Source organism: Lolium perenne, chromosome 7 (genome assembly GCF_019359855.2).
Source record: "Lolium perenne isolate Kyuss_39 chromosome 7, Kyuss_2.0, whole genome shotgun sequence".
Lineage (NCBI taxonomy): Eukaryota > Viridiplantae > Streptophyta > Magnoliopsida > Poales > Poaceae > Lolium > Lolium perenne.
Genome location: NC_067250.2, coordinates 194,436,130 through 194,508,218, shown reverse-complemented (window position 1 = coordinate 194,508,218; position 72,089 = coordinate 194,436,130). Strand labels below are relative to the sequence as shown.

The 72,089-nt window shown below is 44.0% G+C and overlaps 3 protein-coding genes across 5 annotated transcripts; 1 reads left to right on the top strand and 2 right to left on the bottom strand.

Moving 5' to 3' along the window:
- The first annotated feature begins 33,692 nt into the window (after positions 1 to 33,692).
- On the top strand, positions 33,693 to 37,844 carry LOC127314605 (uncharacterized). 3 transcript variants are annotated; one of them, XM_051345110.2, is made up of 17 exons: positions 33,693 to 34,034; positions 34,482 to 34,562; positions 34,640 to 34,756; positions 35,014 to 35,094; positions 35,170 to 35,274; positions 35,353 to 35,472; positions 35,560 to 35,652; positions 35,744 to 35,836; positions 35,934 to 35,969; positions 36,048 to 36,142; positions 36,218 to 36,335; positions 36,502 to 36,593; positions 36,679 to 36,766; positions 36,859 to 36,950; positions 37,193 to 37,396; positions 37,430 to 37,515; positions 37,594 to 37,844. In XM_051345110.2, the coding sequence occupies exons 1-17, from the start codon at positions 33,777 to 33,779 to the stop codon at positions 37,617 to 37,619; spliced, it is 1,785 nt and encodes a 594-aa protein (XP_051201070.1). In that variant the 5' UTR covers positions 33,693 to 33,776; the 3' UTR covers positions 37,620 to 37,844. The 3 variants fall into 3 exon arrangements, with proteins under 3 accessions (XP_051201070.1, XP_051201069.1, XP_051201068.1); XM_051345109.2 differs by having other exon boundaries at positions 35,747 to 35,836; positions 37,193 to 37,515; XM_051345108.2 differs by having other exon boundaries at positions 37,193 to 37,515.
- Positions 37,845 to 47,326: 9,482 nt separating this feature from the next.
- On the bottom strand, positions 47,327 to 49,330 carry LOC127314606 (transcription factor GTE7). The gene is made up of 3 exons (XM_051345111.1): positions 48,019 to 49,330; positions 47,749 to 47,917; positions 47,327 to 47,660 (listed from the first exon to the last, which is right to left on the bottom strand). Exons 1-3 carry the CDS (start codon positions 49,216 to 49,218, stop codon positions 47,596 to 47,598), a joined length of 1,434 nt encoding a protein of 477 aa, XP_051201071.1. The 5' UTR covers positions 49,219 to 49,330; the 3' UTR covers positions 47,327 to 47,595.
- A 4,874-nt stretch (positions 49,331 to 54,204) lies between these two features.
- On the bottom strand, positions 54,205 to 54,820 carry LOC127312466 (zinc finger BED domain-containing protein RICESLEEPER 3-like). The gene is made up of 2 exons (XM_051342983.2): positions 54,301 to 54,820; positions 54,205 to 54,224 (listed from the first exon to the last, which is right to left on the bottom strand). Exons 1-2 carry the CDS (start codon positions 54,818 to 54,820, stop codon positions 54,205 to 54,207), a joined length of 540 nt encoding a protein of 179 aa, XP_051198943.1.
- Between the last annotated feature and the right edge of the window lie 17,269 nt (positions 54,821 to 72,089).

Here is a 72,089-nt window from a genome sequence, read left to right as displayed (position 1 = left end):
ATTGAATTCTAAATGATATGACATGGTTGAATTCAAACCAAGGTTGGATTTGAATTTCAAATTCAAATATTAAATAATTACCTTAAATAATTCAATGGAAGAAATTCATTAAGTAAATGATCAATAAAAAACAAGATGAACAAGAATATAAAAGTAAAGCTCATTAGAGAAAACTTTGAGCTTTATTGATCATCACACACATTACAATGTCATTACAATATTCATAAGTGAAATAAAAGAATAATACAACACATTACATGAATGGGCAGACTAGAAGAAAGGAAAATAAAGAAAAATTACAAGCTAAAAGTCCTAGTCTAAATTCTACAATGTCATCCTCATTTGATCTTGTATTTGATGAAGTCTTTGTCCATTTTGCTCAAATGGATGATCCCTGCACAAAATCACAAAGAAGAACAAATTATGCCAAGTGGCAAAGCCACTTGGCAGGTTAGAAAAGAAGTTAAAATGGTGGATAATATCACAGCTCTGCCGAGCTGATCCCTTCCCAGCCAGATTCACAGGATCTGGTTCACACAGACCCACAAGCAGCACACCCATCAGGTGTGCATGCTCAACACCGAGCCTTTGCACTGTGCATGTGGCACAACACACACCCAGCATCAGTGAGTCACCAAAGTGACCAGACACAAGCTGTCGACCAGGGAGAGCATAGCAGCACCATATTTAACCTTTCCAGAGCCCAAACCCTAGCCATTTGTTCATCCATCGACAGCAGCAGTGGTAAGTTCACCAAGAACAGCCAAGAACACCAAGAACAGGTGAACAGCTAGAGCTGTCTCATCTATTCACAATCACCAGAAATTAAACCAAGATCTCAAGCTTGCTAGGAGGAGAAGGGCAAGCAAACCAAGCATCACAGAAGCAATCCTCTACAACAACACTTAATTCTAGGAGCTGGAGTGAGGTATACCACACAAAAGCCTGAGCAAGATCATACCTTGCTCATAATTAAGCATACAATGCATCACTGGAGCACAGAAGGGTAGATTACCCTGTGTGTGTCATCATTTGGCTACCAAGTCATTTGGTGCAAGCACAGATGGGTAAGACCAATAGGTTAACATCCTAAGGGAACAACAGCTATGCAAATCCATGCATAACTAGAGGAATCCAGCCAAGAATGCAACCATAGTTAGCCTAACCCACTCACTAAACACCTACAGCTAGCTAGGCCATCAGACTATGGACAAATTCTTGTCTATAGAATTTCTCAACATTAAAAGCCTCTGGAAGTCCAGTATTGGATCAAGCCAGTGAGCATCTATCCATCACAGAAAGCCAACAAGAGGGGAGCTACCCTGGGGCAGCACATGACTACTGCCAGGGTCACCTCAAACCCTAAAACAACCAAACCATCAAGCCAAGCACAAATATCATCACCCAGAATGGGCTCAAAGTGGAGCTAGGGTCCCCAACTAATGTTGGCATCCCTCTAGCTCAATTAAACAAATTATAAGAGTCATCACTGCAAGCAGTTCATCTCATTTATCCAATAAACAAGGATAAGCTTTACAGATAAATGAAAGAGATAGATCACCAGTAACTGGAACACTTACTCATGATCCAATAGATCACTGGAAGCAACAACAATTGCTTGAGCCAACCACAGCACACACCAGCACAAGGCCTGGTGATGCACAGTCACCAGATTAAGGCCAGACAGGCATAGGCAGTAAATAAAGCAAGCATTGATCAAGCAGCTGTTGATCACTGGATCACCAGAGCTTGCTAAAGCATGCTAGAACCCAATTCTAGCATTATATTGACCATATAAGATAAACAGACACATTGCTTAAGGAATTGCATCACAGATAATCAATCAATAACCTTATAATTGTATCCAGAAGCACATCAAAGGTTTGATGAACCACTGGATCATAATAAACAAATAAACCACTTAGTGCTCATCCTTTAATCAAACCAGTAAGCCAACAGCAATGCCCAGATGAGCATGCTCATGCATTTGAGCACAAGAATTAGCCACAGTAGCTCAGACACTTGCAATTATGCAAGAACTATACACTATAATCGAGCCATAGCAAATGAAATGAACACACTTGAGGATCTGGCAAGATTATCAATAAGAACAAAGGCATAAGAATGGAATTAAGCAAGCAGTACTAGCACAGCAAGTGCTTAGGCTAGAAATTCTTACACAGAGATAGCAGTAGCACTTAGCAGCATGCGCACAAAGAACAAAGAAGCATCGCAACAAAGAAGCACAGCTAGCTAGGCGCAAAGAAGAAATAGAAGAAGACGGGCAGGCAGTTCCACGAGATGGAGTAGCCGTGGCCAGAGCTAGAGGATGGAGAAGAAGGACAGTAAAGAGAGAAAGAGAGAGAGAGAGAGAAGGTGGCGCACGTACCCGAGGCGAGCAGACGTTAGTCGCGGCCATGGCGGCCACGGCGGCGCGTGCCGAGTGCACGGTAGCACCTGGCCAGGCCAGGCCACGCTCAGACACGCACCGCAGCACCCCGCACCACTGCGGCGAGGCCCACGGCGGCGCCATCACGCCTGGAACCTCTGGAAGAAGCGAGATCGACACGGATCCCGTAACCCTAGCCACGGCGAGGGGGTCGGGAACGAGCTGGAGCAACGCCAGTTCCAGATCGACGCGGATGAGAAGGACCGGCGTCACGAGGCGGTTCGATTGCGCCCCATGGCGAGGGCCATGGCGGGCGGAGTTCGCCGGAATCAGCCGGCGACGGCGAGGGCGACACAGGTCGCCAGAGAGAAGGGGATTAGGGTTCGTCGAGGCGGCGTGGTGGGGAAGGAAGTGAGCGACCGCTCGGGTCGGTTGGACCCGAGCTGGTCTAACCCAACCCACCGGGCTCCACCGACAGTGGGCGGTGGGCAAACTTGATATTTCACAAATTCTATAAATACTGAAACTTTGAAAATTCATACTAAATGTTTAAAAGCTCCAAAAAAATAATTAAAAATATGAAAACCACTCAGTATAAAAATCTCTATCATAATAAAATATGAAATAGAATTTTTGAAGATAAACAAGAATAAGTTCAAATCTGATGATTTAAATAATCATTTAAATCACACATATTATTTTCAATAATGAAAATAAGTCCATTAATGCATTTGGACTTCAAAAACACCTTGACAACATTTCAAGGTAGTATTTTACTCTTAGTATTCCCAAATTATTCTTAGTATTAACCTCTTACATGAAATAATAGCGATATCGGAAGGGGGGAACAAACCCTAAAAATGGAATCATGCATAATTGCTTCTTTAACCATTGCCCTTATCGGACAATGATGCTATTTTTCAGAACAAGAGGACAAGGGTCAGTCCATACCTTCCAACTGCAGAACTTTGCAGTGTTCAGGCAAGTTCATCACTTGCTCATGTCATTTGAAGTATTTCTATCAAATTACTTGCAAAGTATTATGGTTATCACTATTGCACAAAAATCAAAACCACTACTTTCATAACTATGAATATGACTATGTGGTGGGCAATGGAACCATGGATTGTGTTGATATGGTGGAGGTTCCATTGCACGGGGTTATACTCATCTAGGATTAAACAACAAATGTCGCCAGTGATTCTTGTGCCGTAATACCCGTGTTAACCATAAGATCCGGAGTGGGACGGAGTAGTCAAAAGTGTTTCCACCTCTCGTTCATCAACGGATGCGCTTACCGTAGCGGTTGTGTCTTGCGGAGCAACTTGTGGGTGGGGAACCCATTCTAAGTCCCCACGGTTATGCTTTGTGCATACCGTAGCGGTTGCGGCTTGCGGAACAACTTGTGGGTGGGGAACCCATTCTAAGTCCCCACGGTATTGCGGTCTATGATGGGTTGCAGCTACCGGCGAAGGAGTTTGGTTCGATCCCAGACTGTCGTCGTGGCCGGGGTCCACCCTGAAATTACGGGAATAATGGGACCGGCGAGGACCCAGGGTCGGGGCATGCAACAAAGGGTGGGTGTTCGAGGTAGCGGAGGAACATGATTGGCTAGACCTTATACCGGGCCTCACACCTAAGGAAGTGTGGACGGGAAAGCTGCCCGGTTGGCACCAAGGTTAAGATCTCTTATGGGTAAAGCAACACACCTCTGCAGAGTGTAAAGAACTGTGACCTGTCACTCCCTGTTCCGGGATTGAGGAACTACGAACGCGGCCGGAAAGGAGCTCCATGAAGTTCTAGTAAACCGGTGAAGGCTGACGGACATAGCTCTTTGAAATAAAAGCAATCTCTTGAAGAAATGTTTATCAAAATTTGCATTGGTATTAGACTTTCTGGTTTAATATCGTAGCTAGTGCATTAAACACCTCTTATCTATAATGAACTTGTTGAGTACGCTCGTACTCATACCACTCTTAAATCCCCTGCTTAGATTGCCTGAATCATCTGGAGGAGGACTACAACAGCAATGATGGAGCCGAGATCATCGGCTACGAGGAACCAGACCTCTCAGGAGGTGTTGAAGGCGTAGACTACATCATAGTCTACGGATCCGGGGAGGCTTCCGGAGGAGAACAAGCCTAAAGATATCAGGAGGAGTAGTAGTCGCCGAGCAGCGCGAACTCTTATTATATAGCTGCTCGAATAAATCCATGTTTAGTTTAATGAGACAATGGTATTGTAAGTTAAGTTGGGTTCGCCTCGAACCTGTGGAGTTATCCTCTTAGGACCCAAGAGGAACTCCAAGACGACTTGTGTATGATGATTGTAATAATATGTGAATGAGTTATGGACCTTGCTATGTTCTCGTTGTACTACTCGAGGGATGTGATATTTGCGGAATGGTACTTCGCGAATGTTATATCAACGACCGGCATACTACAACATGCGGTGGTATGTGGTCACCACAGTTGGTATCGAGCAAAAGCTTTGACCTTAGGTTGGAACCTAGTAAATGGGACGAAACGTTAGGAGTCAAATAGGATTAGTAAAGAATTCTCTAAAAATATGGTGTATATTCAATTGAGAATACAACAATCATACCTTTTAGTGCGATAATTCTTTATTATCTCTATTATGATGCATTATTACTAATCTTATAATCTTTCTATTTCTACAGCCAACATGGCAAGTGCACGACCGGGAAGAAACGTGAAAGTTATGGATTCCACACTGAACGATTACCAAGGAGGACTTGCTGATATCCTACGAGCCATGTTGCTGGAGTTTGGGTGTGATCCCCGTATTCCAAGAAAGAAGTACATGTTCTATGATGGACCGGTGTTGGCCAAGTGCAGAGTAGGACTGCGACTTCGAATCTTTGGGAATGAGCGTAGTCATGCCAGTGGAGAAGCTAGGACAACCAACACAGCCTATCATATAGCTGTTATGAGAGCCATAACCGACATACGGGAACATAAGACAAAAGAGCTTATGGATTCCGAGTTCTCCCATATTCCTCATAATCAGGAGGAGGAAGATCCCTTGCTCAACCACTACAAATACGCCAAACGCAAACCCATAGCAGCGGCAAAATATATGGATAATAGCCGTAACTTCATATCATTACTCTTTCAGCTGAATCATCATCTGATAGGAGCTATTGATACGATGCTAGAGGAATTTACCGAACCCAAGGAGGAGAGTAGGGGGAAAGAACCTATGGAGAATGTAGTGCACACACCAGTTTATTCAGCTGGTGACTACATCAGCTTTGATCCACTTGCACGTGAACCTACACCTGCTACACTGGGAACTACTGAATAGTTCCTATGGGGATACGAAGGCGGAGCGGAATCCGGAAACAACCAGCGTTCCGAGACTCCGATCGAGAATTCTAGGGGTTGGCGTTGGGGTAATGATACTCGGAACCCATAGTACTACCGAGTATTATGATGGAGAGATGAACGATGATGCAACAACCTGTAACCAGAGCTATCCTAGTAATGAAGGAGTGGATGGAGGATATCCGACACAGGTTGAGTCGGGTATGGGTTTTGGTAACCCTTATGGTGGGCCTACAGGAGAGTACACCCGATGGGTGGACTATGATGCACTCAACGATCAGTTTGTGAACACTGATTTCTCCTTAGGGTCATCATCGGATTCGGACTACAAGCCAACGGGGAGACCTTATGTTCCAGGGTCTATCAGGAGGACGACACGTTCGACCGGATGGAAGCCTGGAATGTATCGGGAGTGAAGACCGATTAGAAGTCCACCAAGGGAGGCGTGGCTATAATACACAAGTACCATGTGTATTATAGTTTGTAATATCTGTATAAATTTGTACATATACTTTAATAAGTGAGTTTGCATACTCACATCGACTTGAGTATTGTAATAAGACCACTTATGTATGTATATACAGGGTATATGTTTTGTATGATTTGGATTTGCTTCTTGATTTCCATTGCGTGACTAGTTCTGTGCACAAAGTTGAGCTCAGAAAACTTGCGCATGGAGTAATTATGAGTATCACCTTGTGTTGCAGAACTAGGGGGATATGTCGGGAACGTTAGGAAACGAGACGGAAGCGCAGCGCATGGAGCGCGAAGCAAAAGAGAAGGAAGAGGCTGAGGGTGCAGCCAGAGATCAGTTTCCACCACCACCACCACCCATGACGCAGCAAAACTTCATCCAGTACATGCAACTGGCGGAAGAGAGGCAGCGTGTAACACTGGAGCTGCAGAACAAATTCCTTTAGGATCTAATGCAGCAGAATAGGGTGGAGAGACCTGAGAACCAGGGAGTCACATTAGCAGACTTCCAAAACACCAAGCCGATATCTTTCGCATACGCACCAGAGCCGATGGACGCGGAAGATTGGCTGATGGATACTGAGCGCAAGCTCAATACTGTTGGATGCAATGACCAAGAGAAAGTTCGATATGCTACCCATCTGCTATGTGGACCTGCAGCATCATGGTGGGACAACATTGTAGCCGTGTATCCGGCAGGAAAGGTATTTACCTGGGAGGAGTTCGCAAGGAAGTTCAGGGAATCCAATGTCCCTGAAAGTATTGTGGAACTGAAGCGTCGAGAGTTCGAGAGTCTCGAGCAGAAGGATAAGGCAATCCTGACCTATGTCAGGGAGTTTTCAAAGCTGTCCCGGTATGCTGTTGAGGAAGTCAATACCGAGGAAAAGAAGAAGAAGAGATTTCTGAGGGGGTTAAGTCCCCAGTTTAAAGTGCAGCTGCGGATGATGAGAGCAACGGAATTCCAAGAGTTGGTGGATGCAGCCATCACTCTTGAAGATGACTTCAAACAACTGCAAGAAGAGAAGAGGAAAAAGGCCAAGTTTGAGCCTAAGAGATATACCAGTAACAAGCCTAATACTGGTTTGAGTTTCAAACCAAGGTACAACAACAACAACAACAACAACAGCTACAATAACAGGAGGAACCAAGGAAACCAAGCCGCAAACCAGATTGTTTGCCGCATTTGTGGATTCAAGGGGCATCTTTCACAAGATTGCCGGAAACCCAAGATCATATGTTTTGGGTGTCGTCAGGAGGGGCACATGCTGAAGGACTGCCCCAAGAAGAATAGTGGAGGAGGTCAATCTGGAGGAGGAGGAAATCGAGGAAACACCGGAGGCAACTGGAAGAATAAGAAGCCCTTCGGAAAGCTGAACTGTACCAGTCTGGAGGAGGTGGTCAACTCTGACCAGGCGGTGATAGGTACGCTCCAGATACTCACTCATCCTGGCAAAGTACTTTTTGATACTGGTGCAACTACATCATTCATTTCTCAACAATTCATCATCAAACATGGGATTAGTTGCACTAAGTTAGATACACCTATAACCATACTTTCTGCGGGGGGAACGATATTAGTAACCCATGCCAAACAAAAACAAGTTATTATGATCAATAAGTGCGCGTTTGACGCGGACCTGTTCATTTTACCGATGAAGGACATTGATGTCATTCTTGGTATGAACTGGTTAGAAGCTAATGGAGCATTGATCGACTGTGTAAACAAGACAGTGTCACTAAAAAGTCCCGATGGAAGTAGAATGATCTACCAAGGCGACAAACATACACAGATTGAAGTGGAGCTACAGCTGAATAGTATGAAGGAGATGAAGTTAGAAGATATACCTGTAGTAAATGAATTCCAGGATGTGTTTTCTGCGGAATTACCTGGTATGCCACCAGATAGGGAGATAGAATTCACTATCGACCTAATCCCAGGAACAGCTCCGATTGCTAAAGCACCATATAAAATGGGGCCTAAGGAATTGAAAGAACTCAAGGAACAACTGGATGACTTGGAACATAAGGGATTCATTCAGGAGAGTGTTTCACCATGGGGATCACCTGTGATCTTCGTGGATAAAAGAGATGGAGGAAGAAGGATGTGCGGAGACTACAGAAATCTGAACAACGTCACAATCAAGAACAAGTATCCACTTCCAAGAATACAAGATCTATTTGATCAGGTTAGAGGAGCGGGAGTCTTTTCCAAGATTGATCTAAGATCCGGTTATCACCAGATAAAGATCAAGAAGGAGGACGTTCCGAAAACTGCCTTTGTCTCAAGGTATGGACACCATGAATACCTTGTAGTGCCTTTTGGATTAACCAATGCCCCAAAGAATATTCATGAATCTCATGAATAAGATTTTCATGCCATATCTAGACAAGTTTGTCATCGTATTCATCGATGATATCTTGATATATTCCAAGAACAAGGCAGAACATGCCGAACATTTGAGGTTAGTGTTGCAAACACTAAGGGAACACCAACTTTATGCAAAACTCAGTAAGTGTGAATTTTGGCTAGATCAAGTGGAATTTCTTGGTCATGTCATTAGTAAAGATGGAATCGCTGTCAACCCGAGCAAGGTAGCAGCAGTTTTAGAATGGGAAGCACCCAAGACTGTCAAGGAAATCCGAGGATTCCTAGGAATGGCAGGATATTATCGGAGATTCATTGAAGGATTCTCCAAGATAGCAGGACCAATGACAAAGCTGTTAAGAAAGAACACACCATTTGTGTGGTTAGAGGAGTGTGAGAAGAGTTTTCAAACTAAAAGAGAAACTCACCACAAAGACCGGTGTTAGCAGTTCCTAAGTTGGCAAGGATTACACCGTGTACTGTGACGCATCCAAACATGGATTGGGATGTGTACTCATGCAAGATCGGAAAGTGATATCTTATGGATCGAGACAACTCAGACCTCACGAAGTGAACTATCCAACACATGACTTGGAGTTAGCAGAAGTCGTATTTGCACTTAAAACATGGAGACATTTTCTCTATGGAGCTAAGTGTGAGCTCTATACAGACCATAAAAGCCTCAAATATTTCTTCACTCAGAAGGAACTCAACATGAGGCAGAAAAGATGGCTAGAATTGATCAAGGATTATGATCTGACAATCAATTACACACCAGGGAAGGCTAATGTAGTAGCAGATGCCCTGAGTAGGAAGAGTACTGGGGGAGTGGAACAAGAAATATCACCGGAATTGAGGAAGGAAATAAGCCAAGCCCAAATACAACTTTGGGAGAAGGAAGCCCATGAAGGATTATCGGCGTTGCAAGTAGCCGATGAGTTGAATGTCAACCTGAAGAATGAGATAATGATGGGTCAGTTGGACGATCCATTCATTGTAGAAGAGATGAGGAGAATAGATGAGGGAAGACCATCAGAATTTCACCGTGGAGAATCTGGATCTTTGTGGTTCCAGAAAAGAATTTGCGTTCCGGATATTGCTGAAATTAAGGAAGTAATACTCCGGGAAGCTCATCAAACACCATATTCCATACATCCGGGAAGTACAAAGATGTACATGGATTTAAAGGAACTATTCTGGTGGAATAACATGAAGAGGGAGATAGCGCAATATGTGGCAGAATGCCATACCTGCCAGCGAGTGAAGGCTGAACATCAGAGTCCGGCAGGGAAGTTACAACCTCTACCTATTCCGGAGTGGAAATGGGAGGAGATAGGGATGGATTTCATCACCGGACTACCCATGACTAATAAAAAGAAGGACATGATATGGGTAATCGTGGACCGGTTGACGAAAAGTGCACACTTCTTAGCGGTAAACCAGCAGGATAAAGGAGAGAAACTTATCGATCTTTACATCAAAGAGATCGTAAGTAAACATGGAGTACCTAAGAAGATAGTGTCGGATCGAGGATCCGTGTTCACATCAAAGATTCTGGAAGCAGCTTCACGAAGCTTTAGGATCCAAGTTAGATTATAGTACCGCGTATCACCCACAAACAGGCGGACAAACTGAGAGAACCAATCAGATCTTAGAAGATATGCTTAGGGCTAGTGCCCTAGACTTCGGAGGATCATGGGAAGAGCATCTACCTTTAGCAGAGTTTTCATACAACAATAGTTACCAAAGCAGCATCAAGATGGCACCATTTGAAGCTCTGTATGGAAGAAAGTGTAGATCACCAATTTGTTGGTATGAAGCCGGAGCAAGCAAAGAGTTCAACCCTGATTATGTCAAGGAAAAACAACAAATCATTGACATTATCAGAGACAGGCTCAAGATAGCCCAGAGTCGGCAAAAGAGTTACGCCGATCAGAAGAGAAGGACGTGGGAGCCACAAGTTGGAGACATGGTTTATCTTAAGGTAAGCCCGATGAAAGGACTCCAGAGGTTTGGAGTAAAAGGAAAACTCAGTCCTAGATATATAGGACCTTTCAAGATACTGAGTCAGAATCGAGGTTTAGCCTTTGAGTTGGATTTACCGGGAAGACTAGCTCAAGTTCATAATGTATTCCATGTGTCACAACTTCGGAAATGTTTGAAGACCCCAGATGAACCAATATCACATGAGGAGCTAGAGTTACAACCAGACCTGACGTACATTGAGAAGCCAGCTAAGATTCTCGAAGAGAGCTGGAAACAACTCAGAAATAAGGCGATCAAGTATTGCAAGATACAATGGAAGCATCATCCCGAGAAGGAGGCCACCTGGGAAAAAGAGGAAGACCTGAGGAAAACATACCCCGAGCTGTTCAGGTATTACAACCACAACTTCGGGACGAAGTTTTCTTTAAGGGGGAAAGGCTGTAATGTCCCAGGTTTAGAGACGATCGAGGGGTAGATTTAAGAAAGGGATGTGCATTGCATAGTAAATTGGGGGAAATTTCGCGCTTTTAAACAAAAGCGCATCGAAGGGGGACAAGTTTCTCTCTCGACACCTTACAGGGTTAGGGTTTCGAGAGTGCGACAAACTTGCATCTCACTTCACTAGTTTAGGGTTTTGAGAAGAGAGAGGAGAGTTTGCTTGATTGAATTCTAAATGATATGACATGGTTGAATTCAAACCAAGGTTGGATTTGAATTTCAAATTCAAATATTAAATAATTACCTTAAATAATTCAATGGAAGAAATTCATTAAGTAAATGATCAATAAAAAACAAGATGAACAAGAATATAAAAGTAAAGCTCATTAGAGAAAACTTTGAGCTTTATTGATCATCACACACATTACAATGTCATTACAATATTCATAAGTGAAATAAAAGAATAATACAACACATTACATGAATGGGCAGACTAGAAGAAAGGAAAATAAAGAAAAATTACAAGCTAAAAGTCCTAGTCTAAATTCTACAATGTCATCCTCATTTGATCTTGTATTTGATGAAGTCTTTGTCCATTTTGCTCAAATGGATGATCCCTGCACAAAATCACAAAGAAGAACAAATTATGCCAAGTGGCAAAGCCACTTGGCAGGTTAGAAAAGAAGTTAAAATGGTGGATAATATCACAGCTCCGCGAGCTGATCCCTTCCCAGCCAGATTCACAGGATCTGGTTCACACAGACACACAAGCAAAGACACACATCGTGTGCATGCTCAACACCCAGTGCACCGCCCGTGCATGTGGCACAACACACACACAAGATCGGTGAGTCACCAAAGTGACCAGACACAAGCTGTCGACTGTGGAGAGCATAGCAGCACCATATTTAACCTTTCCAGAGCCCAAACCCTAGCCATTTGTTCATCCATCGACAGCAGCAGTGGTAAGTTCACCAAGAACAGCCAAGAACACCAAGAACAGGTGAACAGCTAGAGCTGTCTCATCTATTCACAATCACCAGAAATTAAACCAAGATCTCAAGCTTGCTAGGAGGAGAAGGGCAAGCAAACCAAGCATCACAGAAGCAATCCTCTACAACAACACTTAATTCTAGGAGCTGGAGTGAGGTATACCACACAAAAGCCTGAGCAAGATCATACCTTGCTCATAATTAAGCATACAATGCATCATCGGAGCAATGTATGGGTAGAGTACCCTGTGTGTGTCATCATTTGGCTACCAAGTCATTTGGTGCAAGCACAGATGGGTAAGACCAATAGGTTAACATCCTAAGGGAACAACGGCTATGCAAATCCATGCATAACTAGAGGAATCCAGCCAAGAATGCAACCATAGTTAGCCTAACCCACTCACTAAACACCTACAGCTAGCTAGGCCATCAGACTATGGACAAATTCTTGTCTATAGAATTTCTCAACATTAAAAGCCTCTGGAAGTCCAGTATTGGATCAAGCCAGTGAGCATCTATCCATCACAGAAAGCCAACAAGAGGGGAGCTACCCTGGGCAAAGACATGACTACTGCCAGGGTCACCTCAAACCCTAAAACAACCAAACCATCAAGCCAAGCACAAATATCATCACCCAGAATGGGCTCAAAGTGGAGCTAGGGTCCCCAACTAATGTTGGCATCCCTCTAGCTCAATTAAACAAATTATAAGAGTCATCACTGCAAGCAGTTCATCTCATTTATCCAATAAACAAGGATAAGCTTTACAGATAAATGAAAGAGATAGATCACCAAAGAATCGGAACACTTACTCATGATCCAATAGATCACCGGAAGCAACAACAATTGCTTGAGCCAACCACGACACACCAAAGACAAGGCCTGGTGATGCACAAATACCGATTAAGGCCAGACAGGCATAGGCAGTAAATAAAGCAAGCATTGATCAAGCAGCTGTTGATCACTGGATCACCAGAGCTTGCTAAAGCATGCTAGAACCCAATTCTAGCATTATATTGACCATATAAGATAAACAGACACATTGCTTAAGGAATTGCATCACAGATAATCAATCAATAACCTTATAATTGTATCCAGAAGCACATCAAAGGTTTGATGAACCACTAGATCATAATAAACAAATAAACCACTTAGTGCTCATCCTTTAATCAAACCAGTAAGCCAACAGCAATGCCCAGATGAGCATGCTCATGCATTTGAGCACAAGAATTAGCCACAGTAGCTCAGACACTTGCAATTATGCAAGAACTATACACTATAATCGAGCCATAGCAAATGAAATGAACACACTTGAGGATCTGGCAAGATTATCAATAAGAACAAAGGCATAAGAATGGAATTAAGCAAGCAGTACTAGCACAGCAAGTGCTTAGGCTAGAAATTCTTACACGTAGATAGCGGTAGCACTTAGCAAAGCATGCGCACAAAGAATAAAGAAGCATCGCAACAAAGAAGCACAGCTAGCTAGGCGCAAGAAGCAATAAGAAGAAGACGGCAGCAGTTCCACGAGATGGAGTAGCCGTGGCCAGAGCTAGAGGATGGAGAAGAAGGACAGTAAAGAGAGAAAGAGAGAGAGAGAGAGAGAGAGAAGGTGGCGCACGTACCCGAGGCGAGCAGACGTTAGTCGCGGCCATGGCGGCCACGGCGGCGCGTGCCGAGTGCACGGTAGCACCTGGCCAGGCCAGGCCACGCTCAGACACGCACCGCAGCACCCCGCACCACTGCGGCGAGGCCCACGGCGGCGCCATCACGCCTGGAACCTCTGGAAGAAGCGAGATCGACACGGATCCCGTAACCCTAGCCACGGCGAGGGGGTCGGGAACGAGCTGGAGCAACGCCAGTTCCAGATCGACGCGGATGAGAAGGACCGGCGTCACGAGGCGGTTCGATTGCGCCCCATGGCGAGGGCCATGGCGGGCGGAGTTCGCCGGAATCAGCCGGCGACGGCGAGGGCGACACAGGTCGCCAGAGAGAAGGGGATTAGGGTTCGTCGAGGCGGCGTGGTGGGGAAGGAAGTGAGCGACCGCTCGGGTCGGTTGGACCCAAGCTGGTCTAACCCAACCCACTGGGCTCCACTGACAGGTGGGCCCAGGGGCAAACTTGATATTTCACAAATTCTATAAATACTGAAACTTTGAAAATTCATACTAAATGTTTAAAAGCTCCAAAAAAATAATTAAAAATATGAAAACCACTCAGTATAAAAATCTCTATCATAATAAAATATGAAATAGAATTTTTGAAGATAAACAAGAATAAGTTCAAATCTGATGATTTAAATAATCATTTAAATCACACATATTATTTTCAATAATGAAAATAAGTCCATTAATGCATTTGGACTTCAAAAACACCTTGAAAACATTTCAAGGTAGTATTTTACTCTTAGTATTCCCAAATTATTCTTAGTATTAACCTCTTACATGAAATAATAGCGATATCGGAAGGGGGGAACAAACCCTAAAAATGGAATCATGCATAATTGCTTCTTTAACCATTGCCCTTATCGGACAATGATGCTATTTTTCAGAACAAGAGGACAAGGGTCAGTCCATACCTTCCAACTGCAGAACTTTGCAGTGTTCAGGCAAGTTCATCACTTGCTCATGTCATTTGAAGTATTTCTATCAAATTACTTGCAAAGTATTATGGTTATCACTATTGCACAAAAATCAAAACCACTACTTTCATAACTATGAATATGACTATGTGGTGGGCAATGGAACCATGGATTGTGTTGATATGGTGGAGGTTCCATTGCACGGGGTTATACTCATCTAGGATTAAACAACAAATGTCGCCAGTGATTCTTGTGCCGTAATACCCGTGTTAACCATAAGATCCGGAGTGGGACGGAGTAGTCAAAAGTGTTTCCACCTCTCGTTCATCAACGGATGCGCTTACCGTAGCGGTTGTGTCTTGCGGAGCAACTTGTGGGTGGGGAACCCATTCTAAGTCCCCACGGTTATGCTGTGCATACCGTAGCGGTTGCGGCTTGCGGAACAACTTGTGGGTGGGGAACCCATTCTAAGTCCCCACGGTATTGCGGTCTATGATGGGTTGCAGCTACCGGCGAAGGAGTTTGGTTCGATCCCAGACTGTCGTCGTGGCCGGGGTCCACCCTGAAATTACGGGAATAATGGGACCGGCGAGGACCGTGGTCGGGGCATGCAACAAAGGGTGGGTGTTCGAGGTAGCGGAGGAACATGATTGGCTAGACCTTATACCGGGCCTCACACCTAAGGAAGTGTGGACGGGAAAGCTGCCCGGTTGGCACCAAGGTTAAGATCTCTTATGGGTAAAGCAACACACCTCTGCAGAGTGTAAAGAATCGTGACTGTCACTCCCTGTTCCGGGATTGAGGAACTGCGAACGCGGCCGGAAAGGAGCTCCATGAAGTTCTAGTAAACCGGTGAAGGCTGACGGACATAGCTCTTTGAAATAAAAGCAATCTCTTGAAGAAATGTTTATCAAAATTTGCATTGGTATTAGACTTTCTGGTTTAATATCGTAGCTAGTGCATTAAACACCTCTTATCTATAATGAACTTGTTGAGTACGCTCGTACTCATACCACTCTTAAATCCCCTGCTTAGATTGCCTGAATCATCTGGAGGAGGACTACAACAGCAATGATGGAGCCGAGATCATCGGCTACGAGGAACCAGACCTCTCAGGAGGTGTTGAAGGCGTAGACTACATCATAGTCTACGGATCCGGGGAGGCTTCCGGAGGAGAACAAGCCTAAAGATATCAGGAGGAGTAGTAGTCGCCGAGCAGCGCGAACTCTTATTATATAGCTGCTCGAATAAATCCATGTTTAGTTTAATGAGACAATGGTATTGTAAGTTAAGTTGGGTTCGCCTCGAACCCAGGAGTTATCCTCTTAGGACCCAAGAGGAACTCCAAGACGACTTGTGTATGATGATTGTAATAATATGTGAATGAGTTATGGACCTTGCTATGTTCTGTTGTACTACTCTGAGGGATGTGATATTTGCGGAATGGTACTTCGCGAATGTTATATCAACGACTGGCATACTACAACATGCAGTGGTATGCAGGGTCACCACAGTTGGTATCAGAGCAAAAGCTTTGACCTTAGGTTGGAACCTAGTAAATGGGACGAAACGTTAGGAGTCAAATAGGATTAGTAAAGAATTCTCTAAAAATATGGTGTATATTCAATTGAGAATACAACAATCATACCTTTTAGTGCGATAATTCTTGCTATGTTCTGTTGTACTACTCTGAGGGATGTGATATTTGCGGAATGGTACTTCGCGAATGTTATATCAACGACTGGCATACTACAACATTCAGTGGTATGCAGGGTCACCACAATCTTGATCACGGTGCCACGATCGGGCAGCACCTCCGTACTCGGTCACACGTTCGGTGTTGATGAAGACGACGTCCTTCTCCCCGTTCCAGCGGGCAGCGGAAGTAGTAGCTCCTCCTTGACTCCGGAAGCACGACGGCGTGGTGGTGGTGGCGATGGAGAACTCCGGCAGAGCTTCGCTAAGCGTGCGGGAGAGGTGGAGGAGAGAGGGGCGGCTAGGGTTTGGGAGAGGGGGTGGCCGACCTCAAGGGGTGCGGCCAGCTTGGTGGCTTGTGGTGGCCGGCCCCCTCCCCTATGCCCCTCATTATATAGGTGGAACCCCAAGTGTTGGACTACAAGTCTTCGAATAAGACCCGAACCCAAAACCTTCCATGTAGTAGGGAAACCTACCCAAGGTGGGACTCCCACCCAAGTGGGATTCCCACCCTTCCATGAAGGGGGGTGGCCGGCCCCCTTGGTGGAGTCCACCTTGGACTCCCCCCTCTAGGGTTGGCCGGCCATGGGGAGGTGGAGTCCCTCCGGGACTCCTCCTTCCTTAGTGATTTCTTCCGGACTTTTCTAGAACCTTCTAGAACCTTCCATAAATGCACCGGATCATTTTCAAACTTATAAAATGACTTCCTATATATGAATCTTATTCTCCGGACCATTCCGGAACTCTTCGTGATGTCCGGGATCCCATCCGAGACTTCGAACAATAATTCAAACTCCATTCCATATTCAAGTTCTACTATTACAACATCAAACCTTAAGTGTGTCACCCTACGGTTCGCGAACTATGTAGACATGGTTGAAATCTCTCTCCAACCAATAACCAATAGTGGGATCTGGAGATCCATAATGGCTCCCACATATTCAACGATGACTTAGTGATCGAATGAACCATTCACATACGATACCAATTCCCTTTGTCACGCGATATTTTACTTGTCCGAGGTTTGATCATCGGTATCACTCTATACCTTGTTCAACCTCGTCTCCTGACAAGTACTCTTTACTCGTACCGTGGTATGTGGTCTCTTATGAACTTATTCATATGCTTGCAAGACATTAGACGACATTCCACCGAGAGGGCCCAGAGTATATCTATCCGTCATCGGGATGGACAAATCCCACTGTTGATCCATATGCCTCAACTCATACTTTCCAGATACTTAATCCCACCTTTATAACCACCCATTTACGCAGTGGCGTTTGATGTAATCAAAGTACCTTTCCAGCATAAGTGATTTACATGATCTCATGGTCATAAGGACTAGGTAACTATGTATCGAATGCTTATAGCAAATAACTTAATGACGTGATCTTATGCTACGCTTAAATGGGTGTGTCCATTACATCATTCATATAATGATATAACCTTGTTATTAATAACATCCAATGTTCATGATTATGAAACTAATCATCTATTAATCAACAAGCTAGTTAAGAGGCTTACTAGGGACTCATTGTTTGTTTACATAACACACATGTATCAATGTTTCGGTTAATACAATTATAGCATGGTATATAAACATTTATCATAAACATAAAGATATATAATAACCACTTTTATTATTGCCTCTTGGGCATATCTCCAACAGTCTCCCACTTGCATTAGAGTCAATAATCTAGATTACATTGTAAGGTACCTAACACCCATGGCATTCTGGTGTTGGTCATACTTTGCCCTAGGGAGAGCTTTAGTCAACGGTTCTGACACACTCAGAAACGTATGTATTTTGCAATTCATTTGTGTCTTCACGCATCACTCATTTTCCAAATGAGTCGGCATTAAATATGTTTGGTCTTCTGGTGGAACCTTAATTCCGCGGTCTGAAATATGTCACTAATATTGTCATACACAATATAGCTTCAAAGTTCTGACACTATCGGAACTACACCAAGTTCTCAAAGAACCTCTTGACTTAACATCCTCAGTCATTGTCAAAACAATGACATATTCTGCCTTCGTTTGTAGAATCCGTCACAACATTTAGAACTTATCTAAATCTAGCATAGACAACTTCTAGCTCATTGTGCTACTTTTTTAAACAACACTTAGCCTAATTTGAGATTGAAATTTTTATTTTTATATGTGACCAAACTAATATCGGTGCAACACCTTACAACGATTTGTTTGTCATTGCTCATACAAAACTATATATCCTTGGTTCTTCTAAAGCACTCAGGGATATTCTTACTGTTTATCCAATGATTATCACATGAATCATTCTGGTATATGCTCCTAACATTTTAGAGTACAGGACATCTGATTGTGTACATATTGTTCGTGATCCATAATCACTCATGTGTTTTTACTCATTGAGTGTCAGATACACTCAAGTCTTGTTAAAACTTCACATGAAAAGAACACCTTCTTAATATTTCTATATTGAACTACTTCAATATCCATTCTATGTACTTTGACTTAAACTTATTATGTGTTTCAATCTATCTTCATAGATCTTGACACTAAATATGTTTCTGTCCATATTCTTTCATTGAAGTTAATTCTCAATGAAACCTTTTATAATCAAGTATATAATTACATCATTTATAACCAACTATATGTCATCTACATAAAGTACTATAAATATGTCTCAGCGCTCCCACTTAATTTCTTGCAAATGCAAGCATCTTCATCGTTTCTAATGAAATCCAAAACTCTTTGACTATTTCATCCGGTGAAGATTCCAACTCCGCGATACTCACTTCATCCAATTGAAGTTCGTATACCTATCTAGTATTCCACGGACTAGCAAAACAATTGGTTGTATCTTGTATACACCTTTAATACACACTTCTGTTAAGTAATGTATTTTGCCATCCTACTATCATATCTCATGAAAGAAATATGTAGCGATTACTAGAATAATCCACATAGACTATAAGCATTGCTACGAAAGATCTAATCTTATCGTAGTCAACTATTTGAACTTTGTCGTAAACAACTTTTCGACAAGTCGAGCTTATTCAAGGATATTCCATCCAAGTTCATCAATTTTATAGATCCATTTACTTTCAAAAAGTATTCATCTATCTTGGATTTCATGGCGTATAGCCATTTTAACGGAGTTAGGGCCCATCATAACTTCTTTGTATAGTTGGTTTTATCATTGTTCAAAAACAATCCTTTGTTCACAAATCATTTATTTGATCACAAAGTAAACCATACCTACAGGGTTCAATAAGTACTTCGATCTCCATGACTATAACATTTTGTAGACATGGGAGCCATGATCGTCGTGGCCACTTTCGGAACCAATTCCGATGCTGCGCTACTCTGATGATTATGCTCAGGTTCATAAACCTTATCAAGTTCTATTGTCCCCCCACTCAAATACTTCGCTAAAAACAATTTCTTGGAAATAAGTAAGAAACATCGACAAACACTTTTGTCTTTATCTCCATAGTGGAAAGAATTCCCAATCAATTCTGTGGGATAACCAACAAAGATATTCATCCGATTTTGGTTGTAAACTTATTTACTTTATGCTATGCATTCCAAAATTTAAGAAAGGACTATTAGGGTTCATACCCATGCCATAACTCGTATGGTGTCATTTCAACGGATCATGATGATGCTCTATTCAGTGTAAAAGCGGTAGTCTCTAAAGCATAATCCACAAAAATATAATGGCATCAATATTTTATCTCATCATTGATCCAACAAGGTTTGGATTCATCTCTCGGATACTCCATCATCATTATGATACTCCAAGAAACGTGAGTTATAGAACAACTTCATAACTCTCTTAGATGTTCGCTAAAACTCGTAATTCAAATATTTCCACTATGATCTAATCATAGATATTTGACTTTTCTATTACGATGATTTCCACTTCATGCTGAAATTTATTTGAATCTATTCAAATGTTTCAAACTTCTTCCTTATCGAATATATCCACATATATATAATCAATTCATTGTTGGAAGTTTTTATGAAGTAGAAGAATCTCCCGCACACAACTATGCCCAGTGAACCACATATATCATCATGTATGTTTCCACTAAGTTAGTTGCCCGTTCAACTCTTGGCCTATGAACGGTATTTTAGTCATTCTCTTTTAGAAAAGATTTGCAAGCGCCAAACGATTCAAAAATCGAATGACTCCAAAAATCCATTTGCATGGAGTTCCTTCATGCGTTCCTTTCTAATATGACCTATATGGCGGTTCCACAAATAAGTGGAATTCAAATCATTTGCCTTATGACATTTTAGCGTCAGTATTATGTATGTGTGTTTTCACCATTAAGATTCATAATAACTTATCCATCGTACATGGAGTAATATCATAATTTGAACAACTCATTGTTTTCATTTGACCAGAGCAAAATAACAATTATTAAGTTCTTTATTATAAATTCTAAGGGCTAGGTAGAATGCCAACGACAAACATAATAACACTTTATTATGTTCCAGACGTGCATTATTACCATATTCCTTATCAGTCACTTAGGCCATTGTATTCTTGTATTGTGTTGTTTTGTATGACACTTCATACCAACCAATATGGTACAAATACCCAAGAATTTCATTGTGTGACCAAATGAGGAATACATCCATAACATGTATATCATTTATATACACCTGAGCTAGACTTTTTAGTCTTTTCTTTCTTTCTGTCAAAATATCTTTTGTAGTTTCTCTTTTAGCTTTCCTCATTCTCAGAAAACACTTCACCTTCAATAACTTCTAGTTTTGTTGGTCAAATACCAATAACCTTGAGGTTCTTACTTTGAAGTTGATCATCATATGACAAGTGTTTCAGATTTCACTATTAGTAACTTTGTAATATGATGAACAATTTCACTCATAATTTTATCCATCATATCATGACGACTTTTCCGAGACCATGTCTATACATGCTAGGCTCGTAAAATTTTAACCTCAGTATTCGCATGTGCAAATCTGGCTTGCACCCGTTGTATGCACACGTAGAATCTATCACACCCGATCATCACGAGATGCTTCGAAACGACGAGTCTTAGCAACGGTGCATACTAAGGACGATCACTTCATGGATATGCGAATATCGTTAGTGCGCCAATAGTTGGAGGATTGGGACGCCTTGCGTCTTCAACCTTCCTACATTCCCATAAAACTTATGAGTTTATGTAGTCTCACCAAATTATATTCTATCATCTTGCAATAAGGTCTTAGATATCACATATATCTCATACCTTGATTATTTCTGAAAACAAAATTTTTAGCTCCTTACTTTTCAAACAGATTTGAACTTCAAGTTTCACGGAGACAAGATAACTTTAGGTACTAATTGAAACCATAGCTCTTTGAATCAACAATGTGAGGTTTACTAAAAGTTTGCAATAGGACTTAATCATTTCTTGTTTCTTTAACAATACGGTACCAGTCCGTAAAGTTTATTTTCAGATTTTAACAGTATTTCTATCTCAATAACAAGACTAGCGCTTGGTAGAAAACGGATGCCAAAATACTACTTAGACTATGTTTATGATAATTAGTTCATGTTTTAAACTAATTACTAATGAACTCCCACTTAATACAACATCCCTCATAGTTGTTAAGTGGTACACGATCCACATCCACTACACCAAAACCGATCATCACGTGAGATGATGTAGTTTCAACGGTAAACATCAACATGTTGATCATATCATCCATATGACTCGTGTTCAACCTTTCGGTTTCCGTTGTCCCGAGGCCATGTCTGTACATGCTAGGCTCGTCAAGCAAACCCAAGTATTCCGCGTGTGCAACATGGCTTACACCCGTTGTATGTGAACGTTGAGTCTATCACATCCGATCATCACGAGATGCTTCGAAACGACGAACTGTGCAACGGTGCATATGAGGGGAGAACACTTTATTATCTTGATATTAATGTGAGGGATCATCTTATAATGCTACCGTCGCGTTCTAAGCAAAATAAGATGTATAAAGGATTAACATCACATGCAATTCATATATGTGATATGATATGGCCCTTTAGTCTTTGCGCCTTCAATCTTCATCTCCAAAGCACGGACATGATCTTCATCATCAACGGGCATGATCTCCATCATCGTCGGCGTAGCGTCAAGGTCCATAGCGCCATCTTCATGGTTGTTCACCTCATGTAGCAACTATTACAACTACTTTGAAATACTACTCAACATGAAATTTAAAGACAACCATAAGGCTCCTGCCGATTGCCACAATACAATAATGATCATCTCATACATATTCATCATCACATTATGGCCATATCACATCACCAAACCCTGCAAAAACAAGTTAGACGTCTCTAATTTGGTTTGCATATTTTACGTGGTTTAGGGTTTTCGAGTAAGATCTAATCTACCTACGAACATGAACCACAACGGTGATACTAGTGTTGTCAATAGAAAGAGTAAATTGAATCTTCACTATGGTGGGAGAGACAGACACCCGCAAAGCCACTTATGCAATACAAGTTGCATGTCGAACGTGGAGCAAGTCTCATGAACGCGGTCATGTAAAGTTAGCCCGAGCCGCTTCATCCCACCATGCCACAAAGATGCAAAGTACTCGAACTAAAGACAACATAAGCATCAACGCCCACAAAACAATTGTGTTCTACTCGTGCAACCATCTATGCATAGACACGGCTCTGATACCACTGTAGGGATTCGTTGCATAGAAAACAAAAAATTTCCTACCGCGAGAACGCAATCCAAGCCAAGATGCAATCTAGAAGACGGGAGCAACGAGGAGATGATCGAGACTCACCCTTGAAGATTTCCAAAGCCTACAAGATGAGGCTCTTGTTGCTGCGGTAGACGATCACTTGCCGCTTGCAAAAGCGCGTAGAAGATCTTGATCACGGTGCCACGATCGGGCAGCACCTCCGTACTCGGTCACACGTTAGGTGTTGATGAAGACGACGTCCTTCTCCCCGTTCCAGCGGGCAGCGGAAGTAGTAGCTCCTCCTTGACTCCGACAGCACGACGGCGTGGTGGCGGTGGCGATGGAGAACTCTGGCAGAGCTTCGCTAAGCGTGCGGGAGAGGTGGAGGAGAGAGGGGCGGCTAGGGTTTGGGAGAGGGGGTGGCCGGCCTCAAGGGGTGCGGCCAGCTTGGTGGCTTGTGGTGGCCGGCCCCCTCCCCTATGCCCCTCATTATATAGGTGGAACCCCAAGTGTTGGACTACAAGTCTTCGAATAAGACCCGAACCCAAAACCTTCCATGTAGTAGGGAAACCTACCCAAGGTGGGACTCCCACCCAAGTGGGATTCCCACCCTTCCATGAAGGGGGGTGGTCGGCCCCCTTGGTGGAGTCCACCTTGGACTCCCTCCTCTAGGGTTGGCCGGCCATGGGGAGGTGGAGTCCCTCCGGGACTCCTCCTTCCTTAGTGATTTCTTTCGGACTTTTCTAGAACCTTCTAGAACCTTCCATAAATGCACCGGATCATTTTCAAACTTATAAAATGACTTCCTATATATGAATCTTATTCTCCGGACTATTCCGGAACTCTTCGTGATGTCCGGGATCCCATCCGAGACTTCGAACAATACTTCGAACTCCATTCCATATTCAAGTTCTACTATTACAACATCAAACCTTAAGTGTGTCACCCTACGGTTCGCGAACTATGTAGACATGGTTGAGATCTCTCTCCAACCAATAACCAATAGCGGGATCTGGAGATCCATAATGGCTCCCACATATTCAACGATGACTTAGTGATCGAATGAACCATTCACATACGATACCAATTCCCTTTGTCACGCGATATTTTACTTGTCCGAGGTTTGATCATCGGTATCACTCTATACCTTGTTCAACCTCGTCTCCTGACAAGTACTCTTTACTCGTACTGTGGTATGTGGTCTCTTATGAACTTATTCATGTGCTTGCAAGACATTAGACGACATTCCACCGAGAGGGCCCATAGTATATCTATCCGTCATCGGGATGGACAAATCCCACTGTTGATCCATATGCCTCAACTCATACTTTCCGGATACTTAATCCCACCTTTATAACCACCCATTTACGCAGTGGCGTTTGATGTAATCAAAGTACCTTTCCAGCATAAGTGATTTACATGATCTCATGGTCATAAGGACTAGGTAACTATGTATCGAAAGCTTATAGCAAATAACTTAATGACGTGATCTTATGCTACGCTTAAATGGGTGTGTCCATTACATCATTCATATAATGATATAACCTTGTTATTAATAACATCCAATGTTCATGATTATGAAACTAATCATCTATTAATCAACAAGCTAGTTAAGAGGCTTACTAGGGACTCATTGTTTGTTTACATAACACACATGTATCAATGTTTCGGTTAATACAATTATAGCATGGTATATAAATATTTATCATAAACATAAAGATATATAATAACCACTTTTATTATTGCCTTTTGGGCATATCTCCAACACGGCCTCCTCCATGTTGCCTCTTGTATGATGGCCTCCTCCCTCTATGTATGCATTCAGTGCACCTTCCGTGACTGACCAATCCTCCCTGGAATCAAGGTTAAATAGAACAGGTGCAGGCAATCCTACTAGTTTTTCAGTTTTCTTAGTTGTTCTCCAAGTTTTCTTGTAAAATGTCATCTTGTAAAACAGGTTACCCAAATTAGATGAATCAGAAACAAATTCATGTTTAATCATGGATACAATGTCAAGTTTCTCTATGGGAAACTGAATATCAAGATGGTGAGGTTCTACACCATGCATAGCTAATAAATGGGAGGCGATGAGACCTCCACAAATTCCGCCCTTCTCACGGTTAGTAGCAAGTCTATAGGCTATCAAAGCACCCAAATTATAGGTCTTATTACCTTGCAATGCAGCAGCTAGAAAAGCTAAATCCTGGATAGATAATTTACTTGCATTCTTTCTAGCAAGAACACACTTAGTAATGAAATAAGCAAAGTAGCGAATAGCTGGGAGTTGAATGCTACTGATTTTACCACCATCCTCTGAGAAGTTTCTTCTATGACAAATCATCTTGAAGAGGTTCAAGAGCTCTTGCGGCGATCCCCTTATCTTCTCGCATGATCCCCATTGCGGCACTCTAATTGCTGCACAAAAATCATTGAATGGCAAGTTGACAGTTTTATTATAAATTTTGTACCGAACCATGGGGTTAGTTTGCGACCAATTGAATTCAAAATCCTGCACTACGGACATAGTCAATTTTGCATATTGGCACGGTTCACCAACAATAAAATCATCCAACCCTGCACGAGAAATTAGATTCTGAACATCTCTCAAGATTCCTGCACTTCTCATAAAATCAACGCACGGGTAGTAAGAGGGGTATACTCCTTCTTCGCGGTGAACTCTCATAACTTGTTGCACCTCCAATTCTTGTTGGTTGAGTTGGTGCCTACTCCTTTCCATTTTCTGAAATTTTTCAACAATCATTATAAAATTTGATTTGGTGACATATATTTGAGGGAAACTACCATAGGAACTTGCTAGAGTACTAATCATGCATCAAAACTAGTTTTTACCACTTAGAACAAGCATGCAAGCTCACTAAACATGTTACCTACAGCAGCAAAATATTCAAGATATACTCAACCAAACAAAATTCTACTTGGGTGATCGGAGGAGTCACCTACCGGAGAGCAAATGTGCCAAATTTCAGACAGAAATCTGGGTTGAGCAAAGAGATTGAGAAATCTTGAGCTCTTGAGCAGAAACGCGAGTGAGAGAAATCTGGTGCGAGTTTTTTCGGGAGAGAGAAGAGAGTGGGAGGAAGAGATGAAGTGGTGGGGCAAGGAGGGGCCCACACACCAGGGTGGCGCGCCCCCCTTCCAGGCCACGCCGGCCTGTGGGGTGCCACCCTGGGGTGCCCCACTGGTCATCCCCAGGTGTTCCCAGGTGCCTCGTCGAAAAATAGGACCAATGGTATAATTTTTGTGAATTTTTGAAAACTTTGAAAAATGCACATTTCTGGGTGTTAAATTTATTATTACAGGGCAGAAAAAGATTTTGAAATCTCTAATTAACTAAAGAACTTTGCAAAACAAAAGTGCTACAGCAAGTAGATCAAGTGGAGGAAGAAAGAGATGTTGTTTAGCTCTTCTATGCATATAAAATGTACTTGTTAACAAGGGTGATCAAGTCTTGCCACCAAATAAATTTTACATAACATAAGAAGAATTAAACCTCAAATCAATCATGTTACCTTGTATTGTATTGATACGAATCCAATCACAAGAGTTTGATATTCTTCTTTAGGCTCATATATTGGACAATCAATAGTTCCCACTTTGATAGTTCTCACATTAGAAATTGTATTAACTCCACATGCTTTCTCAATCCTCTTGGGAAAATAAACGGTATGCTCCTTGTCATCAACATTGAAAGTAACTTTTCCTTTATTGCAATCAATAACAGCCCCTGCGGTGTTAAGAAAAGGTCTCCCAAGAATAATAGACATATTATCATCTTCAGGCATTTCCAACACAACAAAATCAGTTAATATTAAGCAATTATTAGTAACTTGAACAGGAACATCCTCACATATACCAACAGGAATAGCAGTAGATTTATCAGCCATTTGCAAAGATATATCAGTTGGTATCAACTTATCTAAATAAAGTCTCTTATAAAGAGAAAAAGGCATAACACTAACACCTGCTCCCAAATCACATAGAGCAGTTCTAACATAATTATTCTTAATAGAACAAGGAATAGTCGGTATACCTGGGTCGCCAAGCTTCTTTGGAACCTTACCATTGAAAGAATAATTAGCAAGCATAGTGGAAATCTCCTCATTAGGAATTTTCCTTTTGTTAGAGACAATATCTTTCATATACTTTGAATAAGGAGGCAATTTAATAGCATCAGTCAAAGGAATTTGCAGGAATAAAGGTTTCATCCAATCACAAAATTTATTATAGTGTTCTTCTTCCTTTGATTTTAGTTTCTTAGCAGGAAAAGGCATTTGCTTTTGAACCCAAGGTTCTCTTTCGTTACCATGTTTTTTAGCAATAAAATCTTCTTTAGTGTACTTTTTATTTTTAGCATGCTTTTCAGGTTCTTCTTCAACCTCTTCTTTATCAGAAGCATCATTCTTATCATTATCTTTATCATGTTCATTACCACTTTCAGTTTCAGCATCAAAAATAGAAATACTATTAGGATCATTAACAGGCTCAGAGGATTCTACAACAGTTTTATGTTTCTTTTTCTTTTTCTTAGATGGAGCACTAGTTTCAGTTCGTTGAGAATCTTGTTCAACTCTTTTGGGATGCCCTTCAGGATATAGAGGATCCTGGGTAGAAACACCGCCTCTAGTTGTTACTTCATAAGCATGTCTTTCTTTAGAATTGTTTTTTAACAAGTCATTTTGTACTTTAGTGAGTTGATCAATTTGAGTTTGCACCATATGAAAATGTTTACAAAGCATCTTAACATCATTGGAGGTTCTCTCCACAATACCATGCAATTCACTAATAGCTTGAGAATTTTCCATTAAATGATTCTCTATTCTCATATTAAAATTTTCTTGCTTAACAATATAATTATCAAACTCATCTAAGCATTGAGCAGGAGGTTTTGAATACGGAATATCTTCCCTAGTAAAGCGTTCAAGAGAGTGTACCTCAATCATGGATGAAGGGGGAGTGATCTCACATAAATCTTCTATATGAGGTAAATTCTTCACATCTTCGGATTTAATACCCTTCTCTTTAAGAGATTTCTTGGCTTCCCTCATATCTTCATCATTTAATTTAATCATCCGCCTCTTCTTCAATATCGGTGTCAGGGTTGGTTCAGGTGTAGACCAATCATCATGATTCCGGCCTATTCTCGCCAATAATTCTTCAGCGTCGTCTGGAGTTCTTTTCCTGAAAACACAACCAGCACAACTATCCAGGTATGCCCTAGACTCAATGGTTAGTCCACTATAAAATATATCAAGTAAATCATGCTTTTCCAAATTATGTTCAGGCCGAGCTCTAATAAGAGAGCAAAATCTAGCCCAAGCCTCAGGCAATTTCTCTCTATCTTCCTGATCAAAATTATAGATTCTCTGCAAAGCAATATGTTGAGCACTAGCAGGAAAGTATTTCCGGAAGAAAACATCAAGCAATTCTTTTGGACTATTCATAGAATCAGGTGGCAAACTATTATACCAAGTTTTAGCATCTTCCTTTAATGAGAATGGAAAAAATTTAGCAACGAAATAAGTACGCTTCTTAACATCATCAGAAAACAAGCTACTCAGAGTAGATAACTCAATCATGTGTTCTACAGCACTTTCTTTTTCAGTACCATAAAAAGGTGTTTTCTCCACAATAGATATATGAGACAAATCAAGAGAAAAATCATAATCCTTATCGTTAATGTTTATAGGAGATGTGGCAAATTTAGGATCAGGAGACAGTTTATATCTAACAGTATGTTGTGCAAGCAACTTTTTAATTTTTCTTGCATCAGTAGTAGCATTGCATTTATCAATAAAATCATCATCAAGTTCTACATAATCTTCATCAAGATCATCGCTAGAGTATTCAACAGACTCAGGTGAATTAACCGGTGTAGCAGCATTTTCATTAGGAGTTTCAGTATTTTCAATTTGTCTAGACCTAGCAATTGTAGCATCTAGAAAAGATCCTAACGAACCATCATTATCAAGCACAACAGAAGCATCATGAAAATTATAAGAGGAATTTTCAGATCTAGCAGAAGTACCAGCATGTGAAGCTTGTGGTGGTGAAACAAGTTTATCTATCACAGATGGTGAATCAAGAGCAGCAGAGGTACTCAGAGTTGTACCTTTTCTTGTAGTGGATGGTAATATGGCGACTTTAGTATCGCGAGGTTTACCCATGATGGAGAATTTGCAGCGAACAATATCAATCCAAGTGAACTTGCAAATAAAGCAATGCTCCCCGGCAACAGCGCCAGAAAATAGTCTTGATGACCCACAAGTATAGGGGATTGCAACAGTCTTCGCGGGAAGTAAAACCCAATTTATTGATTCGACACAAGGGGAGATAAAGAATACTTGAAAGCCTTAACAGCGGAGTTGTCAATTCAGCTGCACCTGGAAACAGACTTGCTCGCAAGAGTTTATCAGTAGTAACAGTTTTATAGCGATAGAGTAATGTAATGAAATAACAAGAAGAAAGTAACAAAGACAAGGTAGTGATTATAGTAAACAGCAGAGATTAAAATATCGTAGGCACAGTGATGGATGAACGGGCGTTGCATGGATGAGAGAAACTCATGTAACAATCAAAGCAGGGCATTTGCAGATAATAATAAAACGGTATCCAAGTACTAATCAATCAATAGGCATGTGTTCCATATTTAGTCGTACGTGCTCGCAATGAAAAACTTGCACAACATCATTTGTCCTACCAGCCGGTGGCAGCCGGGCCTCTAGGGAATCTACTGGAAATTAAGACACTCCTTTTAATAGAGCACCGGAGCAAAGCATTAACACTCCGTGAACACATGTGATCCTCATATCACCGCCTTCCCCTTCGGTTGTCCCAATTTCTGTCACTTTGGGGCCTCGGGTTCCGGACAACAATACGTGTATACAACTTGCAGGTAAGATCATAAAGCAATGAATATCATCATGAATTGATAACATGTTCAGATCTGAGATCATGGCACTCGGGCCCTAGTGACAAGCATTAAGCATAACAAGTTGCAACAATATCATAAAAGTACCAATTACGGATACTAGGCACTATGCCCTAACAATCTTATGCTATTACATGACCAATCTCATCCAATCCCTACCATCCCCTTCAGCCTATAGCGGGGGAATTACTCACACATGGATGGGGGAAACATGGCTGGTCGATGGAGAGGCGTCGGTGGTGATGATGGCGATGATCTCCTCCAATTCCCCGTCCCGGCGGAGTGCTAGAACGGAGTTTCTGGTCCCGAGACGGAGTTTCGCGATGGTGGCGGCGTACTGGATGTCTTCTGGCGATTTCTTCTAACCCCCGTGCGTTTTTAGGTCGAAGGCGTTAAGTAGTCCAAAGGAGGGCGTCGGGGGCCAGCCGAGGCGGCCACACAATAGGGCGGCGCGCCCCCCTCCTGGGCCGCGCCGGCCTAGTGTGTGGGGGCCTCGGGCCCCCACCTGGCTTGCCCTTCTGGCCCCGTCAATATTCTGGGAAAATAGGACCTTTCGCATAAATTCCGAGGATTTTCCTGAAAGTTGGATTTCTGCACAAAAACGAGACACCAGAGCAGTTCTGCTGAAAATAGCGTTAGTCCGTGTTAGTTGCATCCAAAATACACAAATTAGAGGCAAAACAATAGCAAAAGTGTTCGGGAAAGTAGATACGTTTTGGACGTATCATCTATCAAGAGGAGTTTTTCTCTCTTATGGGTTGCTTGCCTTCTCGGATATAAATATAAATAATCATATTCACTTATCACTTTATTTCACCAGGAACATTCATTATCTCCATGATCTGAATCACCCCGCGCCTACTTTTCACCTGCAGAAACCCGTTTAATTCTTGTTAATTGTTTACTTTTATGCACTTTACTTTATTGCATTATCAACACTCCAAAATCCTATCATTTATACTCACCATTTTCTATTTCAATTCTTGCAGCCAATTCACCTAAGACTTGTGACACCTTGGGTGTGATAGAAACACCGCAGATAAGCATCCTCCTACTATACGCTCCTTGTTGGGACACGATATAAAAACCGCAAATAATAGTTTCACGAAAATATGCATGAATGACCTTGTGTTCTTGCAGGCTATCATTCCTCTTGTTGCTTCAAGGACGTTGAACATTTTCTCTTTTTAATTATTTGAGTGCAACAATGAAAATGAGTTTCTAAATGAGATGGACATCATAATCTTCTCACATTTTGAAGTTTTTATGTTTCCACATGTGGAAGATGTTCAACCGAGTTGCTTGCACGTTGACCTTGCATACGCATCATGCTTGATAATATTGTGTTGTGCTAATGGTGGTGTGAACAAGAATGGATATGTTCTTGATGATGCACCCCTCTATCACACACACACACATTTTGCTTGGTGTTTGTTTTGGGAAGGTACAAATTCGTGCTTACAGATGAGCTCTAGTGAGTGGTTTTGACCACATACATATACTACACAAGATCCCCTAATGAGAGCACACCAACATTTTGATAAGGTGACTTCATTCTACTTAATGCCTATTGCTAAACTTGAACGTTGGCTATGCTTTGAGTGTTTATTTGTTTTTATTGTGCTATTGATAGGGTTCATGACAAGTGAAGGGACATTCAAGTGTTCTTTTCATCAACCTCAAATACATGCTCTTGGAGAGTTATCGTCGAGGACAACTCTTTTTCAAGTGGGGGAGATGATACGGGGTGAACTTCGGTCTTCACCGCATCATGTGCGTCATCGCCAACATGTCGCGCAAAGGTGAATCATCTCCTTTATGCATACCTACAATTGCGTCTATTGAATGGTATGATACTTCATATTCCATCCTTTGCCTATGACAGGGATGCGTCAACAAGTATGGATGCAAGGGAGGATGCCACAGATGCTTGAGGACTCAAGGTCGAGGTCGTGAAAGCATGAAAGAGGTGACGGAAGAAGAGCCGGTGAAACCGCCGCCATCGGTCCCCACGCTGAAACAGACCGCCGCCGCCTAAATGCCTAACTGAACACCAATTAGGCAACCAACGAACTAAATTGGCCCCACCGAAACAAAAACAAATATTATGCACACAAAAATCTCAGAGATGGTGCTAGTGAACCAAGTATTATGCATAATCATCAGTTATTGTACACTACACAAGATTCACTAGACCATCCCTATGACATATTAGTGTGCCATATTATAATCATCGGCTCACAACAACAACAACAACAAAGAACAACACCAACACAAGAAGCAATGTGCCTCATATGGTAGGCCCACCTAGGGCCACTAATGACCCTTCTTGACCAAGTACCATGCATAATCATTAGTGATTGTACATTACACAAGACTAGATAGAATCATTCTAGCACCTATTTAGGGCCAAATTTTAATCATTGGCACATCAGACCGATAGGGCCTTATACTAAAATTTGACACACAAATCTCAGGGACGATGTAAGCAAACCTAGTTCATTGCTAACCATTACTGATACTACAATGCACATGGTTCGCTTACTCCGTCCTTATCTGAGCCACATTTGAACTATTGGGGATGGAGAACACAAATCCATGCATAACAATTAGCCTCAAATAACAAAGCACAACCATAGTAAAGAGATGATCCTACTGAATCGAGGACATGATCAATTATGTTTCTTTGATCACACCATTAATTAGGTTCGGTAGAAAAATCTCTTCACGCCATAGTGCTACATTTTAGTCATCGAAATGAACAGTGAAAACTCTCAAATCTATCATCCATGCACCCTGAAAACCACATATTGCACAATCGCGCAAAATGAAACTATGAAAAACATGTGCCTCAACATAGATCGGATTATTAGAAGGCAATTGTTCATGCTACGAAAGGATAATCAGGATAATCTACCATAAAACGTGTAAACTCTAAAACTGCAGATATGCCGTGCATGTAAAATAGGAGTTTAGTACCACTGCAGTACAAACATATCTGTGCATATTAGATCGGACAAGAGCGGATTCGGAATATACCCCCATTGTTGAACCTCGGTGAGCAGAGCTTGAACCGTGGAAGAAGGCATCCGGCTCGACGTGAATGAAGATTTGTTCAATTATGGCTTCGATTGCCCACTCTTCCGTCGTCGTGGTGGTGGTCTTGGATCTACTGCCGCTAGTGCAACCGTCGATGAAGAGAGGAGAGAGGAGGAAGAGGAGAGAGCGGGTGAGAACGACCGAGTGAGAGGGGAGAGTCGGCGGTGAGGAGAACTATAGCACTCGTCCTCGATGTGTCGCTCGGACTCCCGCTTTTCTCCACGCGTGTGACTGCGTTTCCACATTGCGTGCGCTGTCTTGTCACACACGGCCGAATCGAACGTGCCTATCATGTCATGTTTTTTTTTGCTGATTTAAAAAACGTGTCGTACGGATCAAATGTTTCTAGCAGGCAACCAAACCGCCAAATTTTACCCGCTAGCTATGGAAAACGGAATTGCGAATATCCAAACACACTCTAGAATGCAAGGATGCGGAGGGAAGATACACAAATTTCCGTCAGAAACTCACCATCGGGCTTAGAGCGGAAAATAAGGGCTCGTGGGCTATTTCTACCCAATTGGTCCGTTTGAGAGACGTTGTTTATTCCTCGTCAGTTGGCTGTGCCCAAGCCCAATCGGTACGTACAAAGGCCCACCGGTAGAAGCCCAGAACAGCCCAGCAAAACGCCGAACCTAGCATCGCACCGGATGCTATAAAAGACCTCCGCCGCAACCTCTCGCAAACCCTCTCTAAAACCCTAGCGATTAGGGTTCCTCCATTCCCCACCCCCACCTCCTCGCCTCCACGCCGCCAGCGATCCATGGGCAAGTCCAGCAAGAAGTCCGCGGCTCCCGCCGTCGTCGCGCCGGCGGCCGTCGTCCCCAAGGGGAAGGCCGGCAAGAAGCGCGAAGCGGAGGACGAGATCGAGAAGGCCGTCACCGCCAAGAAGCAGAAGGCTGCGCCGGCCAAGGCGGCGCCCGTGACCAAGGAGGACGCCAAGAAGGCCAAGAAGCAGCCGCCGCCCAAGAAGGCTGAGAGCAGCAGCTCCGAGGAGGACTCGTCCGAGTCCGAGGAAGAGGTATTGCTCCTGTCGCCGTTTTTCCCCCTTTTGATGTTTGCTATGTATACTCTGTTCATGTGTATCGGTTTGGCTACTATTCTCTTTGGTAAGCACCGTTTTGTGTAGCATGGACAGATGTTCGGTGCGTTTAAAAGCTCTAATTTCTGGACTAATTTTGACACGTTGAATATAATAAACTGATGTTTGGTGCGTTTAGTACTAATTTCTCGTCGGCTCTTAGTCCCAGAGCAATATAGGTGACCATCTGAAAATCATATCTAAAATCATATGGAAGCTATTGTTTTGTCTGTAGTCTGAATGATTGCTCAGTTATAGAGAAACGGTACACCTATCACTGCTCTGTAGATACTATTGAGCTTTTGTTTTCTGGTGAATACTGCCATGTTATGACGTGGCTTATATATGTTCGTTCACTTATGCTCCCATGCCTCTATATCTCTGCAGGTCAAGGTCCAGCCGAAGAAGACTGCAAAGCCTGTCAAACAGGAGTCTTCTGATGAGAGCAGCGACGAGTCCTCTGACGAGGTAGAACGTCACTAGCCTCATTCAGTTTTGTTGTCATTTGACGAGGTGCTAATTATCTACTTCTCCTGTTTATTAAGGAACCTGCAAAGAAGCCTTCTGCTAAGCCTGTGGCCTCAGCTGCCAGCAATGGTTCCAAGAAAGGCAAGCAGGAGAGCAGCTCCTCCAGCTCCGAGGACGAGTCTGATGAGGATGAGGTAAATGCTTCACCTTTATTTGCTTTGCTTTGATGCTCTTAGTTATTTTCACTTGTATTATCAGGATGGATTTCGCAGCGTAGTTTTGTGTCTGTTCATGAAACAATAAATTCCATCATTTGCATATCTAAAATATTTTTGGCCATTCCATATTAGTAACTTTATCAGTAGCTTCTGTGAAATATGTGACATGTCAAGTCTCTCTGTACACTGTCATGGTGTTTCTACCTCACTTAACTGTGTTTTACATTTTCCAGAAACCTGCTCCAGTAAAGAAAGCACCAGCAAAGGAGGAGTCTGACAGCTCTGAGAGCGACTCTGATGATGAATCAGAGGAGGTCAGTTCAGGTTTACTTTTGTTAGTGGATTCTCTCTCTGCTTTAGTTACTAATTTAGTGGTTCATTGTTTTCAGGCTGTGCCTGCCAAGCCCAAGGCTCCTGCTGCTGCTGCCAAGAAGGCTGTTTCTTCTGACAGTTCTGAGTCTGAGAGTGAATCAGAGAGTGAATCTGAGGATGAGGTACCGCTGAAATCATGTTCTCATAGCCTCAAATTGTTGCTTCATAGAATTTTATTAATGTTTCCTCTCAACATGTAGGATAAATCTAAGAAAGCTGCCCCAGCTGCCAAGGTGACTCCTGCTGCTAAAAGGAAAGATGATTCAAGTGATTCCTCAGACAGTGATAGTGAGGAAGAGCCACCCCAGAAGAAGCAGAAGGTTCTGCGGCTGGTTGTCCTATTTATGTTTGACTTTGCTTTGCTTATTTTGAAGATTATCATTTACATGTTTGTGTTTGATACACAGGATGCTGTGAAGGTTGCTCCCAAGTCTGCCAAAAAGGATAGTAGCAGTGATGATGATAGTTCAGAAGAAAGCTCAGATGATGAGCCTAAAAAGGTAAGATGGATTTCAGTCTTTATAGGATGTGGGTGAGCCTTTTGTTCGACAATGAGCTGTTGTTAACTAAGACTTGTGGTAATTCCCATAGCAGGCAGCAAAGGCAGCCGAGAGCAGTGGCTCTGAGGAGGACAGCAGCGATGACAGTGATGAAGATGATAAATCTGCTAAGACTCCTAAGAAGGTTGGTTCTCATAGTCATACGTACCTTAATCTACCCTTGTGAGTGTCCATCTCAATTGGAATGATTGTCAAATGACTTTTGTTTTGCCACTCTACAGGAAGTGCCAACTGCTACAAAATCCCAGAAGGCTGAGGTTTAAAATCTGCACCTGATATTGATACTTAGCTTTTCATAGATATAGTGGTATGTTATATGATTTTTTTTATTACAGCCTAAAACTCCTGCTAGCAACCAAGGTCAGGCATCAGGGGGGTCTAAGACCCTCTTTATGGGGAACATTCCATTTGGTGCTGATTTTGAGCAAGTGTAAGTTCCCCTAGCAGAAGAAATTATTTTTAGCTTATTTGAATATTAAGAATTGTTTCCCCTTTCTGTTTGTAGGAAGCAATTTTTTGCTGATATTGCTGAGGTTGTTGATGTTCGTCTGGGTGTCCATGAAGATGGCCATCCTAAGGGATTTGGTCATGTTGAGTTTGCTACTGCTGAAGGTGCTGAGAAGGTAAATGTTTCTGTTCTAGTCTTCACTTTTAGTTTCTGTGAGGTTAATAATGTCTATTCACTTCCAAGTAATTATTTGATTTTTACATTCGCTGCTTTAGTTCAATCCGTGGCAGCATTGGTATAATACTTCAGCTACTAGAACAAGTATTTTTTCTTTCTTTCAGGCACTTAATGAGATGAATGGACAAGATTTTAATGGTCGTGCTGTGAGGCTTGACATTGCTGCTGAAAGAGGCGCAAGTGCTCCTCGCACCAGGTAATGTGAATTTAAAGTTCTAACATCTAGGATAGTTTCTCTGCAGGTTATTTATCTGTATTTTGCTAATTCTTGTCGACCACAGGGATGGTGGATCTTTTGGCAAGCCAAGTGGAGGTCCCAGCCTTTCTGTATTTGTCAAGGGTTTTGATACTTCTCAACAGCGGGATGATGTAATTTCTTGTTTGTTTTGGTTCACCCTCTCCCTTGCACCCATTGTATTGAGAACCTTATCTAATCATTTGTTTCCCATTGTGAATTTTAGATCAACTTTGCTCTAAAAGAACATTTCTCCAAGTGTGGAGAGGTCACGCGTGTGTCAGTTCCGGTGGATTATGAGACTGGTGAATGCAGAGGGTAATTTAGCTAAACTTAGAAAAGTGTTATGTTTAACCATTCAAAATTAGATGTGGATTCAGCAAAGAACTTGGAATAAAATACTCTTGAAGCTTTCTGGAATTTTAATAGTATTTGATATATTTTTTGTGAATTAACCATTCAAAATTAGATGTGGATTCAACAAACAACTTGGAATGATCTATTCTTGATGCTTTCTGGAATTTTAATATTATTTTGTTTATTTTTTTGTGAATTTGCAGTATAGCATACATGGATTTTGGCGATGAGAGTTCCTTCAACAAAGCACTTGAGCTAAGTGGGTCTGACCTTGGAGGTTACAATCTGTACGTGGCTGAGGCAAAGCCTAAGGGTGACTTCGGTGGTGGTGGTGGTCGTTCTGGAGGTAGAGATGGTGGACGTTCTGGTGGCAGGTTTGGCCGAGATGGTGGACGTTCTGGTGGCAGGTTTGGCCGAGATGGTGGACGTTCTAGTGGCAGGTTTGGTGGCCGATCTGGTGGCCGCGATGGTGGTAGAAGAGGAGGAAGAGGCTTTGGCAGGCAGAGCGCTGGGACTGCTAGCGCGGGTAAGAGATCATATTTTGTGTTGTATGACAGTATTTTCTACAGCGAAACTCTGTTCTCATTCATTTTCTTCTTCTCAGGAAAGAAGACAACATTTGATGATTAGAGAAGAACCCAAAACTACTCTGCAGCAACAAGTTGTGTCTCCAGGTCAAAAAAAAAACAAGTTGTGTCTCGGACGTTTAGCCTTGTGTTTCCTTAAGACTATTTGGTGTTGGATACCAGTATCCTTGTCCTAGTGGACTAGTAACATTTTTGTCTGTAATATGGGCTGTTCTCCCTATGGTTGGGTCGGCCATGATGCAATGCAAGGATTCTATTATATATGTTATACCTGTGTTTTGCCTCCTGTGGTATACTACTCTCTTCTGTTTTTGGTTACCTTATTCATTTCCTTTGCTGTATGGATTTTTCCCTTTATTTTCATCTGTTTGTGATCTTTTGTGCTGCCTTTTTATGATGTTAGTCTCTTCATTCAGTGCAGTGGAATTTCTGTTCTGCACGATGACAGAATTAATCATCATCAGAATCGGGACTTTCCTGTAACCTTACATTCAGTTGCAACGTATTGCGTGGCACTGATACTAAGGTTCCAGGACAGTTTGGGCCTAACTTCCGTGGGGCCACTGTCACAATGGTTTCAGGATTGTTTGGGCCTAAAGCCATCTCAATGCGGCGATGCGCAACCCCCTTTGCACCGCGCATGGGTTGGCCGCTGGCTTTGCTTTCTTCACATCCCTTCGTCCAACCCTGAGTACCGACATTCTCTCCTGTTGCGCCGTCGCCTCTCGTGTCCCCCATCCCCTCGCCGGTGCGCCTTCCCCCTCATCGTCCTTGGCGCCTCTCTTCCGTGCTCGTTTGCACCAGGCACGGGTCCAGCACCTTCTTCTCCACCAGCCTCCGCATCGGCCGAGGCACGGCAGAATGATGGCTGCAACCTTGAAGCCATGATCTTCCCTTTATCTGGTGCTGCAAGGATTGAAGAGGTGGCAGTACAGCGGAACGATGGGCCATGGGCCGACGATTCGTACGGTCCTCCTTGTTCTCGCACGCCCTAAGCGTGGTCGGAAGCTGCTTCATTTATAAGGGCTGGATGAACAAGTTACAAGGGAGTCCACAGACAAACTAGGATCTGCAGAAAAGACCCCAGGAATTACAACAAGGCCCTCAGGACAAAAAGATAAAAAACAATCGGGTCTTCGAGATCCTTCTCCATCATCGAGAGCTGAGCTCCGCCGCCTCGCCAGGAATACCGGCACCGGGGATGAACCACTTGGTCCAGCACCACTGGAAAGTGCGCAACAGCAGGAGCCGAAGATTCTCTGCGTTGGCTTGAAGCCTGGAGGAAGATAGACCATCGAAGCGAGGTCTAGGAGGGTCGCCTTTCGACCATGATGTGCATAGGCAAGGCGGAGGTAACCGCCGGCTTCAGTCCTCTGCTGAAGAACTCCTGAAACGAGAGCAGAGAAGCTCTCCGGCGCATCAGATGTTCCCCGCCGTCTCCAAGCCACAACTCCCTGAACAACCGCAACTCCCCACCCCCCTCGCCTCCACGGTCGGCCATGGAAAGGAGATAGACCACCCAGAGAAGCTTGTGCTTGGCACTAGATAAGGGACCTTTATTTGTGGAGTAGCCCGCCGCCCAGATCTTCACCGCATCCGACTCTGGCCGCCGGAGTATCTCGTCAGAGAAGAAGGTCGCATGCCAGCTACAGATCTCAGCCAAGAGATCTAGCAGCCAACTCCCGGCATAGTGCCATACACCGGCATAAAGCCAAGAAAACCTAGATCTACTAGTAATATACACTAACCTAGCTCCGGCGCCTCCCCTAGGCCATCTCCGACCGGCTGCGCCGGCGGAGATGCCGTCAGATCGGCCCGGTCTCCGGTGGGAGACTCTCAGTTACTGTAGCGAGAGGAGAGAGGGGGGGGGGGGGGATGAGCGCTTCACCACGGAAAAGTTCAATAGACGGCCTGAATTTAGGCCTGCTTTGCGTGGCCATGGTGATGCGCGTGGTGTCCTTCTATGACCTTCTTGAGCATCCTTGTTCCGCCGCTTGCGATTGGCGCGCCACTCCCGGCCACACTCCTCTTCCACCCGGTACTACTCTTTCGTCATTACGTGCGCCCGCCGCTCGCGTGAGGGCAGCTGGAGGGGAACCCTGGTGCGCGCGGGAACTTTCCCGGGCCCTCCTCCCGATTGCCATTGTTGTCTCGTCAAGCCTGCCATGGGATGGGCAGTGCCGCTCAGGGAAGACAATACACGTGACACCCTTTGAGTTGCCACGTTGGGGGCACCGCGTCACCCAAAAGGTCACCCAGATGCCCCCCTATCCGTGTCCGCGCGACCACCCAAACGGTAAAAAACGGACACATTTCGTTTTCGATTTGGGTGGCTGCATTGGAGATGCCCTAAGGTATCTCTAAAGTGACTGTTTGCGTCGAGCTGGACATAAAAAGGGGAAAATCCTGGCTGACGCATTCACGACCTAATCTTGAGACCGAAATGCGTCGCCGTGGACACTGCACGGTCAACACATGTGTTCACGTCATTCTCCTTCTGAACCTTAGAGCATCTCCAACAGACGCTGTAAATTTTGGCACGCTATACCTCCCTTCCGACGTGCTGTAAACGTTTGCCGCGCGCTTTGCCGCACTTTGCCCCGCCGGACGCGCCAAAATACAGCGCCTGCGCGGGCGGTAAAATTCGGCCTCCTTCGGACGCTCTAAAATACAGCGCGCGCCGCCACGCGAACGGCTAGTTTTTTGTATATCGTTTGAAACGGATCAAACAAATCAAATAAAATTACGAAAATTTAACTGAAATTACGAAATATATTAAAACTTCGACAAATACCGACATTTATTTGAACTAAACTAAACTAAACTACTCGGAGTCCTCCCAATCGAAATCCGACGATCCGCTAGTCGGAGTCGTGTCGGACACCGGAGTGGTCGTCCACTCAAAGGAGGAGGAGGTCCGCATGTTCGTCGACGGTCTGGCGCCTCTCCTTTTCTCCTCCGCCCTCTTCGCCCTCCGCGCCGCCTTCTCCGCCCTCTCCGCCTTCCTCGCCGCCGACTCAGCGCGACGCCTGTCGCGGTCGGCCTTCTTCTTCGCGGCCGCCTTCGCCTTGGCCTTCTTCTTCTGCGCGTAAAATGCCTCCGTGGCGGCGACGTCCTCCGGGAACGCGTGCGCCCACTCGAGGCACACGCGCTCGTCCTGCTCCGCCACGCGCAGACGCTGCTCGAGCTCGCGGGCGCGGCGCCGCTGCTCGGTCGTGACGATCGGCGACGGCGGCGCGAGCATCTCCGCCGTCGCGCGTCCAAACGTCGTCGAAGTTCATGTGCCGGCGGGACGGCCGAGGCGCCACGCGACGGCGTCGTAGGCTCGCGCCGCCTCATGCGCGGTGTCGAAGGTTCCGAGTCGGATCTGCTCCTCGCCGGAGCGGATCTCTGCGTCGAAGCGGCCGCTCGGCCGCGCGCGGACGCCGCGGTAGCCGGAGGCGGACCGGAGACGGAGGTGGACCGTCAGCGCCGAGGCAGAGCGCTAGGGGAGGGAGAGCGAGGCGGAGCGCGGAAGTTTCAGGCAGTTGGCGCGTTCGCGCGTGTCGCGTTTATAGCGCGCGCGACAACTTTCCTGCGTGGGATGGCGCAAACGCGCGGGCGCGGCAAATTTTTTTACCGCGCGCGCCCTTTTCCCGTGTCAGCTGGAGCTTCGCGCGGGCGCCCGCGCGCCAAACAGGAGGTTTTTTTGCCGCGCGCGCCTTTTATAGCGTCTGTTGGAGAGCATCTCCAACAGGCGCGCTATATAGGCCGCGCTGCAAAAAAAACGGCCAGTATACCGCGCGCGCGAGGGAGTCAGGCGCTCCAGCAGGCGCGGTAAATGGCGCGGCGCTGTAAAATTTTTAGGACGCGCGGTGTTTTGCACAAACCGGAGCGGCATATCTGACGCGTCGGTTACAGCACGCGGCAATGCTCCGCGCCCGCGCGAAAATCCAACGGCTGGAAATTTCCCCCGCCCGCGCCCGCGCCCTCATTTCCCCACCTACCGCCGGCGCGAAATCCAGCCGCCGCCGGTCGAATCCGTCGCCGCCCCCGCTGCCGCGCGCCGCTGCGGCGTAGATCCGCCTCGCCCGCACCCCTCCATAATGCACAAGCGGCGGCTAGGAAAGATGTAGAGAGAGCATTTGGGATTTTGGAAGCCCAATTTGCCATTGTTAGAGGACCGGCTAGATTTTGGGACCAAAAATGGCTTTGGTATATCATGACCGCGTGTGTCATCATGCATAACATGATTATAGAGGATGATCGCGGAACAGATGTGGATCATACCCACTATGACTTGATGGGGGTTCCCGTGCAAGTGAGGAGGTCCGCACATAGGATTGCCCGGTTCATTGCCTCATACCATGCCATTCGGTGCAACGACACAGATGATGGGCTTCAAAAAGATCTCATGGAAGAATGGTGGAATTGGAATGGACAACAATAGTTGCATACCTGTTGTTTTTGTTCGAAAACTATGTGTTGTATTGTCTCAAAACTATGTTGTATTGTTGTATGTTGGACGTGTTGTATTTGGTGTGAATTATTGTTGTTAACAATGTATTGTATTTGGATGGTATATTTTATTTGTGAAATTTTATACAATTATTTGATCTTGTTGGATGCATAGGTGTGTGTGTTTGTTGTTTGCGCCACGCTCGCGCGCTGCAAAATGGCGCGTCCGGTGGAGGTGCTATTTTACCACGCCAACGCGCGCTGCAAAATGGCGCACCCGGCAGGGTAAAAATCGCTCTGTCGCGCGGCAACGGTTTACAGTGCGACGGCAGCGTCATATACCGCGCCAACTTATAGCGCTCCTGTTGGACATGCTCTTAGTAATGGTTGCTTCTGTCGCTTCAGTCTTCTGCGCCGCATTTGTGGTGCTACTCCACCTCCTGCGCGCCAACTAAACATTATAGATGAAGAAGCGCCCAATCTTCTTAAGAGGAGCTGTCCAGCTGCGTTTTGGAAACTCCTCCGCCTACAACCAACGCCATGGGCACCGTTCCGCAAGATGAAGAAATACCGCGAGGTTGGATCATCTTTTGCTTGCAAGAAGAAAACAACTTCACGCAACAACTGTTCGTGGAGGGCGGTTCCTTGGCGGGACGCGGGTCTACTGGGCGGCGATTGGTACCTCAATTCCCCGCATGCATGTCCCGATGCCTCTGATGCTGCGCGAGGGACACGTGCGCCAATTCGAGATCCGCCACCGCCACTTCATCGTGTCGTTTGGATCTGCATGATGATCCGGTCTTCGCCCTCGACTAGTATAACTGGTCCACCCAATTCTAGTTCCAACCGCATCGCCACGTGGGTTACCTCGGCGATATGGACTTCTTCAACCAGAAGCGCGGCGTCGGCCTCGATGACGTCAAGGAGGATGGAGACGAAACCCACGATTCCTTGGACGACGGCCACGACGACAACCTAGTTGCTCCACCCGGCAGCGTGAACCATGAACTCCAACCAGCGAACCTCAACCAGCCCGCTCAGTGGATGGCCTCGCCTTCCAACTACGGACGCCCGCGCAGGCCCAAGTGAGGCCACTAACTCCTACGCCGCTTCCTCCTGCCCTACGCCGTCTCTTCCCACACCAACACCACCGCCGACGGCTCATTAGTCTCTGCACTTGCCGTGGCCTTGGGTGCCTCCGGTCTTCATCGACCTCATCAACGACGACAAGTAGGGACACCCTATGATTATTTTCTAGTCTTTTTATTTAGTTTTCAGCACTATGTAAATTCATTCTATTAATAAAAAAATGTAATTGGATATAAATGCGTCAGGCACTCAGGCCTCTAAGGGCTAGCCGACCTAAACAGACACATAAGGAAACGGGCCTAATTTAATATCGGCGGCCCAACAACGGACACTTTCCATATCTAAAATGAATATGGCCTAACTTTCCCGTCGGGCCAGCCTCCCGGGTAGGCAACCTCCCCAGCTCGTCTATCCCTTAGATCTTCCCGGCGGCAGTGCTCCGTCCACTGGCCTGCTTCTCATCCTTTGCCTCCTGGACGAGGCTGCATAGAAGCTGCAAAGCTCCCAGACCTGTTGCTTCTCCCTTCGCCGTCTCATCACCCAAGCAGTCCATCTGATTGCTGTTTCCTCAAGTCCTCCGCGTCCGTCCTCGATGATCAGATACATGCTGCAAGTCCGGCTGCAGAATCCCCTTCCCTGTTGCACCACCGCTTCCTGGCAGGTATTTTGTGGGGCTCATGTTCCATTGTCGAGCAGCCACTTCTCGTTGCATACTCAAAAGGTAATCCTTGTCTTTGTAGGAACTAGGAAACACTAATCATAGTAATCCTTGTCTTTGTAGGAACTAGGAAACACTAATCATCCCTTAAGTTTTGCTCTGTTAGTCAAATGGAAATTTGATGTCGAGACACTAATCATCCCTGCATGGACTCCATCATTTGGAAGGTGTGGGCTCCTCCCAAATGCAAGCTCTTCTCATGGCTCATCATCCAAAACCGCGTTTGGACGGCGGACCGGCTTGCAAAGCGGGGGTGGCCAAATGGGAGGGTTTGTCCTCTTTGTCGGTGTCGTGACGAGACGGCCTCTCACCTTCTCTTCCAATGCCGCTTCTCTATCCGGATTTGGAAGATGGTCAAGGATTGGCTTCACATACATGACTTCCATCCTTCCTCATGGGACGAGTTTGACAATGTTGAGCTTTGGTGGACCTCCACCGTGCTAGCTCATGGAGGCCGTAAGAAAGCTATGGCCACCCTCTTCATGTTGGTTGTGTGGGAGCTATGGAATGAACGCAACGCTAGGATTTTCAAGCATGTGGACACCATGCCTACAATCATCTTCGACCGTATCAAATCGGAAGCTAGAACTTGGGTTATTGCCGGTGCTAAACACTTGGGTTTTTTCATGGCGGGAGAGTAGGCTTTTGTGACCTCGGTGTGGTTGTAAGACTAAACTAAATCTTGGCTTCCCAAGCTTCTTCTTTATTAATGAATTAAGGCAAATCTTTTGCCTTTTCTTCAATTTTTTTTTTTTGATGTAATAATGCGACTTACCAAATTTCTGCGGGATAGTCCTGCCTGGAAACAAATATTTTATATGTTGACAAAATGTTCAAGCAAATGATTATTTGACATCAAATTTGAGGATAGTCCTGCCTAGAAGGAAATTCAGTCTCATTTATCTCACTCTGTTTTTTATCGGAATGGCTAGAAATCAGGCGCCTGATTTTTAGTATGTATCAGTCGACCCTTTTAGCCTTTGGATTTTGCCTAGCGATTTGTGCAGTGTGAGAACGTAGTGAGTTTCCACTAGGTTGAAACTAAGAATTTAATGAGTACTGATAATTAGTACTATTTTTATAAGTTACAACTATATTGAAACTGAGATTTGTCACATGACATCAGGCGACTAAGACATAATATGTCTGAGTCGACTGAGACCTAGACTCACCCGTTTTTTATTCGATAGTCTTTATCAACTACATCTCCGGATCTTATAATGATCTTTTCTTGCAGGGATATACAAAGTCTTTATCAACTACATCTCCTGATCATATAAGTACTCTTGCCTTACAGCTGATACAGATATTCAGAGACATTCAGATAAGTTTTGCAGAAAGGAGGTTTTCACTGAGGACAGAGATGAGCCTAGACATCACATAACATCTTTTTTCTAAAAAAAAAGGTACACAGATATTGATCCATGTATCTCTGTTTTTTTTTTTTTTTTGAATATAACAAGTTTTTCATCTGAGAAAGTAAGCTCTCAATTATAAGAACCACATACGTTCTCTTCTCCACCATGGGACCATGATGTTGCCTTTTCTTGCGGAGAACAACTGTAGTTATTTTTGCAAGGCTTGGTGAATATATTATGAAATATAACAATATATGTGTGATTTGATGCCATGCCAATGAAAATATAGATACTTGGGACTTACTTTGCTATGTTAAATGTTAGGCAGCGTACGGTAGAAGAGCACTTGCACACTTTCATGCCAATATTTCTAGGAATTCATCTGTGTCTGCATTATTGAACTATTTAAAGTGTAATTTCTTGAGTCGGATTTATGTATATCCTCGTGGACGGTTGGCAAGATCCACTTCTCTGCCAAATTTGTAACTCCTGAATGTTCTCTTCCTTTTCAGGTTTATACTTGTTTTGAAACTGTGAACAAGTTCATACGTTCCCTCTGTTAGTGACAAAATAATATTGTTTGTCATTGTGAATGCAACACAGAGCACTACAGTATGTTGTATTGTGATGATTGTTGCGGTAACAATATAGAGTCAATTGTGGCATTGATTATCAAGCCTTAATTCATCTGTTCTTTGTAAGCAGATCAACTATATGTTGGGTTGCACTGGAAATACCTTCAATAGATCTTTCTTCCTTGTGATATTGGCAAAACGGAGTAGCAATTTGATCAAAATAAGCAACATCTACAATCTGCTGTTGTAAAAATTCCCAACCTCTACGAACACACATGCTTTATACTCGCTATCGTACTTATGAGCATTATCAAACCTAAGCAACAAATGTAGACCATTTGGGATTGCATCTTGACCCCACCATCACTTCAGTTCTCTATTAGAGAAATTATTATCATACTACTGTTAAAATAGACGGCAACGAACGCCATAATGGTTTAGTAAAGACGATTCCCTGCTGAGAGCGGACTGCAAGCCAGATTCACAGCTTCTTACTGCAGTCTGCAGGGGAGTATTCCGCTAACAAATCTTTTGCTGATGAATGAATTCGGCCAGCAATGGGACTCAGCAAAATCAAAGTATCGATACACACTCGACGGTGGTAACACTACCATCGACCTCGTTTATGTCTGACAAAAGGCTAAAACATCCGTGTACAGAGGTTGCATGCCAAGCACCATCTTGAGCACAGTATTTTCACTCGATAGAATCACCAGCAGTTGAACATCAAAATAAAGGTTTCGTGCTGATGATCTTTATGTCCAATTGACATCAATTCAAAATACACACTAGAACAAACTACTGCATGCACAACAGCACAAGAACATAAGGAGACAGCTAGCAATAGTATAAGAAGCTCATGAATCATGATGAAAATGCAAGGCATTGCTACCCCAAGTTCCAGTGAAAGAAGCACCGGGCTGGATTAAGTTGAATTTCACGTACTACTTGCAAACTACCAAGTTCCATTGAAAGAAGCACCAGACTGTTTATCTTGTCAAAGGATAGACTAAGAACAAAATTGGATTTCTTTCCCATGTGTTTCGAAAAGAAGATACTTCACCAAAACCTCACACGTGCATTAACCGTGTATATCAAACTGCGCATTCCCACATCAAATACAGGGCAACACAGAAGATATAAGATCCTGAATTAGCATACATGCTGTCGTAAAGAAGCCCCAGTATAATGTTCTCAATCATGTACAGTGGCCAATGCAATTCCAGATTTCCACGTCGATGGATTTTTGTTAATGTTTGACAAGTAGGCTAAACCATCATCCATCAAAGTGTACAGAGCTTGGTGTGTCAAAGCACTACATCTTAAGCATAGTTATTTCTGTTTAACATCAAAATGAAGTATTGAGGCAGGTTTTGTGTGGATGTTCTACTACTCCCACCCAATAATAAGTGTCAGGGCCTTAGTTCAAATTTTGAACTAAAGTCCTGACTTACTATTATGCATCAGAGGGAGTATGTCAAACCGACATCAGTTCGAAATGCACACTGAAACAAACTACTGCACGCACAACAGCACAAGAACACAAGGAGACAGCTAGCAATAGTATAAGAGGTAATGATGAAAATGCCAAGGCATTGCTACCCTTCTCCCTTTTCCAATTATATCCCCTTTTTTTACAATGGCCGACGTCTAGCAAACAACCTAGACATCAATCTACTACTCCAAGATAAACAACAACCTAATCTGGATCGAGACACACACCCCTCACAACAACTTGAATGGACACGAATCCCTCCAATTTCCTATACACTACCCTCGCCAAAAGAACTTAGTCACCTACTGAAATCACTAGAATCCTATTGTCAGAGAAAGAAGCGCCACCTAATCTGGAGACCGAGCATCATCCCCGTCAGAATCAAAGCCACCAGAGCTCCTGGAGCCAGAATCTGCAAACAATTTAACGGGTCACACAACAGGTCATCCAGAAATGAGCAAATTGGGCAGCGGGGGGCATTAACACATCTTCCATCATACCGCTCGATGAAGATGAGCCGCTATCGGACCCACTTGAGCTGCTGGCCACCTGGGCATCTTTCTCGATCTCTACCGACTGGTAATTTGCTGCTGGCATCTCATCACCGATATCCACGTACTCATCGATCATCTCAGCCTCTGAAGACCTCTTGTGCGGCGCATCAGTCTCCTGCACGAAACAAGAAAAACAGAGCAACGTACATAAGAACGCAATACAGCATTCCTCGACTATTAGGAATGAATGGCCACATTGTGATTGTAATAACTTACTGAGTCCCCAATTTCAACCACCGAAGGAGAATCCACATTCACCATCACCATATCATCCTCAGCGGGAAGGAGAGGAGCCATTGCAGCACCACCGTTCTGCCGACCCTTCTTGAGAACCTTCTTCAAATTGACGACGAAACGATCGAGCTCCCACAGCGTCTCAACATCCATTTCCTCGAAATCGAGCTCCACAACATCCCCCATTAGGGCCGGATCAGTGCTCCTCTTCTGCACAATCTGCAGGATGTTCACCATCTTCTCCTCGGGCAGGCTCTCGATCTCCACCCTGAGCCTGTGCATCTCCTCCTCAGTCATGTCCCTCTTGTTGGGGTCCCTGGCCTTGGGCTTGGGCCTCTTCCCAACGACACCCATCCTCAGCGGCTCCTGCGAAATCAGCGGCACGGGCGGCGCCTGCACCGGCACAGGAATCAGCTGCTGCGGCTGCGGCGGCGAGAAATCGAGCGGCATTGCCGACTCGGCCCGCTCGCGCTCCTCGTCGAACCAGGAGACGGCCTCCCCGTAGAGCGCCTCGAAGTTGGCGAGCAGGTTGCCCGCGGATCTGTGCACCTCGTGGCCCACGGGGTTGTAGCGGAGCGCGTTGGCGAAGGTGAGGCGCACGTCCTCCGCGAAGGCCTCGTGGGAGGCGTACGCCCCCGCCGCGAGGGCGGATTTGACGGTGCCGAGATCCATGGGGTTCCGGATGACGGCGTGGTAGTCGTAGAGCTTGAACTTCTCGACGTCGACGGGGCGGTTGAACCAGACGGAGTTGCGCTGCTTGCGGAGCTTGGTGAGGATCTGCGCGCACCGGGCCAGCATCGCGTCGCGGAGATGCGGCGGGGGGTGAGGGTGAGGGTGGGGGTGGGGCGGAGGGCGCTGGTCCTCCCACGTGTCGATGTGGGAGAGGAGGGCGCGGACGCGGCCGAGCTCGCGGGTGAGCCGCGCGCGCACCTCCCGGGCCTCCCTGCGGGAGAGGCAGGACGGGCGGATCAGGACGTGGCCCGACGGCGAGGCCGCGGGCGGAGGCGCTGGACGCCGGGGCGGCGGCGGCGGCGGGGAGGAGGTGCGGTGGTGGTTAGGGTTTGGGGTCGGGCGGTGGTTAGGGTTGGAGGGTTTGGGCATGCGCGGGACGCGGGCGTCGGCCCAATGGTGGTGGTGGTGGTGGTGGGCCTCATTCCGGCCGGCGAGCACGGCCGAGGTCATCGCCGGCGGCGCGCGCGCGATCTCTCACGATCTCCGGCGGGAGGCGGCCATGGCGCGTCGGGAATGGGCTCCGCGGGCTATCGGGTGGCCCGCCCGGTTGGAAGCTTTGGGTGAGGAGAGGAGGGGAATGGGTGGGCCTTTAATAGCAGCGGGAGGTGGCCGCAGGCGTCGCGAGCACGATCTGGACCGTTGGTTCCAGCACTTGGAACGAGATGAACGGTCGAGATCTCTTCCAGGCGGCCAGCGGAGCGTGGAGGGCCTGGGGCGCCGGTTGTCGCCACATGTCGTGCACCGAGAGCAGGCGCGGCCTTTTTTTTGCTTGGATAACCGCTACGTGCACGCGAAGGGTCGAGCGGTTATTAGAGGAGATAACACTGCCATGTAGGGTCATCTTCCCTGCTAGGATATGTGAGTGCCGTGGACGGAAGGTAGACCCGGTTTGGCAGTGAGTGTCTCTAATCGGCGGGTAGGTTTCCGGGTTCGCGTGGGAGTTTCGGGGATGCGTTTCTTGCGCGAGCCCTGCTGAGCCTCACGAATTGTGTGCGTCTCACGAGTTGCCCGCTTTTGCGATTTTCTGCGGACGGGACCTTTACCATTTCTCGAACACGTCCCTGAGTCATAAACCAATTGCATCGCAGTGAGCCAGCGACCCACTCCACTGAAATTGCTGATTTCATCCAGGCAAGCTTCAACTTTATTATTTATGAAAGACATGTCTTATTGTCTTCTTCTCAGGACCACTACAAGATCAGTTTGCTTAGTATTAAATTATTAGGCTGCTCATAGTGGGGAGTAACATAAGGTGGTGTCATGCATAAGTTACTAGTTCATGTTACTACCTTCATAGTGGAAAGTAACTTAGAGATGGTATCATGCAAAGTCTCATTTATTAATTTGTAGACTCATTTTATCTTGGGGTGTGTGATATTATGGTAACATAGCTAGTTACCACCTCCCTCTCTTTCTTCATTTATTGCTATGCCATGTCACCAAAACACCTTGAAATATGTGATGTTACTACCTAAGTTACTCCCACTATGAGCAGTCTTAGTCTATCACTATTTACTTTCAGAACAATACCATTTTTTTACATACAAAAACGCCAAATAAACCAACACAAAATGGACACCCCTGTTAAATAAGTGCTTGCATGTTTTCCCCCTATATAAATCACGAAGCCACAACTCGAATGTATATCATCTAACATAAATAGTGGGGTGTAATCACACCTAAGCTACGTGAATCAAGTGTTGAAGAGATTGTTCTTTAACAACCTAAACAATGAAAGCATACCACTACATTACTAGATTAGGTGCCTAGGCAGACATCAATGTTGTTTAGTGTTGTACTGTACTACTTGAAACTTATGATTGTCCATTTAACGTGGAGGTACATATCCTATATACATTAGTATGCAAGCATTATATAGTAGATGGAACACATAATATGTGCTTCGTTTGATTTTGAAACATGCATTTTAGTTGTTATCATTTTTCAGTATTCGCTGGTACAAGCAAAAAATAAAGAGTTTTATTACACAATGTCATTGAGTTCATAACTAAGTCATCCTAGTGCTATCGAGGGGAATGCTTGATTAGCAATTACAACCAAACAAAAAAAAAAGGTCAACCTAATGCTAATAAATTGCATTTGAGCAATGCTTGATTAGCAATTACAACCAAACAAAAAAAGGTCAACCTAATGCTAATAAATAGCATTTGAGCAATGCATGGAAACGAAAAAAAACTCAAGACAAATGCTAAACTCGTACTGTGCATTTTTCGTATAGCTGACACCCCTATTTGGTTCACAACATCCGGCCAAGTAATCATACACAACATCACAAATTATGATTCAAATTCAGTACACTCTATAAACACCCACTCGCACATCTTAGTGAAGCTTCGTAAGATTGTGAAATTTATTCTCGCCTTCCGTCAAACATGGATTGCATATACTTGATGATGTTTATGCTTGTGTGCTTTGATCTATCGTGCAACCGAACGAAATGAACACATGCATACTTCGCGTTTTAGTGTGGTAGATGGCATCTCATTTTTTTTCCACCTTTTCATTCTTCTTCGAACAAACTCTTCTGAGGAAAGTCAACCGATTATTAATAATCATCAATAGTGCTACAAATTATTCATAAAGTAATAAAAATGATAAATATGCTTTTGACCACCTAGCGACACCTACAAAACACTCGAACGAGCCAAAGACACGTTGCCATCCTCGCCCCTCCCTCACTGGAGTTGGGCAAAACTTGTTGTAGTAGACCGACAAGAAGTCATCGTGTTAAGGTCCCGAAGGAAAAACACACCGGAGCCGCAACCATCGTCAATGGTGAGAATTGTAGATCCAAAGAGCTAGACCCGCAACCAACGCCAGTGGTGAGAGTTGCAGATCAAATGAGCTAGACCTGCAACCGTACCAACGAATATGAACACCGACTGAACACTAGGAGTTCTGTCCGGGAAGATAACTCCACACGCCCTATGCCAGCTATAAGCCTATAGCCGGAGCAGAGGTAGAGTGGAGAGAGCCTTATTCGAATTTAGGATGTCGTTGCCGCCTCACCTTCCTAAAGAAAACTTTGAAACTACATTTTTTTCTAAATAAAAAATTACAAGAAACGTTCCCACCGACCAGGGACCATGGCCCTGCGCACCTCCAAGCTCCCAGACCACCGAAGACAGGACGGACCAGCGGCCAGTGGCGTAGTCACATAGGGAGCTGGTTTTGGGCATAAATTATGCCAATTTTTTTATAATAAATAAAAATATGTGTATTTGACATAACAACTTTGACAACACAGCTGGTTCCGCTGCTGCCGCTGCCGGCAGCGTAGCGTGAGGTGATTGGAAACCCTTGATCGGTTTGCATCACGTCTTCTATCCTTGGACTGGAGGTACCGGTTCAGGATTTTGGTTGAACACATTTGGTTGCTGCTCACTGGAATCAATTTCTTTTCATATTTTTGTGAACATAATATTTCTTTTCATGTTCTACCCTTTTCCGCAAAGCAAATGAAGGTTCAACAAAATCCAAATCGTACTACTTCACCGGCGCCACACGCAGCTACTCCTGTACCACGGCAACCGCACTGATCTTCTTCCAAGCCCTAGGCTACAAGAAAATAAAGGAAAATAAGAAGTCTGAGGGAAAGGACTAGCGACACCAGCTGGTAGACGGCAGAGGAGCGGATCGCAGTAGCGATCAGCAAAATGGACACATGACCCCGCGGTGGGCCGGACGCAAGAGCGGGTGTCGTGCCTACAAATAGTCTGTGGCAAGATTGGGAGGAAAATATCCGACCTGTGATCGGTGGGCAGGTCCATGGGGGGGACGGGGAATGACATGTGGGCCCATGCTTCGGCTGAATCGCTTTTGCTGCGTCGCTCTTTTTGGTGGCACAACACTGGAACGTGATCTTGCACAGTAGTCAGGGGCGGGCCTAGCTCAAGTCAAGGGTATTCAGTTGAATACCCTTTATTTCTGCCAAAACATTTATATGCATGTAGTCTACATGCATATGTGAAAAACTACATTCTATTCAGGCATTGAACCAAAGATAAAAGCTAGCTCACATCATAGCGCTCTCTCTGCCCCAACACAACCAATCTCTCCTTATGTTCCATTAGCTTAAATGTGAAGTCCCGGTCAAAAATAATGTCTTTTAGGGTGTAAGTAATTAGGCGTGAATTTTTTGAATACCCGGTCTTCAGATCCTAGGCCCGCCGCTGACAGTAGTATTTCATTTGGAACTACTATTCAAGGACTAGAGAGATGCAGCTACGTAGCCGACATGAATGCATTTGGAGCGGTTGGACTAGCTCCTCCGTTCATCTCATCCGATTTTGTCCGGGCTGGACTCGACCTGTACTTGGAGTCAGCCTGTAAGTGGGTGCTCACTAGCTAACCCGGCGAAGGGGGTGAGCATGGGTGGTAGAATTTCGCCGTCCATAGCGCCCGGAGATCAGGGTGCAAGCGGGACGCTCTGCGGGGGCCCGCTGGTGCGCCGCAGATGACCGCAACTTTATGTTGTGTGCCGCGTATGAGCCGCGTGTCTACGGAGCGTTTTTGCGGCGCCGTGCATTGGCCGCGTCGTGCAGCCAGCGTGCGCTAGCTAGGCTAGCTCGTTTTTCATCCTGATCGCTAGCTAGCACCCTGATCGCTAGCTAGCTCGGATGAAAAAAAAAACGTCAGCTCTCTTTATACACTAAAGATCAATTAGTTTAGCAGTAATACTTCGTCACAACACAACATTAATATTTCTGAATAATTTTTCTGAACAATCCTATCCAGAAGCTTCCTTATTTCTTCAAGATCAACATCACAATAGCAGATGAACATGAAAATTGCTTCTTCATCTTGACTGAAAATAAGACAATCTTGTGCATTCAAACATGGAAAGGCAACATTACAGTACCCCTGAATTCAAACATCCAGAGTTGCTTCTTCATCTTGACTGAAAATAAAGCGATCTTGTGCATTCAAACATGGAAAGTTGCAATTGTCACTTGCTACCCAAACATGGAAATTAGCTCTGCTCTTACCTAGCTAGCTCAAATGCAAAAAGAGTCAACTCTCATACTGCATTACAACACAACAATAGAAACCAGTGGCTGATAATGTGTAGTAGCTCCCAGACTTACTCGCCATCCTCCCTGAACAAGTGCTGGGCATCCAGCTGTTGTTGCTCCCTTCAGGTCGTCGCTGAAGAAGCACATTCAGCCTGAAAGAAAATTCAGGTTAGATAGTTTCCTTTCTCAGCGCCAATGTTTAAAATCACAAAAAAACAAGTGTACATCTAGTTCCTGGTAGCACATTTAGTTAACTAAAATATAGTTCGTGCTAGTACATATAGCTCTGGTTGCCAATACATAGCATGGTTGCCAATACAGGCCCTAAGGACAGAGAGGGAATAGAGATAGAGCAACTCAAGGTACCTGGTATAATGCAAGGGAAGCTTCAAACAAATTCCTACTCATTCTTCCTAGCGTCTGAAAGTGTAACAGTAATTTTATTAGCCACAAGAAAATATTACATGAGCCAAAGGAAAAGGGCAAAAATACATACCAGCTGCCTTAAACCAATCCTGTAGACATATCAAAGACTCAACGGTAGTGGGCGCAAGGCTGCTCCTATAATCGCTGATGACACGTCCTCCGGTGCTAAAAGCCGACTCAGAAGGCACAGTTGAGGCAGGGATAGCCAATACGTCACGGGCAATTTTAGAGAGCACGGGATATATCTCAGATTTTGTTTTCCACCAATGTAGCATATCAACCTTCTCCTTTCGAGGTGTCAACTGTTCTTTCAAATATTGATCTAGCTCATTGCTTGATTGTTGTCTTTTGGACTTCATGTACTGATCCCACTCTGCTAGTGGATCATTATCATCTTCCGCTTCCTGAGTACCACTGTCTCTCTGTGACTCAACATCTTTATTGTACTCATTGAAGAGCTTCTGCATGTTATCCTTCACTTCACCCATCCATGTTTCTGCCTCCTTTTCACTTCCAAAGTCACTCAACAGAAACTCAAGGAAGTCGTACTTGTACCTTGGATCAAGAATAATAGGAATGCAAGCAGACATGTATGTCTCCTGCCAATATTGGAAAGGGGAGCACTGGAGGTGGAAATGGAGAGGCCTCCAGAGCGGGAGGAGGAAGGGCGGCCATGGCGGTTGGCGGCGCTCCGGTGGCGGCGCTCCGCTCGGGCATCCCCTATGGACTACGGTCTCCGTCTCCGTCGCCTACTGACTCGTCTCCGTGACCTAATGCGGCACTACGCGGCAAACGCGGGCCGGCCCGCAGAAGCCGTTTTTTTTCCTACGTAACCGTGGGCTCCCGCATAGCTATTGAAGTGGGCCGATATCTGCAGCGCCGCAGACGGCCCGTTCCCGCTTGCACCGTGACCCGGAGAAGGGGGCGAGCAGAGGGAGGCAGGGAGCAGTCTCGAACACTATGGAGGGGGCGTAGCGGCGGTAGGGGACGGGCCGCTAGAGCCCATCACTTCCCCCTGCCGGTAAATCCTATACACCGACCAGGTCGGCCGCTACCGTGCGCCGCACACCCCCAACGCGCGGTATGGGCCGGCCTGGTCGGCCCAGTTCGCCTATTTTTCTGTTTTCTGTTTTTTTTTCTTTCGTTTTTATTTTTTATTTTCTGTTTCTTTTTCTTTTTTGTTTCGTTTCTTTTCTGTTTATTGTTATTTTTGTTCAAATTTAAAAATAGTTCAAATTCAGACTTTTCAAAATTGTTCAAAATTCAAAAAATGTTCAAATTTTAAAAACGTTCAAATTTGAATGAATTTGAAAACCGTTCAAATACAAAAAAATTCAAATTATAAGAGCGTTCAAATTTGAAATCCGTTCAAATTTAGAAATGTTTAAATACAAAAAATGTCCAAATTATAAAAGTGTTCAAATTTAAAATCCGTTCAAATATATAAAGCGTTCAAATTTGGAAAAATGTTCAAATTCAAAAAATGTTCATAGCTAAGAATGTTAATTTTTGAAAAAAATAAATTTACAAAATTTAAAAAATGTTCAAATTTAAATTATGTCTATATCCGAAAATGTTCAAATTTCGAAAAAAATTAAAACAAAATCTGAACACTTTAAAATTTTTGAAAATTTCGAATCTGAACCAGATTTGGAAATTTTTTTCTCTGAAAATATTTTTTTTTAAAGTTAAATATTGAAAAAGAAAAATATTAACAGAAAAGAAACAGCAAAAAAGAAGAAGAAAAAACGTACCTGGTCTTAATGGGCTGGGGCCGAACCAACCGACCTGGTCGGTGGGGTGTGCGGTGGCCCGTACACACCGACCAGGTCGGTGTATACCACCTCCCCCTGGGTCTTCACTTAAAGGATTAAATTGGGCTGGGCTGGCGGCGCCATGGTCAGCCCGTGACCACTTACATGCCTAACTTGAAGTTTTGAACACCCTCTGCCAGTAGTTTGAGTACCAAAAAGTAATCATTTTAGGTAAGTGCTCCTATGCAACTATGCATTTCCATACTTTTTTTGCACGCAAACTAATGGTTGTGATTAGAAGTGCTAATCAACTCGCTTTCATTAATGGATGGGTCCTTATTGTTAGATGTATATCTGTATATTGTAGTTTCTCCATAGCTTACTGCATATTTGCATATGTACATGTACTATATATTGTGGCCTTTGGTCCCTGGTAATACAACAAGCATATTGCCCTAACATGGTATCAAAGTCAAAATTGGTCCTCGTCCTCTTCTAGTCCGTACGGATGTTTTTCTTGAAGCTTGTTCCCGGCCGCCGTCCGCCGCCGCCGGCTCCTTCCCGGCCGCCGCCGGGCCTCCTACCCCGCCCCCGGCCGGCTCCTCCTCCTTCCCGGCCGTCTCTCCTTCCAGGCCGCCGCCCTCCACCTTCTCCGTTGCCGGCCGCCGCCCCCGTCGCCGGCCGCCTCCGTCACCGGCCGCCGCTTCGTGCGCCGCCCGCCCGCCCGTGGCTCGCCGCCGGCCACCTGCTCCGCTGCCGATCCCCCACCGCCGCCTGCCCACTTCTCTCCCAGCCGGTCGTCCCCCGCCGCCGACTGCTACCCTTGTTTTTCGTCGCGCCGAGTCTCGGGTTGCTTCGATCTGATTGCTTAGATCTGATCTGGAAAAAAAATCTCCGAGCTATGTCTTCCTCTTCAGGCTATGTTGCGATTTCTCACTGCTCGGTGATCTTTGATGGCGCGAATTATCCTGATTTCGCTGCCTTCATGCGCGTCCACATGCGCGGTCTTCGTCTTTGGGGTGTACTTTCTGGCGAGGTCTCCTATCCGCCGCGACCCGTTGCTCCTACGGTGCCCGTTGCACCGCCGCCCGTAGCCCTTGCCCATGATGCTACTCAGGCGGATAAGGATGCAGCCAAGAGTGCTGATGATACTGCTCTGGCTGATTATGACCGGAAGGTACAGGACCACTCTACTACCGTTGCGACTTACCGGCTGGATCTGACTGACTACACTCAGTGGATTGATGAGGATGCTCGTGCTGCTTCTGTTCTCACCTCCAGTGTTCTGCCTCATTATGCTGCTGAGTTCATTGGTCTTCCCACTGCTGCTGCTCAATGGGCTTTTCTTCGTCAGCGCTATCAGCCTTCTGGGGATGCTCTTTACCTGTCTGTGGTCCGCCAGGAGCATGCCCTTCAGCAGGGTGATTCTAATATTGATGAGTTCTACACTCAGAGTGCTGCTATTTAGCGTCAGCTTGATTCTCTTCGTACAGCTGTGTGTGCCACCTGTCTCTGTTGTCTGACAGTGCGCGCGGATCTGGACTTTCAGCGCATTTTTGAGTTCTTGTCGCGGCTCCGTAAGGAGTTTGAGCCGCACCGTGCACAACTGCTTGCCCGTGGTCGTGTTCCACTCTCTGAGGTACTGGTTGAGCTTCGTGCTGAGGAGACTCGTCTTCGTGGTGCTGGTATTCTTGAGGTTCCCTCTGTACTTGCTGCTTGTGGCCTGATACGTCTCCAACGTATCGATAATTTCTTATGTTCCATGCTTGTTTTATGATGATACTCACATGTTTTATACACACTTTATGTCATATTTATGCATTTTCCGGCACTAACCTATTAACGAGATGCCGAAGAGCCAGTTGCTGTTTTCTGCTGTTTTTGGTTTCAGAAATCCTAGTAAGGAAATATTCTCGGAATTGGACGAAATCAACGCCCAGGATCTTATTTTTCCACGAAGCTTCCAGAAGTCCGGAAGGGAAACGAAGTGGGGCGACGAGGCGGCGACACGCCAGGGCGGCGCGGCCCACCCCTGGCCGCGCGGCCCTGTTGTGTGGGCCCCTCGCGTCGCCCTAACCTACCTCTCTGCCTATAAGAAGCCTTCGTCGATAATAACTCCAGTACCGAGAGCCACGATACGGAAAACCTTCCAGAGACGCCGCCGCCGCCAATCCCATCTCGGGGGATTCAGGAGATCGCCTCCGGCACCCTGCCGGAGAGGGGAATCATCTCCCGGAGGACTCTTCACCGCCATGGTCGCCTCCGGATTGATGTGTGAGTAGTTCACCCATGTACTATGGGTCCATAGCAGTAGCTAGATGGTCGTCTTCTCCTCATTGTGCTATCATTGTCGGATCTTGTGAGCTGCCTAACATGATCAAGATCATCTATCTGTAATGCTACATGTTGCGTTTGTTGGGATCCGATGAATATGGAATGCTATGTTATGTTGATTATCAATCTATCATCTATGTGTTGTTTATGATCTTGCATGCTCTCCGTTATTAGTAGAGGCTCTGGCCAAGTCATTACTTGTAACTCCAAGAGGGAGTATTTATGCTCGATAGTGGGTTCATGCCTCCATTAAATCTGGGACAGTGACAGAAAGTTCTAAGGTTGTGGATGTGTTGTTGCCACTAGGGATAAAATATCAATGCTATGTCTAAGGATGTATGTGTTGATTACATTACGCACCATATTTAATGTAATTGTCTGTTGTTTGCAACTTAATACTGGAAGGGGTTCGGATGATAACCTGAAGGTGGACTTTTTAGGCATAGATGCATGCTGGATAGCGGTCTATGTACTTTGTCGTAATGCCCAATTGAATTTCACACTACTCATCATAACATGTATGTGCATTGTCATGCCATCTTTATTTGTCAATTGCCCAACTGTAATTTGTTCACCCAACGTGCTATTTCTTATGGGAGAGACACCACTAGTGAACTGTGAACCCCGGTCCATTCTTTACATCGAATACAATCTACTGCAATACTCGTTTTACTGTTTTCTGCAAATATCATCATCCACACTATACATCTAATCCTTTGTTACAACAAGCCGGTGAGATTGACAACCTCACTGTTAAGTTGGGGCAAAGTATTTTGGTTGTGTTGTGCAGGTTCCACGTTGGCGCCGGAATCCTTGGTGTTGCGCCGCACTACACTCCGCCGCCATCAACCTTCAACGTGCTTCTTGGCTCCTACTGGTTCGATAAACCTTGGTTTCTTACTGAGAGAAAACTTGCTGATGTACGCATCACACCTTCCTCTTGGGGTTCCCAACGGGCGTGTGCTTTACGCGTCATCAAGACTGTTTTTCTGGCGCCGTTGCCGGGGAGATCAAGACACGCTGCAAGGGGAGTCCTCCACTTCCAATCTGTTTACTTTGTTTTTTTCTTGCTTTATTTTTATTTACTTCTTTGTTTGCTGCATTATATCAAAATACAAAAAATTAGTTGCTAGCTTTACTTTATTTACTATCTTGTTTGCGTACCCCATATCAAAAACACAAAAAAAATAGTTACTTGCATTTACTTTATCTAGTTTGTTTTATTTACTATTGCTAAAATGGGTACTCCTGAAAATACTAAGTTGTGTGACTTCACAACCACAAATAATAATGATTTCTTATGCACACCTATAGCTCCACCTGCTACTACAGCAGAATTATTTGAAATTAAACCTGCTTTACTGAATCTTGTTATGAGAGAGCAATTTTCTGGTGTTAGTTCTGATGATGCTGCTGCCCATCTTAATAATTTTGTTGAATTATGTGAAATGCAAAAGTATAAGGATGTAGATGGTGACATTATAAAATTAAAATTGTTTCCTTTCTCATTAAGAGGAAGAGCTAAAGATTGGTTGCTATCTTTGCCTAAGAATAGTATTGATTCATGGACTAAATGTAAGGATGCTTTCATTGATAGATATTATCCTCCTGCTAAAATTATATCTTTGAGAAGTAGTATAATGAATTTTAAACAATTGGATAATAAGCATGTTGCCCAAGCATGGGAAAGAATGAAATCTTTGGTTAAAAATTGCCCAACCCATGGACTGACTACTTGGATGATCATCCAAACCTTTTATGCAGGACTGAATTTTTCTTCGCGGAACCTATTGGATTCAGCTACTGGAGGTACTTTTATGTCCATCACTCTAGGCGCCGCAACAAAGCTTCTTGATGATATGATGATTAATTACTCTGAATGGCACACGAAAAAAGCTCCACAAGGTAAGAAGGTAAATTCTGTCGAAGAAACCTCCTCCTTGAGTGATAAGATTGATGCTATTATATCTATGCTTGTGAATGGTAGATCTAATGTTGATCCTAATAATGTTCCGTTAGCTTCATTGGTTGCCCAAGAAGAACATGTTGATGTGAACTTCATTAAAAATAATAATTTCAACAACAATGCTTATCGGAATAATTCTAGTAACAACTATAGGCCACATCCTTATAATAATGGTAATGGTTCTGGGAATTCTTATGGGAATTCTTACAACAATAATAGGAATACACCCTCTGGTCTTGAAGCCATGCTTAAAGAATTTATTAGTACACAAACTGCTTTTAACAAATCTGTTGAAGAAAAGCTTGGTAAAATTGATATTCTTGCTTCTAAAGTTGATAGTCTTGCTGCTGATGTTGATATTTTGAAATCGAAAGTTATGCCTAATGAAAATAAAGATATTAAGTCATTTGCTACAGCAAACGCCATCCAAGTTCGAATTAATGAGAATATAAGATTGATGGCCGAATTGCGTGCTAGGTGGGAAAAAGAAGAAAATGCTAAAGATGATAATGTAGCTAAAGTTTGGACTATTACCACCACTAGTAATGCTAATGCTTCACATGTTGCTACACCTCCTACTATCAATGGTAAAATAATTGGTGTTGGCAATCACTACAAGAAAAGTTCTGATAGGCAATGTCCCAAAATCGTCCGCTAAGGGGTGTTTTTCGTCGCCTATGGGCTTAACCCGACGATATGGGTTCTGTTGTCGAAACTGCGTCAGGCAAAGTCCTACCACGTTTTTTCCGGTCCGTCGCGCTTGGGTGCCCTTCCGCCACGGAAAATCGGACTGTTGCAGAAGTGTTTCCGGGAGCCCGTTGACTGCTGACGTCATGCAACCGACACGTGCGTACGCCGTTAATCGCGATTAACGGCGTTAACCGCTGAAACCCCGTGGTAGATGGTAGGCCCACACGAGGCCTGCCACGTCTTAAGCGGGCCGGCCCATTAAGTTTGCGGGCCGAGCCAGCTGACTTAGTTTGACCGGTCAACTATATAGCTGGGCTGGTCCATTAGTTACGTGGGCCGGGCCTAACCTCTAAGGTTGACTGGTCAAAACATTAATGGGCCGTCCCACTAAGCATGTGGGCCGGGCCGAATGCACTCGTTTGACCGGTCAACAGGCAAAAGGGCCGGCCCACAAAACATGTGGGACCCACTTTCATGTTATCGGGCCGACCCATTTACCAAGTGGGGTCCACCTTAAAGCAAGTGGGCCGGCCCAAGAAGTTATTGGGCCGGCCCAATTAGCACGTGGGTCCCACTTTCCTGCTAATCGGGCCGGCCCATTTAGTGCGTGGGGTCCACATTAGATCAAATGGGCCGGCCCACCAAGCCGTGGGCCGGCCAAAAGCATGTGTGGATCCCACTTTCACGTTAATGGGCCACCCATTTAGTATGTGGGGTCCACCATATAGCAAGTGGGCCGGCCCAACAAGATAGTGGGCCGGCCAAAACACAGTGGGTCCCACTTTCCAGCTTAAAGGGCCGGCCCATTTAGTATGTGGGGTCCACCATATAGCAAGTGGGCCGGCCCAACAAGCTAGTGTAGGGCCAAAAGCATGTGGGTCCCACTTTCCAGTTAAAGGGCCGACCCATTTAGTATGTGGGGTCCACCATATAGCAAGTGGGCCGGCCCAACACACTAGTGGGCCGGGCCAAAAACGCAGGTGGGTCCCACTTTCCTCTTAAAGGGCCGGCCCATTTAGTATGTGGGGTCCGTCATGTAGCAAGTGGGCCGGCCCAACAAGACAAAGGTCGGCCAAAAGCACAGGTGGGTCCCACTTTCCTGTTAACGGGTCGGCCCAGTAAGTTAGTGAGCCGGCCCAAAATGAAAGTGGGTCCCACACTACTGTTAATGGGCCGGCCCAATCTGTTACAGGGCCCTGGTTGTTTGACTAGTCAACTTGCATTAAATTACATGAGCCTAAAATCTGATATCAATGATACACATAATTATATACACAAATAAAATAACTAGAAAAATTACAAGGCAATTAATGTGCCCAAATAAAAAAAATTACATAGAATCATTGAGGACTTCTATTAGCATCATCAATAACATGTTGACATTTGGCAATCGCCTTGATTGAATCTTGTGTACTCTTGGTCAACATATCAGCTACAGACCTTAAAGCAAGAATAATACCATGTCTTTTATAAAGTACGACCTTGAGATGTTCACTGTTTGATGAAAAGAATGGTCTAGGTTGACGGCTATGAGAGGATGCATCAGAACAAAGATCAGAACTTTTTGTGGGCCTCTCTTCTAATGAAGATTGCTTCATCAGAACTGCATTCTGATAATAATGCAAAAAGAGTTAAACGATGAACTATGCAAACATGTATTAAGCATTGTTGATATGAGATAGTCACAAGTACTAAGCGCAGACTTACATTATATCGTTGCATAGGCTCACGCCGGAACCTTTTTTGCGCTCTATCTTCTACTAAGGACTTCTTCATTACAACTGCATTCTAGTAATATTGCAAACATAGTTACAACAGTGAACTATTCAAACATTTATTATGCAATGTAGATATAAGATAATAACAAGTTGCATAAATAAGACAATGTATGGAACTTGTACTAAGTAGACTTACATCATAATGTTGCACAGGGTCGCTTTGGCGACTATCTTCTAATGATGACTGCTTCACTAAAACTGCATTATGGTAATATTGCAGAAATAGTTACAACAATTAACTATTCAAACATGTATTACGCAATGCAGAGATCAGATAACAGCATGTAGCAGAACATACTGGCTCGCTGCAGGTCCTTCTCTTGCGTGCACTAGTCGTGGTCGACATGCCTATCATTTTAGGTTCAGCCATCAAGTGAAATGCTAATCCTCCTGCTCCATTGTCCTTAATCTGTGTTTAGATATCACATTTAAGACCAAGTCAGCTGGCTTCAAATAACAAAAAACTAGAGCTGCGAAATGAATAAGCCAATATTTACCAGTTATCAGATTAAAACTAACTAGATGTTGCTTTGCATGAGATACGAATTTCAGACATTCAGATTTAGAGTAGGGTAATGCCAAGGTTTTCCACATAAAGTAAACTGGCATTAAGAATGACCAAATGTCAGGTTCAAATCACCTTCGCAGTTGCTCCAAGACAAGCATATCAAATAGGCAGAAACATAGTAAAGCATGGATGGCATTGCTATGGCAGGGTTCCAAGTGTTTATCTCTTGCATATGGAACAATGCATATAGGTTATAGATAATAACGGAAGTAAACTGCCAAAGTTACCAACCAAGAACTCAGATTCCAACCTTCCCTAGCGTCCCCGCTGTTAATGTTGGATATTCTAATAAGTGGTTCGCATGATCAATCCCTAGGAAAAATAACATTGACAAGTTAGTCTACGATAATACAAAGACCAGACATGCACGCAGCAATAACTATACAAGCTGTGCGACAGGAGCATTCATGGAAAAAAATAGCTATAAGCTAAAGACGAGGTATAAGAGCAAGCAGATTGGAAATGCACATAGCATGATTATAAAAGCAGTAAAAGAATAGCAGACACGAGAAAACAGCTAGCGGCTAGCGGTGAGCTAATGACGTGGTATAAGAACAACCAGATTGGAAATGCCCATAGCATGACTATAAAAGGAATAGCATGCAGTACAAAAACAGTTGGCAGCAAATGAATGGGTCCCCTATAAATATGTGGATGCACACAGGTGTCAGTAGAATGAACAGGATGGTAGCGACCGGATAATGCTTTGGTACTGTACAATATTTAAACGAACTTCATGCGAAGTAACACATCAAGAAATTTAATGGCATATGAGATCTGCAAATAACTACACAAAACATGGCTAAAGAAACACCGCGATCTAACGGGCCAGCGTACTAACCAAGCTGCGGCGGGGTGGACGGGGGCGGCAACTTGCATTCCAGCGGCGGCGAACGCGGGAGACGATGAGTCGACCCTGTTTCAGTAGAAGCGGGCGTTAGTGAAGCAGATCTGGTTGGCTGGCAAGGGATTCGGTGAAGTTGATACAGCCGCTGCACCGAGGTAGTCGGTGGAATAGATCGGCTTCGTGGGAGGGGGCGCGGTGAAGTAGACACGGTTCCGTTGGAGAGGATCCGGTGCGTCGACAGGAAAGGCGTTGATTGCTACGCTGTGGATGAGGTCGGCGGTGAAGCAGATCCGTCGGTGGCGAGGTCGGCGGTGAAGCAGATCCGTCGGTGGCGAGGTCGGCGGTGAAGCAGATCCGTCGGTGGCGAGGGCGGCGGGGGAGCGGATCAGGTGGGTGGACAGCCAACACGATCAAGGCTACGCTGTGGAGGAGTATGCCGGCGGCGAAGCAGATCTAGTACTGTAGAGAGTCAGAGCTTTGACGTGTGAGAGTATTTTTGAGCTAATGGGGCGAATGGTTGGTGGGTGGGTGTGGGCCTGTGGGGAGGGTTTGGGATCTAGGCAAGATATTTCATTGTTACCGAATGAGCCCTCCATGGTCGGTGGGTTGTAGCTTCCGGACCAGGGTTAAAAGGGTAAAACTGGTCACGGGATTTTCGAATGGATGCGGCGGGATGATTTGGCGCGTGGCCGAAATTTTCAGTTTCAAGCTACGAGCGGAACGACAAAAATAATGTTCTTCCCCAGGGAGCTCTCATTTCTTCCTCTTCTCTTTCTCTCTCGAGTCTCTCCCACTCCCCTGGCTCCTCTCCCCCTTCTCTCCGGCAGCCTCGCCGGCCGGAGACGAGGCTGACTTCTCTCTGTATATCGTACACCCTCCGAACTAAATTAATTGATTCAACTTTCCTTGGACGTGTATGTATCTCGAGTAAAAACATGTGTGGATACATCCATATTTAGATAAGCAAAGTTGAGTCAGTTAATTTGGATCCGAGGGAGTTCATGTTGTTGTAAGCTTAGATCCAGTGTTTCCCATGAGCAGAATGGCGCAATGGAGTCGGGGATCTCGTCGTCGGCTTCAGATCTGGCCTACGGTGAATCTGGCGGATCTTGCCGGCCAAACCCCGATCTGGTGCCATCAAGGTGATGGCGCTAAGGGTGAGGCTTGCTTTGGTCAGTGCTTCAGATCTGGTCAATGGGGAAGTCAAGCTGCTAACGTTCACAAGCTCGGGGCATACGACGGCGTCATCCGTCTTGCCCGTGAACATCTTGGCCTTTCAGCGGCCCTTCTCAGAGCCAATGTGCCGTTGCTGAGGCCCTTCTTCTCCTTCGTCCTGGCAACTACCGGCGACACCGTCCCAAGTGGTGCGTCCCCGGCGACGGAGTTGCTGGAAAGGATGCAGAGCAGAGATCTGATGTGCGGTCCAGAAGGACTCGATTGATTTTCTTCTATATGTTTTGGGGTCCTTTTTGTAAAGTTGCAGGTCCTATTAGTTATTTTCTAGTTCTCTTGGACCTCTATGTAATTTTTTGGACTAGTTTCCATTTGCACCGATAAACTTGAATTTTGACAAGTTCACGGGAAAAAAATTCCTTTGCACATATGGCCTATCATGTATGAACATTCTTGAGTTTTAAACTATATGTAATGGCCAGCACTTGCGCAAAGGGCTCGTCTAGTGCGCACTAGTTTCCATTAGCACCGATAAATTTGAATCTTACAAGTTCTTGGAAGAAAAAATTGATTCACATACAGCCTATCATGTATGAACATTATTTGGATTCAAACTATACATAGATGGCCAACACGTGTAAGAGGGGGTCCTCTAATGTGCACTAGTTTCCATTAGCACTGATAAATTTGAATCTTTACAAGTTCTCGAAAAAAATTGCTTCACACATATGCCCTATCATGTATGAACATTATTGGGATTCATATTATATATAGATGGCCAACACTTGTGCAAGGGGTCCTCTAATTCTTGGGGATTTCAATCTATTTATCTCTCTCGATCTATCGTTGGTGGCCAGAACAACACACATATGCATGCACTTTATGCGCAAAGGCGCGGGTGCCTCTAATAATTCATGTGTGTGCGTATATTTGAACATATTCTTGGGGATTTCAATCTCTATCTCTCGATCTATATATCGTTGGTGGACAAGAAACACACTTATATATATACGCATGCACTTTATGCGCAAAGGCGCGGGTGCCTCTAATAATGTGTGTGTGCACTCGATCGATGATCCCTAAACCTTAAACCCTAAAACCCTAATCCCTAATTATACCCTAAACATACACCCTAAACACCCTAAACACTAAACCCTAGACCCTAAACCCTCAACACTACTCCATATACCCTAAACCCTAAACACTAGACCCTAAACCCTAAACCCCAACCCTTGACCCTGAACCCTAAACCCTAAACCATAAACCCTAAATATATTTCAATCTCTCTCTAGATCTATATATCTTTGGTGGCCAAGAAACTTACTTATATATATATATATACGCATGCACTTTATGCGCAAAGGCGTGGGTGCCTCTAATAATTAATGTGTGTGTGCACTCGATCGATGATCCCTAAACCTTAAACCCTAAAACCCTAATCCCTAATTATACCCTAACCGTACACCCTAAACACCCTAAACACTAAACCCTAAACCCTAGACCTTAAACCCTAAACCCTAAACACTAAACCCTAAACCCTAACCCTAGACCCTAAACCCTAAACACGTACTAAACCCTAAACCCTAAACCCTAGACCCTAAACCCTAATTAACCCTAACCCTAACCCTAAAACCCTAGCTAGCTAACCCTAAAACCTAAACCCTAATTAAACACTACATATATATATATAGGCCAACGACACTTAATTGCACATCAAGCAGGTGACCAAATAATTAGCGCTGATAAATTAATTAACTTGAATCTTGACAAGTTCTCTCGAATGAAAACACATTTGATTAAGTTGCCTCATAATATATATACAATTAGTGTGCATGCGCGCATGGCATACCATGGACATATCATTCGTGCATATATATATCTCAATATATATCTGAACATATTCTTGGGGATATATATATATATTTCAATCTCTCTCTCGATCTATATATATCGTTGGTGGCCAAGAAAAACACTTATTATATATATACGCATGCACTTTATGCGCAAAGGCGCGGGTGCCTCTAATAATGTGTCTGTGCACTAGCTCGATCGATGATCCCTAAACCTTAAACCCTAAAACCCTAATCCAAGATCCCTAATTATACCTTAAACGTACACCCTAAACACCCTAAACACTAAACCCTAAACCCTAGACCCTAAACCCTAAACCTCAAACCCCAAACCCCAAACCCTAAACCCTAAACCCTAAACCCTAATTAATTAACCTTAACCCTAACCCTACCCCTAAAACCTTAGCTAGCTAATCCTAAATCCTAAACCCTAATTAAACCCTACATATATATAGGCCAACGACACTAAATTGCGCATCAAGCAGGCGACCAACTAATTAGCGCTGCTAAATTAATTAACTTGAATCTTGACAAGTTCTCTCGAATGAAAACACATTTGATTAAGTTGCCTCATAATATATATACAATTAGTGTGCATGCGCGCATGGCATACCTTGCACATATCATTTGTGCATATATTTCAATATATATCTGAACATATTCTTGGGGATAAATATATATATTTCAATCTTTCTCTCTCGATCTATATATATATATCGTTGGTGGACAAGAAACACACTTATATATATACGCATGCACTTTATGCGCAAAGGCGCGGGTGCCTCTAATAATGTGTGTGTGCACTCGATCGATGATCCCTAAACCTTAAACCCTAAAACCCTAATCCCTAATTATACCCTAAACATACACCCTAAACACCCTAAACACTAAACCCTAAACACTACTCCATATACCCTAAACCCTAAACACTAGACCCTAAACCCTAAACCCCAACCCTTGACACTGAACCCTAAACCCTAAACCCTAAACCCTAAATATATTTCAATCTCTCTCTAGATCTATATATCTTTGGTGGCCAAGAAACTTACTTATATATATATATATACGCATGCACTTTATGCGCAAAGGTGTGGGTGCCTCTAATAATTAATGTGTGTGTGCACTCGATCGATGATCCCTAAACCTTAAACCCTAAAACCCTAATCCCTAATTATACCCTAACCGTACACCCTAAACACCCTAAACACTAAACCCTAAACCCTAGACCTTAAACCCTAAACCCTAAACACTAAACCCTAAACCCTAACCCTAGACCCTAAACCCTAAACACGTACTAAACCCTAAACCCTAAACCCTAGACCCTAAACCCTAATTAACCCTAACCCTAACCCTAAAACCCTAGCTAGCTAACCCTAAAACCTAAACACTAATTAAACACTACATATATATATAGGCCAAAGACACTTAATTGCGCATCAAGCAGGCGACCAAATAATTAGCGCTGATAAATTAATTAACTTGAATCTTGACAAGTTCTCTCGAATGAAAACACATTTGATTAAGTTGCCTCATAATATATATACAATTAGTGTGCATGCGCGCATGGCATACCATGGACATATCATTCGTGCATATATATATATATCTCAATATATATCTGAACATATTCTTGGGGATATATATATATATATTTCAATCTCTCTCTCGATCTATATATATCGTTGGTGGCCAAGAAACACACTTATTATATATATACACATCCACTTTATGCGCAAAGGCGCGGGTGCCTCTAATAATGTGTCTGTGCACTAGCTCGATCGATGATCCCTAAACCTTAAACCCTAAAACCCTAATCCATGATCCCTAATTATACCTTAAACGTACACCCTAAACACCCTAAACACTAAACCCTAAACCCTAGACCCTAAACCCTAAACCCCAAACCCCAAACCCCAAACGCTAAACCCTAAACCCTAAACCCTAATTAATTAACCTTAACCCTAACCCTACCCCTAAAACCCTAGCTAGTTAATCCTAAATCCTAAACCCTAATTAAACCCTAAATATATATAGGCCAACGACACTAAATTGCGCATCAAGCAGGCGACCAACTAATTAGCGCTGCTAAATTAATTAACTTGAATCTTGACAAGTTCTCTCGAATGAAAACACATTTGATTAAGTTGCCTCATAATATATATACAATTAGTGTGCATGCGCGCATGGCATACCTTGCACATATCATTTGTGCATATATTTCAATATATATCTGAACATATTCTTGGGGATAAATATATATATATTTCAATCTTTCTCTCTCGATCTATATATATATCGTTGGTGGCCAAAAAATACACTTATATATACGAATGCACTTTATGCGCAAAGGCGCGGGTGCCTCTAATAATGTGTGTGTGCACTCGATCGATGATCCCTAAACCTTAAACCCTAAAACCCTAATCCCTAATTATACCCTAAACGTACACCCTAAACACCCTAAACACTAAACCCTAAACCCTAGACCCTAAACCCTAAACACTACACCCTAAACCCTAAACCCTAACCCTAGACCCTAAACCCTAATTAAACACTAAACCCCAAACCCCAAACCCTAAACCCTAAACCCTAGACCCTAAACCCTAATTAATTAACCTTAACCCTAACCCTAACCCTAAAACCCTAGCTAGCTAATCCTAAACCCTAAACCCTAATTAAATCCTACATATATATAGGCCAACGACACTAAATTGCGCATCAAGCAGGCGACCAACTAATTAGCGCTAATAAATTAACTAACTTTGTTGAATCTTGACAAGTTCTCTCGAATGAAAACACATTTGATTAAGTTGCCTCATAATATATATACAATTAGTGTGCATGCGCGCATGGCATACCTTGCACATATCATTCATGCATATATTTCAATATATATCTGAACATATTCTTGGGGATAAATATATATATTTCAATCTTTCTCTCTCGATCTATATATATATCGTTGGTGGCCAAAAAACACACTTATATATACGCATGCACTTTATGCGCAAAGGCGCGGGTGCCTCTAATAATGTGTGTGTGCACTCGATCGATGATCCCTAAACCTTAAACCCTAAAACCCTAATCCCTAATTATACCCTAAACGTACACCCTAAACACCCTAAACACTAGACCCTAAACCCTAAACACTACACCCTAAACCCTAAACCCTAACCCTAGACCCTAAACCCTAATTAAACACTAAACCCCAAACCCCAAACCCTAAACCCTAAACCCTAGACCCTAAATCCTAATTAATTAACCTTAACCCTAACCCTAACCCTAAAACCCTAGCTAGCTAATCCTAAACCCTAAACCCTAATTAAACCCTACATATATATAGGCCAACGACACTAAATTGCGCATCAACCAGGCGACCAACTAATTAGCGCTAATAAATTAATTAACTTGTTGAATCTTGACAAGTTCTCTCGAATGAAAACACATTTGATTAAGTTGCCTCATAATATATATACAATTAGTGTGCATGCGGCCATGGCATACCTTGCACATATGATCATTCGTGCATATATTTCAATATATATCTGAACATATTCTTGGGAATAAATATATATATTTCAATCTTTCTCTCTCGATCTATATATATATCGTAGGTGGCCAAAAAACACACTTATATATACGCATGCACTTTATGCTCAAAGGCGCGGGTGCCTCTAATAATGTGTGTGTGCACTCGATCGATGATCCCTAAACCTTAAACCCTAAAACCCTAATCCCTAATCCCTAATTATACCCTAAACGTACACCCTAAATTAACACCCTAAACACTAAACCCTAAACCCCTAGACCCTAAACCTAAACACTACACCCTAAACCCTAAACCCTAAACCCCAACCCCAAACCCTGCTAAACCCTAAACCCTAATTAATTAACCTTAACCCTAACCCTAAAACCCTAGCTAGCTAACCCTAAACCCTAAACCCTAATTAAACCCTACATATATATATATATATATAGGCCAACGACACTTAATTAATTGCGCCTCAAGGAGGCGACCAACTAATTAGCTAGCGCGCTGATAAATTAATTAACTTGAATCTTGACAAGTTCTCTCGAATGAAAACACATTTGATTAAGTTGCCTCATAATATATATACAATTAGTGTGCATGCACGCATGGCATACGTACCTTGCACATATCATTTGTGCATATATTTCAATATATATCTGAACATATTTCTTTGGGATAAATATATATATTTCAATCTTTCTCTCTCGATCTATATATATATCGTTGGTGGCCAAAAAACACACTTATATATATACGCATGCACTTTATGCGCAAAGGCGCGGGTGCCTCTAATAATGTGTGTGTGCACTCGATCGATGATCCCTAAACCTTAAACTCTAAAACCCTAATCCCTAATCCCTAATTATACCCTAAACGTACACCCTAAATTAACACCCTAAACACTAAACCCTAAACCCTAAACCCTAAACCCTACACCCTAAACCCTAAACCCTAAACCCTAACCCTAGACCCTAAAACCTAAACACTAAACCCCAAACCCCAAACCCTAAACCCTAAACCCTAGATCCTAAACCCTAATTAATTAACCTTAACCCTAACCCTAACCCTTAAACCCTAGCTAGCTAATCCTAAACCCTAAACCCTAATTAAACCCTACATATATATATATATAGGCCAACGACACTTAATTGCGCATCAAGCAAGCGACCAACTAATTAGCGCTGATAAATTAATTAACTTGAATCTTGATAAGTTCTCTCGAATGAAAACACATTTGATTAAGTTGCCTCATAATATATATATAATTAGTGTGCATGAGCGCATGGCATACCTTGCACATATCATTCGTGCATATATTTCAATATATATTTGAACATATTCTTGGGGATAAATATATATAGTTCAATCTC

Excerpts from the sequence above, each read along its gene's own strand:
- LOC127314605 (XM_051345108.2), top strand. The coding sequence starts at position 33,777 with ATGGGCAAGTCCAGCAAGAAGTCCGCGGCTCCCGCCGTCGTCGCGCCG. Across the intron at positions 35,653-35,743 it reads CAGATGATGAGCCTAAAAAG|CAGGCAGCAAAGGCAGCCGA; the intron begins GTAAGATGGATT and ends TAATTCCCATAG. Across the intron at positions 37,516-37,593 it reads CGCTGGGACTGCTAGCGCGG|GAAAGAAGACAACATTTGAT; the intron begins GTAAGAGATCAT and ends TCTTCTTCTCAG.
- LOC127314606 (XM_051345111.1), bottom strand. The coding sequence starts at position 49,218 with ATGACCTCGGCCGTGCTCGCCGGCCGGAATGAGGCCCACCACCACCAC. Across the intron at positions 47,918-48,018 it reads TGGTTGAAATTGGGGACTCA|GAGACTGATGCGCCGCACAA; the intron begins GTAAGTTATTAC and ends TGTTTCGTGCAG. Across the intron at positions 47,661-47,748 it reads CGGCTCATCTTCATCGAGCG|ATTCTGGCTCCAGGAGCTCT; the intron begins GTATGATGGAAG and ends AATTGTTTGCAG.
- LOC127312466 (XM_051342983.2), bottom strand. The coding sequence starts at position 54,820 with ATGTCTGCTTGCATTCCTATTATTCTTGATCCAAGGTACAAGTACGAC. Across the intron at positions 54,225-54,300 it reads GGATTGGTTTAAGGCAGCTG|ACGCTAGGAAGAATGAGTAG; the intron begins GTATGTATTTTT and ends TTACACTTTCAG.